This window comes from Podarcis erhardii (assembly GCF_964252035.2).
Source record: "Podarcis erhardii genome assembly, chromosome: 3".
Classification (NCBI taxonomy): Eukaryota; Metazoa; Chordata; class Lepidosauria; order Squamata; family Lacertidae; genus Podarcis; species Podarcis erhardii.
Genome location: NC_138507.1, coordinates 95,643,945 through 95,716,033, shown reverse-complemented (window position 1 = coordinate 95,716,033; position 72,089 = coordinate 95,643,945). Strand labels below are relative to the sequence as shown.

The 72,089-nt window shown below is 42.9% G+C and overlaps 1 long non-coding RNA gene across 1 annotated transcript; it reads right to left on the bottom strand.

Moving 5' to 3' along the window:
- Window positions 1–37,009: 37,009 nt before the first annotated feature.
- LOC309339664 lies at window positions 37,010–68,406 on the bottom strand. Its single transcript, XR_014155515.1, has 2 exons — window positions 67,857–68,406; window positions 37,010–37,235 (listed from the first exon to the last, which is right to left on the bottom strand). It is a non-coding gene; the product is annotated as an uncharacterized lncRNA (long non-coding RNA).
- Between the last annotated feature and the right edge of the window lie 3,683 nt (window positions 68,407–72,089).

Below are 72,089 nucleotides of genomic sequence, written 5' to 3'. Positions count from 1 at the left end.
GACACCCCAAAATGTTTTGGAAGGCGGGACCCTGGGCTGTTGGTTAGGAACCATCAGGTATGGGAAAGTGGCACTTGATAGGATCAGATTTTGAGCCTTCTCAGTGATGGCTCTAGAATACCCTGCAAGTTGAGATTTAGCTGGCTCAAAATGTACATGGAAATTAGAATGTTTTTATTTCAACAGGCTTTTGATCTGAAATTATGCTGCTGTTTTTAAACAAATTCTCATAAAATTGCATTGTTTTTCACTGGCATTGTTTTATCATTTTATAAGTCATTTTACATTTGGTTTTAAACAGATGCAAGGTGCTCTGTGACCAGAATGGTGGGATATACATCTATTCAATCATCATAGTATTTTGCCCGAATATGGTTAAGTATATCTAACAGTGTTCCATGCATGTAAGCTACCTAACCAAAAATACACAGGTCATCATTTTCTCTGCAATTTTCATGGTAGCTTATCTTTACACATTTTATTATTAATTTTTATGATGGCCATTAAAGACCTTCCAGCGCTTTCTAGATTGCCTGAGAAACAGTGAATATACTGCATATATGGTTTTTAATCATATAATTAAATGTAGACCCAACAGCTGTACTATATTATTGCATACATCACTACAATTAATATATTGTACATGCCCCACAGAGGGAGCTATTGAAATCACATATATTGCGGCAGGTGTATTATATTTTAATGCTTTAAAGCATTTTGCATAAGGACATATACTAGCTGTCTCAAATCACCATTTCTATAAATGATTCTAACCTGAAGCGTGATGGATATTTTGTTATTAGAGTTACTAAAAAAAGAAATCATCCCGATAAGTGGATGGTATGTCCTTCCTCCAAGCTCTGTGCCATTAAGCCAGTGAGCCAGTAATGTAGGGGTTCAGGAAGCCCTTGCTTCCCAGGAAACCTTTGGCCCTCCAAATACTGCTGGACTACAACTCCCATCATTTCTGTATTTGCATTGCTGGCTGTGTGGCTGGTGGTTGGTTTGTTTTCTTTATATAACACTTCATGCCAGAATAGGCTTCCAAGTATAAAAATTTGAATTGTGTTACTATTAAAATATAAGATATGTAATTAAAACGCACAATTTGGAGTCCAACAACCTATGCAGAGGCCATGTCTGAAAAGCCAGCTCTGGAATCTGGAGGGAATACTGTATTCTACAGAAGAGAAGGGCACGCCTCCTGACAGACAGCTCCTAAGGCCAATATCTCAAGCCCTACAGATTTCTTTGTTAGACCCTCCTTCATCACCCCACCCCACAACTACTGAACTCTCCTTTCTCCCTTCCACTGCTCCCTTCCCATCACTGGGCTGGTGTTTAGTAGACTTACCACACAGCTTGCCAGGTGGTAGGTGAAGGTGGCAGGCCATAACAGGCATTATAATGGGTCGGAGGGGCATGGGGCAGTGACAAGGCAAAAAAGGGCCCAGTGAATATTATTACAGTGGTACCTCAGGTTACATACACTTCAGGTTACAGACTCTGCTAACCCATAAATATTACCTAGGGTTAAGAACTTTGCTTCAGGATGAGAACAGAAATCATGCAGTGGCAGCGCAGCAGCAGCAGGAGGCCCCATTAGCTAAAGTGGTGCTTCAGGCTAAGAACAGTTTCAGGTTAAGAACGGACCTCCGGAATGAATTAAGTACTTAACCTGAGGTACCACTGTATTAGTCAGCTGCCACCTAAGTTTCCTCACAACTGGCCCCAACACTCCAGCAGATGGCGCTGCATAAGGGCCAGAGCCAATGACCATTGTGGGGGAATTTAAACAGCAGAATTTGTATTTTGTTTCTTTTAAGGAGCCAACCCAGCCCATTGCTGGAAAATTTACATAGTGGTGCATCTGACCAGGGGCTCAGGATTTCCCCAAGCATAACTAGTGCTGATGTTGGGTCTGGACCTGGCTTTACGATTCTGCGCACTTGGGGTTCACAGTGAACCTTCTCGTTCCCCATCTTCCTGACTTAGGTCTGAGTGAGTCCCTCCTTGCTATAGGCAAAAATGAACTGATGCCTTGGAAGGTGGAACTGTGTGTGTTTTACAATACGCAAAGCCCTGTTTACCAAAAGCAGCAGCTATGTGTCTCATTTCCAACTCCTCAGGCAGGTACACTAACCGGCACTTTGCCTGCTTAATTTCAGACTGTACTGCAAGTTGTTGAACTCTGATAGTTAAAAGCAACAGGAGCCTGGCTAGAAATTAGGTGGTTACTCAAGGATTCCAGTCTATTGCCACATTTAAAACAAAACAAAACAAAACAAAACAAAACAAAACAAAACAAAACAAAACAAAACAAAACAAAACAAAACAAAACAAAACAAAACAAAACAAAACAAAACAAAACAAAACAAAACCTCACCCTTCTTATGAGGAGCTAAAGACTGTGTATATAGTTCAACACACACACCCCAAAAATATTATGTTCACAACAATCCTGTGAGGTAGGTTAAACTGAAAAATAGCAACCAAAGTTACCCACCGAACATAAGAAGACACTTTATACAGTCATAACATTAGTCCAGATCCTGAAGCTGAGGCTCCAATACTTTGGCCACCTCATGAGAAGAGAAGACTCCCTGGAAAGGACCCTGATGTTGGGAAAGATGGAGGGCACAAGGAGAAGGGGACGACAGAGGGCGAGATGGTTGGACAGTGTTCTCAAAGCTACCAGCATGAGTTTGACCAAACTGCGGGAGGCAGTGGAAGACAGGAGTGCCTGACGTGCTCTGGTCCATGGGGTCACAAAGAGTTGGACACGACTAAATGACTAAACAACAACAACATTAGTCCATCTAGCCCATTATGGTCTACACTGACTGGCAGCTGCCCTTGACTTCATGGGGATTTGAGGCTGATTCTCCCTAGTCTTTTTTTTTTCCCCCCCCGCTTTGCTCCTTTATTTTTTTTTATAATATTTTTATTAAGTTTATAAAATACAGAAAAAATAATAAAAGACAGATATAGAAAATAAAGTAGAGAAATTACAAATTTCCATGATCCTTTTTTCCAGCACATCTTCCTAACTCTGCGTTCTCTGTGATACAAAACATCAGCAATTTGTTAACTTATTTCAAAACTTATTGTATCTTTCATTTTATCATGTTACCTAATTTCCAAAGTGTTGTAACCCACATCTTATACGTTTTAGCTTAAACATAATAAAGTTATTTCATTATTCCACCTCTGACTTCTTGTACCTTAATTTCCATTTCATTAATTTACAATTGCTGGAGCTAGAATTTCTAAAAAGTGCATTTTTTAACATTCATACAACTTGTAATGTTTTTTCAAATAGTCTTTAAATTTTTCCCAGTCCTCCTCGATTGTTTCTTCTCCCAAGTCTCGGATTCTGCCAGTCATTTCGGCCAATTCCATGTAGTCCATCAACTACGTCTGCCATTCCTCCAGCGTGGGTAAATCTTGTGTCTTCCAATGCTTAGCAATCAGGACCCTTGCTGCTGTGGTAGCACACATAAAAAAAATTCTATCTTTCTTAAGTACTCTCTGGTCCACAATGCCCAGAAGAAAGGCCTCCGGTTTCTTAGGTAAGGTAAATCTAAGTACCTTTTTTAGTTCATTATGAATCATCTCCCAAAAGGCCTTCACTTTCGGGCAAGTCCACCAGAGGTGAAAGAATGTCCCTTCCGCCTCTTTACATTTCCAACATTTATTGTCAGACAGTGATTCTCCCTAGTCTTGGTCTGACACTAACTCCTACCAGTCGCAGCCAGATGGGAATTGAAATCCAGCAATCTCCAGAGGCCCACAAGTTCCCTGTAGCTGCTCTAACTTTTACCACATCACTTCTCTGCTATGGCTGCCTTCTCTGCCTGTAAAACAAACAACTAAGAAATCCCAAGGTAATTTGTACCGCTTTGTACAAAGTTTTTGTTTCTGTTTTTTAAAAAGGAAAATAAGTACTGATGACTTAGCTCTCGTTATTTCAGAGCTAAGGTGGTGTGCTGTGATTAATGGTTTAATTTAATACGGCACAATGTAGCACTTTCTTCCAAAACACAGTTGAGTTATTGTAGGACTTTACATCAGAGAGCGGAAAAACAAAACTATGACTCAAGCCATGCTCTGAAGTGATTTAATAGTTTGCTGGAGTATTGCTCACATTGCAAAAGAATGGTGAATGAGTTCCTATAATCTATGACTTACTGGCTGTTTCTAAGTGTTTCTGGCTGTGTCAATAAATTGTTCACAGCTCTAATTGTGTTAATGAATTGAACATAATTAAACTTACAGCATGTCATGAGCTTCCTCTGGCAAACACAGTTGGTTTCTTAAGTGAGACTTCCAGTGGGGGTGGGGGTGGGGGAAAGCCCAGCCTTTGCCACCCCTGGTATTTAAAATGCCATAAACTTTCACTGGGAAAACCCATAGAAATTAAAGGGGGCGATACTAAATCTCTTTAGCGATTGCAGCAGGAAATAAAGTGGGGTGCATTCTAACATGCTGCATATGCAGACTGTGTTCTCACAAAAGCAATCAAGACATGGGAAATGTGGAGAAGGGCCATAGCTCAGTGGTAGAGGATCCGCTTTGCAAGCAGAGGGTCGCAGGTTCAATCCCCAACATCTCCAGGTAGGGCGGGGAATGTCCCCAGCCTGAAATCCTGGACAGCTGCTGACCTGACTTTGGTGTGAGGCAGCTTCCTATGTTCTTAACTGGTATCCTAGTTTAGAGACAATCTGAGATGCGAGGAGGAATTTGAAGGGAAAAGCCTAAGAGGCAGCTACAGAAGACAGCCAGTGGGATATAGAGCAGCCTTTCCCCAACCTGGTGCCCTCCAGGTATTTTGAACCACAACTCCATCAGCTGCAGCCAGCACAGCTGGAACACTTTTCCAGGATCCCTGCATGGTGCCACCCGCCTCACTCCCTTCAAATTTCCCTTCAAAAACCTTTGCATCAGCCCCTTTACTTCCATGCTCTAAATACAGTGGTACCTCGGGTTAAGAACTTAATTTGTTCCGGAGGTCCATACTTAACCTGAAACTGTTCTTAACCTGAAGCACCACTTTAGCTAATGGGGCCTCCTGCTGCCGCTGCACCAATGCTGCACGATTTCTGTTTTCATCCTGAAGCAAAGTTCTTAACCCAAGGTAATATTTCTGGGTTAGCGGAGTCTGTAACCTGAAGCGTAGGTAACCTGAAGTGTATGTAACCCGAGGTACCACTGTAGCAACATTTGGCTTGACACAGCACACTGTACATCCTGTTCCTGTTTTTGCTGCCTTCCCGTGGGAAAGTGAAATTTGTAAAAGTTTGGGATTTTAGAAGTCAGGTTCAAATCCTAAAGGCTTGCCGGTGTTTGAAATTTGTGTGAAATTTGTGTTCCTTCCAAATGTACTAAACGTAGCCTAGGAATCACACAGCAGTGAAACTCCAAGAGCACCACAATCTTGAAACTTTGTGAGGCACTTTTGATGTGCTGGCCAACACCCAAAACTCTGATGCAGACACCCACTCCACATATGTACTGGTGATCTCAGTGTGATAGATTGCAGTGGCCATGTGGCAAATTGCATTTATCATGCAATTTTGGCTGTCTCCTTTGCCCTCTGCCCACTAATTTATCACCACTGGGAGTACTTCTAAGATTCACAACATCTGAGCACCATCAATGAAACACCATTACCTTTAAATCCAACTGCCAGCGTACATAAAGCAGTTTTTGCTAATTGTAGCAAACCCTGGAGACACCATCACCCATTTCTTAATACATTCCATGCGATTTTTAATTGCACATATTGCCAAAACATTAAAGCAACATAACGACTTGTTTTTAAAACCCCCCAAATCTGATCTGATTGCACGAGAATGATCAGCTGAGATTTCTTCATTCAGTGTATGCTGACAAATGATAAAAATGTATATTGACAAATAAACACTGAGATGTATCAATTCAGACTGTAAGAAAATATGAAGTATTCAAATGGTAATTCAAACAGATGCATGGATTAGCAGTTGAAATAGAGTTACAGCCCAGGCCTATCCTATGTGCGTTTACTCAGAAGAAAGCCTCATATTTATTATTCTGTTGGATTTCCTCCAAAGTTTAAGATTGTAGCCTTTGGACAATAACAAGGCCTAAATGGGGCGTAGTCCAACATTTCCCCATCAAAAAATTATGTGCATTGTTGTTAGTTAAGATTGCTGGGTATCATAACTTTATGAGGCATGAACCACAATACCTAGAATTATTATTAATTTTTTGGAGGGAGTGTGCTTTTAAAGGTAGTGTGCATGGAACCACATAAACTGAATCAGAGCATTGGTCAACCTGAAAACTTCATACAGTATTGAGATCCTGAAGCAAGCCTTCACAGATTAGCTAACAGAGCTACCCATATACTGAAACAAACCACTTTCCGCTACACTTCCCATTGTGTGATATTGTTGCCACTTAGAGCAATTTGGAAGCATCTGAGATACCTCCACTGTGCCCAGTGGCTCCTCTCCAGAGAAAGACATGTTATGAGTGTACTGTGCATACAGAATATATAGCACATGCCTGATGATCGAGTGTGGTGCACTTGTTTTATTCAACATATCCAAATATTTAGTAGTCATTGCCATCTATGGAAAATATTTAGCATCTAGTATAAGTATCGGTTTGAGGGATGCGGGTGGCGCTGTGGGTTAAACCACAGAGCCTAGGACTTGCCGATCAGAAGGTTGGCGGTTCGAATCTCCGCGACGGGGTGAGCTCCCGTTGCTCGGTCCCTGCTCCTGCCAACCTAGCAGTTCGAAAACATGTCAAAGTGCAAGTAGATAAATAGGTACTGCTCCGGCGGGAAGGTAAACAGCGTTTCTGTGCGCTGCTCTGGTTCACCAGAAGCGAATTAGTCATGCTGGCCACATGATCTGGAAGCTGTACGCCGGCTCCCTCGGCCAATAAAGTGAGATGAGCGCCGCAACACCAGAGTCGGTAACGACTGGACCTAATGGTCGGGGGTCCCTTTACCTTTTATAAGCATCAGTTAACAAAAGGTGAGTGTGCTGAACTATGCCTTGATTTCTGGCCATTTGATGATGATGCTATTGATGTGCAAGGCATTTTAGCTAAGCGGGTGAGCCTAGCTTATGCATATACTCCTGTGGTCCCTGTTTAGCTGGAAAACCAGAACTATCCCAGGCAAGGGATGCTAGGATCATAGCTGTGACTCAAGGTGCCAAGGTCCCCGTTAACTGAAGTGTCATGTACACCGATGTCCTCATTTGTCCCCATTTTTTCTTCTGGGAATGTTTTGTTAACATTTTTTGGGTTTCTAGAGTTTTCTTCAGGGTTTATCTCCCCCCACCCCAAGCAGTGGAAGCTGATGTGGAGATTTGCTGGGTTAAGACCAGCAAACTGTGTGGCGGGGGTGGGGGAGATGGTATATTAAAGCACCAGGGAGCAACAGTAGAGGTAGTGAATGCCACAGCCAGCACTATGAAGCACATGATTGCTGATTATTTCCCATGCTGATGTCAAAGCAGACTCCATCAGAAGAGGGACTATGCAGTCAGCAACTGTGATGGCACCCTCAGGGTTCAGCACTACATCCTGGTACTTAAGGGTTTGGATGAGAATTCTCCTCTGCCACCAAATAGCAGCAGCTGCTGGTGGTGTCACCAAATGAAGGTAAAGGTAAAGGGACCCCTGACCATTAGGTCCAGTCATGGCTGACTCTGGGGTTGCAGCGTTCATCTCGATTTACTGGCCTAGGGAGGCGGCGTACAGCTTCTGGGTCATATGGCCAGCATGACTAAATCACTTCTGGCAAACCAGAGCAGCACACGGAAACGCCGTTTACCTTCCCGCCGGAGTGGTACCTATTTATCTACTTGCACTTTGACGTGCTTTCAAACTGCTAGGTTGGCAGGAGCAGGGACCGAGCAATGGGAGCTCACCCCGTCACGGGGATTCGAACCGCCAACCTTCTGATCGGCAAGTCCTAGGCTCTGTGGTTTAACCCACAGTTAACCCCAAAAATGTCCCATTTCTTGGTCCTCATGCCAGAGCACCAGACCAGAAGGTACTCTGGTGTGACCCAAGCACTGGACCAGAAGGCACACCTTTCCTGATGTCCTGATTTGGGGGTGGAAAATGTTAAGAGAGTCCGCAAACTGCCTCACTTGCCACAGGAAAGATAGTTAGAACATGGACTGAATGCGCACCATTGGTTCTAGATTACACTAGAAGCTGTCTTCTAATGAGTCATCTAGGCCATCTAGTTCAGTATTGTCTGCGCTGGCTGGCAGCAGCTCTCCAGGATTTGAGGCACCTCTCTTGCAGTCCTGCCTGGAGATTCTGGAGGTTGAATGTGAGATCGTGGGCATGCAAGGCAGATGCTCCACCACTGAGCTGCAGATGGGATCCTAACCCTTTTCCACCATTCTTGGAAAGAGAGCTGCGCTCATGGAAAGGGTTCTTCAATAAGATGAAGGCAGGACCCCTTCCAAAAGTACAACCCCCATGAGCCGGCAAGCTTTCCATTCACTAAACAAAAAGTTACTGTCTGAAGCACAGTCAGTGAATGAGCAGGAACACTAAGGGCCCGTGCAGTTCCCAGCCTACTGTTTCACACACTGCAGTTGCTGAGCTGTATTTTGGATTATCATTAACCAACTACAGGACAACTGTGCTGTCTAGCTTTGTTGTTGTTTAGTCGTTTAGTCATGTCCGACTCTTCATGACCCCATGGACCAGAGCACACCAGGCACTCCTGTCTTCCACTGCCTCCCGCAGTTTGGTCAGACTCATGCTGGTAGCTTTGAGAACACTGTCCAACCATCTCATCCTCTGTTGTCCCCTTCTCCTTGTGCCCTCCATCTTTCCCAACACCAGGGTCTTTTCCAGGGAGTCTTTTCTTCTCATGAGGTGGCCAAAGTATTGGAGCCTCAGCTTTCACAATATCTTTAAGCATGCACACACGCACATACCCTCCTGGCTTTTAAATTGGTGGAAGGCGAACAACTGCAGAGTAAATGAATGCAACATTAGAAAGTATTGCAGAGCCCTTAGTGGTGGATCCTAGTGTATGTTGTGAGGGTAGGATTGGGGCCGTGATCTTTGGAATGAGAATCAGAGCGTTCCAAACATGCCCCTGTTTTCAGCTGTGTAATGTTGGAAGGCAAGTACATGGCCCCCAGGGTCCGTGATAAATTTTAATCATCCTTTGGCAAAGGCAGAATAGCACTGCGCAGCAGGAAATATTGTTTTCTGTTCATTCGGTTGGCAATCCTGTTCCTCCCCACCCCCCATCGTTTTCTTCTTCTTCTCACAGTGCCGACATCTAAAGAAAGTTACAACGCTGTAAACTGGGCCAAAAGACCTCTGAGCATTCAGCGAGGCTGGGAGGATTAGAACACAAATGTCTCACTGAGAGGAGATTGGATAGCAAAACAGTCCGGTTTGTCTGAGAGGCCAAGGGAAATAATACAAATTAGACAAGTAATCAATAGCATTCAGACTTCTAAGTGAATGCCACAGAACAGAAACCTCAAGTTCGTTTAAATTGTGTCTCTGGAAAGTTTCCCTCTGCTGCAAACTATAATAACACTTGTTACAGTTTTGTTAAGTGATATTCCCATTTTGATGGAGATTGTTTATCCAAACAAGGGAGAGAAAGCAGCTGTGTTAATTCTTCTTCCAAGCAGGCTTTTTATGCATGAAGTAGCTTATTATGAAAGAATTGAGAAATTTCAAGATTCAATATTTCATTGTGAGACTGATTAATTACACTTCATTAAACTAAAGATTAAAAGGAGTAAAAGGCATATAGCTGTAGCTAAACAGCAAATGAAGGATGGATAGGATAATCATTAATTGTTTAGTGGAATTGTTTAGGGTCATCTGGCGGAATATAACAAGAGCTAATGTAATGAAAAGCAACAAAGGGTAATTTAGGCCAAATGTGTTAGACAAAATTTCCTAAAGGACAAGGTCTCCTGCTGTTCCAGAGAAGTCTCAGTGGAAGGGTGTCTTTTGATTTTTTTTTTTTTTAATGTTAGATTAGGCCAGGGAAGGGAAATTTGCTCAGCACCGAGGTTCCCCCTGATATAATTTCGTAGTCAAGAGCACCTTGGGTAATGGGTCTTTAGACAAGCCGCACACACAGATCCTGTGTCTTTGTATGGAAGAGAACACAACAACACATATTGAAACACTCTCAGCGCTACCTTGAAAGTTAAAGTAATGAATTTGAATTCCTACAGCCAAACTAGCCATTAGAAACCATGCTTATGTTTGGTTCTTTAAAAATGCATAGCAGGCAAGGTTGAGTGGTCCATAGTGTGTGGAGGGGGAAAGTTTAAACCTTTTTTCCCTAGCATGTTCCAAACTAAAATTGTCTCCTTTTAGCCCAAGAAGCGAACCCTCCAATGGGAGCTTCCCTTCCTGGGTGACCCCTGCTTTTTTATATTTGGTTTGGCCATTTTGGGATCTAACATTTTTGCTGGAGACTCAGGTGACCTCCATGGCTAAGCATGCCTAATTTGGGTAATGGCTGCTTCACCAGTTACTGCTCCTTTTGGACAGAGATGACTTCTTCCATATTGAATTATTGCAAATCTGAAGCCAGGGTTTCCATCTCTTGAAATAAGAAATTATGTATCCAGGCAAGGCCTGGGGATGAAGCCAGAGAACAGACTCCAGCAGTGTGTGTTGGAGGTAAGCAGCCTAGCAATTCTGGGAGCTTCTAGGGCAGGTGCAGCCAATGCAATACCATCTACATGTTGTTGGACTACAACTCCCATCATCCCTTTCCATTGTTCACACTGGCTGGGACTGATGGGACTTGTAATTCAGCAAGTATCTGGTGGGCAACCATGTCAGCTACTCTTTGTTTTAGGGTATAACCCAGTGGATTTGGGGTGATGGTGGAGTCCAGTTTAAAAGCTGCCTGTTCAGTTGCTTTCAGAACTGCTATTCTAGATGCTTTCACCAGTATTTGCTGGGGACTGAACAAGGAAATTTCTGCATGCATGTAATCTTACAGAGGAACATAGGAAGCTGCCTTATAGGCATGGCCAAACTTGGCCCTCCAGCTGTTTTGGGACTACAACTCCCATCATCCCTAGCTAACAGGGCCAGTGGTCAGGGATGATGGGAATTGTAGTCCCAAAACAGCTGTAGGGCCAAGTTTGGCCATGCCTGACATTGGTCCAACTAGCTCAGTGTTACCTTGTACTGATTGACAGCAACACTCCAGGGTTTCAGACAGGACTTTCCCAGCACTATTTGGGGATTGAACCTGGAATCTTCTGCATGCAAATTAGATACTTAGCTATAGTCTAAGGTTACCAGACATCCCCGTTTCCCGGGGACAGTCCCCAGATTTACAAATCAGTCCCCTGACAAAATCCTATCATTCCTACTGAAGTTGAAAAGTGTCCCCGGATTCATTGAAAAAAATCTGGTAACCTTGCTATAGTCCTTCCATTGAGCTGTTGTTCCCCCACCCCATATCTCTGCACATGTATTTGCAACCATGAGATCTAAAGGTTTATCAGCTGCAAGGAATTTCAGGATTTTAACAATATCATTTTCTTTTAGTACGATGTTTTGTGACCCCTGCTTTAAAGGAATGCAGCACGTATTAGAAATGAAACTTGTTAACCTACTCTGATCAGCCATGCTCTTACTATGGCATGCAGGAATAAAGCCTACAACTAGAAATTATAATAATAAATTGATAGGATCTTGCCCCTTCAATGTTTACTTTGATTCCTGTGCAAATTTGCTGGTATGAAAAAATTAGATCTTTATGGGTTTTTTAAAAAAAACAAAAAAAAAACAGCACATTGAGACTTTTTTTTGGAATTAAAATATTTCTTCTGATGAAAGGGATTAGTTGAAGTTTGCTCACTTGGTGTAATTAGTGCATATGGTCCAGCTGTGAAGAAGTAGCTGAGGACTTCTAACTTATTATTAATTAGGCTCATTAAAATGCAAGTAAGAGAACGATGCCTAGGTAAACAATACCTTATGTCATAAAGTCATTACTTGACAAAAGCTAGTCTTGCTAACAGAAGCTATTCCTGATATTTTTGGGATTTTTTGTTAATTATTTTTTTTCAAAAAAATAATAATGGAAAAGGCTCTGTGGGTGCTAGTTATCTACTCCTGACTGACATCAAGGACAGGCAGCACAAAGCTTGAAAGAGCCAGCACTATGGTGCTGATATTTCTTTTCAAATCATTTCATAATATGTCTGGGTGAGGTCAGAGGTTGACAGGCAAATGACAGGCCTTCTTCAATTGCTGTGGTGTCACAGCGGGTGTGTGTCAAGGAAATTTTTCCTGGGCCCCTCTGTGACTTTTTTTTTTTAATGTTCACATTTCTTTCCCTTGTCTTGTGTAAAATGGACCAGGATTGGCAGATTTGTAATTAAAACCTCAACAGGGGAAGTTTAGAGACCAAACCTAGGTTAGGAAATAGCAGGAAGCGCTGTTCATAATTATAAGGGCCTTACATACTGAACAGATAATGGAACGCTTTATGAATAGGCACTGATTTCAGAAGAGGACTCTGCGATAACAAGGACTTTTCATTGTTAATGAGTGATGCCAAGTTTCCTATAAGTCGAACAGATCCTAAATTACAACATCACAAATGAAGCGTTCTAATCAAGTCCTAAAATCCCAACAAATAAGACAGCCCACTGTAAGATCCCTCGCCCCCGTATTTTTTTTTATAAGTGTTGTCCTTTCTTTAAAGTCTATGCACGCTCACTTATAAATCACTCTAGTGATGCAGCCTCCAGTATAAATGGATCAAAAGATGCTATTGACAGATGCTGAAATGAGTGTCTACCTTTAACACAGGGTCAATTGATAAGTGTCTGACCTAGACTTTTGACTGACACGAAGTGCTGCCAAGCAGGTCTCTTTGTTGCGAATGATAGTTAAACAGAGATGCCATTGCTTTTTTAAAAAAACAAAAACAAAAAAACCTACTTGGTTGTATGTTTTGAAACAATAATTTGAGGTGGAAGAGGGGGGCAAAAAGGCAACGTAAGAACTGTTGAGCTAACAAATAGTACGGTTTGGGGATTTGCAAAATGAGCGTTTGATTCAATAAAGCTTTCCCAGTGTCAGTTTATCTCTATCATTCCTTTTAATCATCCATCTGAAAGTGGATATAGGAAATTCTTTATCATTGATGTTTAAAACTCCTATGGGAAATGAGCAATGGACTGAAGAGCTACTACCAGAGCCACAAACAGCTACACTGTTGAAAAAGGCAATTTCATTGGAAGTATCTAGAGTCCAGAACTGGGTTTTAACCAACATGGGCATCTGTGAGGGGCGGGGGGGGGGGCAGTGTTCCAGATGCTCTGCAAACACTATCTTGGTCATCAAGAAAATCCCACAAATTATTATTATAATTGTCTTAGCAATGAACTCATATATGTCTATATTCACATGCTTTCATATAAGCTAATTGGCTTGCTTTGTTGTTATCCTTATTATGTGTTCTTGTGGTGCTGGGCTCTGAGCCCAGAGAAAAGAAACTATCTGTAAGATTTGGGTGTTTGCCACCTATGCCTTCATCTGGTCATGTGAATTGGCGTACACTGCTTTGTGTATAAAGAATGCATAAACATTTGCTTGGAGGCAGACAAGCCAGCTCCCTGCTGCTGTGTCCGTTCCACGTCTGTAAAGCCTGGGAGACGGGGCAGGCTGCTTTGCTGTAAGTCTACACCTTCTTTGGAAAAGCACTGATGTTTTTGACATGCTTCTTTGGTATCCCTGCATCCAACCACTCCCATAAGCCCTTCTTTGGGTCTGCAGTTCAGAACAGGGGGGCAGTTGTCCCTCCTGGGTGAACCATAATCCCAACTTTTTATTTGTTTCTAAGAGTACGTTTCTGTGAGTAAAAATGGCGTCTGGCACGTTTCCACTGCGCCACTGGACGTCCGTGCCGATTGAAAACAACTTCAGCTCTCTTAGCATAGTCCTAGCAGAGTTCAGCAGCAGGAGAAACTGTTGCCGGACACCATGTTTACTCACAGGTTATGGATTTTAGCCCCAGCTGTGGTCCTGTGGTGCACTCTCTCTAGTGCCTGGTAGGCCTCATGTGCAGTCTCAAGCCCCTCCACCAAAGGAAGCTGTGACCCCTCCAAACTGAGCACAATAGCTCCCAGGGCTTTTCGTAAATTTAGCCCAGTGAAAGAGCTGCCATCCTTTCGCCTCTCAGTCAAAACCGAAAGAAGAATCACACAAAGAGAAAGATTCCCGTATGTGAACATAACCACGCCTCAGAATGTGAGACGTCACACAGAACTGTTTAACCCTGTAAGTTCTGATTCTCCTCACAGTTTCTAGCATTTGTAGAACCCAATATATGAGGTAAAATGTACAGGTACTATTTTTCTGATTTGTTCTGTGAGGAAATTAGCCTGCTTCCGTCTTTCTGTGGTTTTGGCCAATGAATGAAATCATAGCAATGACTGACATTCAGGAAAGCCAATTAGACAATGTTAAGGCTAGAGTGAAACACACATTATCCCTACTTATTTTTTTTTTTTTTAAGAGAAAAGCCTTTTCTGCTGGTCTTCCCTGGTGGAAAAGTGACTGCTGTCCCACAGAAAACAACTTAGGTATCCAGGAGGATAATATGCTCCAGAGCTCAGGAAGATCAAGGTTCCACTGGTACAGGAAGCACTTTTATACTCTTCCCTCCCTGGAAGAAGTTAATGGCCAGACCGTGTTGGCAGAGTCAGCCTATCATTGAGAAGCCGGCTCCTGCAGTTTGGTGGTTCACCCTTCCGGGGGAGCAACACATGGATCCAGCAGCTCCTGATGGATCTCTCACACTGTAGGGAGAGGTTCAAGCAGACATCATAAACTTCCACACTCCTGCTTCTTGCATATGCTGACAGTGGAAGCATGCATGAACTTTGCAGCACCCGCTTGTCAAGTTGTGACATACATTATACCTGTGGTGCTGAGGAGATCTTGTTGGCAGCCTGACTCAACAGCCTCGGACATTTTATATGGACAAAGTCCCTATTTTCAAGCCCTATTTTTTTGTATTTATAACACAGCTATTATAATCACTGATAATGAAAACCCGCCAAGGCAACCACAAAAGATGAATAAAATAAAAAAAAGACAGCTGCGGAAAAATAAAACAAAATTAATAAATAGAAATAAGCAAAACAGCTACAGAAAAATAATACAAAAGTCATCTAGCCATCCCAAAAGCTTCATCAGGCGAACTGTAGACAGGGCTATAGTCTTGGCTTGATAGGTACAGTTCAGTCTGAATCCAATGGAAAACCCCACTAGCAAGTTTTGCTGCTCAAGGCCAGCTGTTCATTAACAACAACAACAACAACTAGTTGCTTGTTACCTAGGTCTCCAAGCGAGGAACATTTTAAAACATAAATACTGTACCATTACAATTCATCTACAACATTAACTTCCTCACACAAACACCAGCATTTCATACACACACATGGGGAGGAGGGAGTTAAGACAGAAGCCCAACTACCATAAAAGCCAAAGGAAACTTTGGCAGCACAGCGATGGCAGAACATAATCAGCTCTGTCCATCAAAAGCCCCAAGGAAATGGCAAGGTAAGTCTACCTGGAGCTGAAAAGACATCAGTGAAAGTGTGAGGCAGGCCTCACTTGGGACGGCATTGCACAGATGGAGAGATACAATTGAAAATGCCCTTTCCATATGTAGGAAAGGAGTTAACGGCTCCTGTGCATTAATTGTACAGTGGTACCTCGGGTTACATACGCTTCAGGTTACAGACTCCACTAACCCAGAAATAGTACCTTGGGTTAAGAACTGTGCTCCAGGATGGAACAGAAATCGTGCTCCGGCGGTGCAGCAGCAGCAGGAGTCCCCATTAGCTAAAGTGCTTCAGGTTAAGAACAGTTTCAGGTTAAGAACGGACCTCCGGAACGAATTAAGTACTTAACCCGAGGTACCACTGTACTCCTGGTAAGCTCCCATTTCTTTCAGTGGTCCTTGCGTAGAACATCTCTGGTTGGATGCTGCCCCAAGTCTCTTAGCTGAAGTGGTTTGCAGAGTGCCACCACAAAAGCAAAGGGAGGAAAAACCCCCAGCTGTTATTTCAGGTTAAAATAGTTTGCGGTGGAAAATTTGGATTTATGAGACATAAACCGTACGAATTTATCAGCAGAAAGAGAAAGCGAAGCATGTGTTTATCCCTCCACACCGAGGAAATAAAATATACAGCACAGCAATCGGAGATCTGTGTTGCTGCATAACAAATTCGTTAATGTCTTCTCCCTTGACTAAGAGTAAAAATGGTGAACATTATGTACCACAGGAGGGAGATACCGGAATCTGGCTAGGAAACCTCATTAGAGACTAATGTAGCAGTTGGTCACCTACAAATTATGGTAAATTGCTGTGTAGAATTATGAGACTGGGGTTATCAGCTGGTGCTTGAGTATTACCTACTGGTAGTCAAAGGGCTCATGCATTCTATCTTTTCGATTGCCATGGGCTTCGGGTTTCAAAAAACAACCACCCAAACCTGACTTCCAATAGCATTGTCTTTGTGCGGACCTGTAAAAGTTCCTTGTTTTTCCACTAGTGTGTGTTTACACTGCTGTTAAACTTCTCGGCAGTTAAAAGGTTCTTGCATCTCACTCCTCACAGTACAGAAATCCTATGTATGCTACCTTAGATGCTTAATACCACGGGCAGCTTCCAAACGCCTCAGTGACCTTCCCCTTTCCCTCCCTTCCCATCACATGCTGACATATCCAGCCTAAATTTGCGTCTTGCATCACCTCAGGATACTCATGGCTAATTTCATTATTTTGGAGAGAAAATGCAAATGAGGCCAGACAGCTGGTGCTTTCCTTGTGGCTAGGAGTGATGGAGAGGCCTGAGGCCTACCTCATCAGAGGCTCTAATACCCTTTTGCTTAGACAGGCCCTGGTGAGAAGAGAGGAGGGAGGCTGCTTGAGCAGCAGGAACAGATGGCAAGGAAGGGGAGAAGATGGGGGAAGGAAGGCGAGCGGTAGCTATTCGGAGGAAGTTGTAGTGTCAGTTATCTGGGCAGACTGATACGGCATATTGCAAGAAGGGGGGAAAGAACGGTGTCTTTCGGATTCCTGGGCTTTTCAGGTTCATAACCTGACGAAGAATTTATAGTCAGGAACTTGTTTAAAAATGCATACAGTTCTGAAATGCAGTTTATTTGACGCAGCCAGTGCTAGTCAGAATCAATAAAGGCGCACCCAGCACAACTTAGCTGTCTGTTAGCTCAAGTACATTGAATGGCTATCCCCCTTTTTATAAAGATGCTGCTTTTCAAGAAACATAAAATGACTGTTCATTTTTTATATATACAGTGGTGCCCAGCAAGACGAATGCCTCGCAAGACGGAAAACTCGCTAGACGAAAGAGTTTTCTGTTTTGGAGGTGCTTCACAAAACGAATTTCCTATGGGCTTGCTTCGCAAGACGAAAATGTATTGCGAGTTCCTGCAGGTTTCCCCCCCTCCCCCCCTTTTTCTAAGCTGCCAAGCCGCTTATCCGCTTATCTGCTTATCCGCTTATCCGATAAGCCGCTAAAAGCCACTAATAGCGCTAATAGCGCTAATCCGCTAAGCCGTCAATGGGCTTGCTTTGCAAGACGAAAAAACCGCTAGACGAAGAGACTCGCGGAATGGATTATTTTCGTCTTGCGAGGCACCACTGTAAGATGCTTTTTTAAAGGTTACCTTTGCTAATTATATATATATATAGAGAGAGAGAGAGAGCTCATACACACACACACAGCTTTTTTCTGTGGTTTGCAGAGGCAAAGCTCAGCTACAGATCTCCATATACCCAGAGAAAACTAACATGTGAAGGGATAAACGTCTCGCCATCACCAGTCAGAACCAGCCATGCTGCAATTCATTTTAGTACATGGATCTAATTACAGGTGTGACCTGTGTGCTATTTCTTTGTATGTCAGGTGTCATCTGGAAGGCGTACCATGAACTTCCATAGCTGCAAAGCTGAAAAGAGGATTGTGCATCGCATCAGCCTTGTGAAGCTTCCTGTCAAGGAAACTATAAAAGAGGTTTTACAAGGAATGAAGTCTGAGGATATATTCTGCTGCAGCTATCTAAAAGTGCAGCTCAAGTCCGTTTCAACATAACAAGGGCAGCACTTAGGCCCAGACTAAAGTGACCAGGTCTCCTTACTTTACAGATGTTCAACGACCTGTTAGAGAAGACTTCTCATACCCTACTTTACAGAGGATATTGATGGACCCCGGTTTCCATCATCCCTGACTGTTGGCCTGTGGCTGAAGGGAGTTGGGGCCCAAGAATATCTGACTCCTCCATCAGCAGCCATCTAGCACAGGCTATTCCAGAGAGGGAGATGGCACTGCAGGGCTTCTCCATTGACTCTGCTGAAAGGCAGTATCTTTTGACTCCTCTCCAAATCATTCTAATCCAGCAGATCATTACAAGAATTTTGCAACTAAAATTCTTGCTTGCTTCCCCACTCCTCCATTTTCCTTTTGTTTTAAGTCTTCTAGGACTCAGCTAGATTGGTAAAAAAAAGGTTTATATGCATTGTATATGCAATATAACATTGTGCCACCATATGGCGCTGTGGAGTCTTGTCTTTCCCAACTGGATTTCCCTGTATGAGTTTACAACAAGTTTAACTGAAACACTTCTTTGATGTGTCTAGATCCAGCCCTAGACTGTAAGTCTGAGGGCAGGGGTTGTTTTATCAGTACTATTTTTAAGCCACATGTTTTTTTGATGAATAGTGGGATACAAAAGTGTTGAATGAATGAACATCTGGAGGGCTGCAGGTTCCATACCCCTGCTATAAATACTTGTATCCAAACCACTTGCCCAATGAACAGAGGTCTATTCGTGCAGTAAGACTTTCCTCCTCCACCACCATGCTTTATCTCCTGGTTGCCTTGAAAGCGTCTCCTGAGAATTAGAGGACCCCTATGAAAGGCTGGGATGTGCCATGGGGAGCTACAGTAGGAGGAAGGAGTTGCCTAAAATTGGGTGCTGCCGTCTTGTGCAAGTGGGGAGTTGAACCACCTGAGTGCAAGTCATTTGTGAGCCATTTTTAGGGGTGCAGGGGAGTAATGAGCTCTGCTTCAGACTTTGGAGTGCCCTGGAAGTCAGAGTAAACAGTACTGGTCTTGTTAGACAAAATGAATATGAGACAGCCTCTTACATCCTTGCATTTACAGTGATACCTCAGGTTAAGTACTTAATTCGTTCCGGAGGTCCGTTCTTAACCTGAAACTGTTCTTAACCTGAAGCACCACTTTAGGTAATGGGGCCTCCCGCTGCCGCCGCACCACCGGAACACAATTTCTGTTCTCATCCTGAAGCAAAGTTCTTAACCCGAGGTACTATTTCTGGGTTAGTGGAGTCTGTAACTGGGAGCGTCTGTAACCTGAAGCGTATGTAACCCGAGGTACCACTGTATACAGTAGGCACCTGCTTTTGTATGTGTGTGTCCAATAGCCAGTGAACACTTGGCTTTCTATCAACAGGCAACCAAAGATAGCCGGGCAAAGTTCTGTTGTATTCCTTTGAGGTGCCTTATGCCTTAGTGCCATAGAGTTAAGGTCATGAATGCCACGCACTTGATCTAACTGGGCTCTGAGGCCCATCTATTTTCTAAAATATGAATAGCAAATGTCTGCCAAACTAGAGAACACAACATGCTCTCAGTGATTGCCCTTTGAACAGAGGCATTTGCTACATATTTAGAAGTGGAGAGGAGCTGACAGTGGCTCCTGGGGAGGTCGTTAGTTTACCAAGCCTGACCTTTGCTCTCCACAGCATTTGCTACAGGCCTGATCCTGACCCCAATGAAAGCAGAAAGATCATACACACCCCCTACTTATTTAACCAAACGAGACATTCTGTGTGAAAACTGCAATGCAATGAAGGAGGAGAGGATGAGGCCTGAACAAGGAGAGAACAAGAGATGGGGAATCATCATGAAGCACAAGGCACTCTGTGAGCATTTGAAAGTCAGAATTACGTAAGAAGGTTGCCAGTAAAGATACAGGAGACTTATTTTGGTCTGAACTTGTATGTAGCCTTCCACTTTTTAACCCGATTCTACAAATAGTTTTCTGAGCTAGGGGCTGAGCCTTATTTATTTAATTAAAATGTTTTAGAACTTACATTTCCATGAAGCATACCCAAGAGGGCACCCTGTGTATTTACCATTACAATTCCCTTAAATAAAACATTTAAGTCGATGTATTTTCAGTGCATATGTTGCTCCTAAAGCAAAAACTATGTGTGGTACATGACACCCATGATCAAGGATCTCACGGAATTAAAAATAAAACAAAACCAATAGCAGCCATAGGGCAGGGTGGGCCACATGAATCCAAAAGAAGCCCAAAGAGGACACAGGTATGCATAAATTTTGAAGCCGCTAATTTACATGCAGATTTAGAAATAATTGCCACAATTAACATGTAGTCCACCTCACCATAGTAGCAGAGACTGTGATCAGGTGACTGTTGTGCCTGCTCAGTTTGCTGTCCAGGTGATAAGTGCTGATGGGCAAATTCACGTCTGCTGCTTGATCTTCTTCTTTAAGTGGGATTTGGACCCAACAACCCTTCAGACTAGAGGGCTGCTCCAAATAAAGGACCATTCTCAAGTGCTTCAAATAAAGTACAGTGGTACCTCGGGTTAAGTACTTAATTCGTTACGGAGGTCCGTACTTAACCTAAAACTGTTCTTAACCTGAAGCACCACTTTAGCTAATGGGGCCTCCTGCTGACGCTGCGCTGCCAGAGCACAATTTCTGTTCTCATCCTGAAGCAAAGTTCTTAACCCGAGGTACTATTTCTGGGTTAGCGGAGTCTGCAATCTGAAGCGTATGTAACCTGAAGTGTATGTAACCCAAGGTACCACTGTACATAGGAACACAGGAAGCCAAGCCATCGGTCCATCAAGTTCAGTACTCCCTACCCTGACTGGCAGTGGCTTTCCATGATTTCAGGCAGGGTACTCTACCAGCTCTACCTACAGATGCCACGGATTGAACCCGAGACCTTCTGTATGCAAAGCAGAGGCTGCACCCTGGTGCTGAAGCTCTTCCCCATAGCCACTATAGAAACTGCATTTGCTGGAGGAAGACCTAATGCAGCAACTTGTTTCTATGCTATTTTTTTTCTGTTTTGAAAGACCTGGAAGTTGAAAGGACTATCCACACATTAGTACTCCTAACGCCCTTCACATTTCTCTTTGCTCCAAACCTTGCCCCAGTTCCTAAATCGTAAGGAAGGGTAAGCAACGCTTTGCTATTTGCTGTTTTCCCCCTCTTTGTTCTTTGCTCTTCAGCAAGTGTGACCTTGCCCCGCTCCCTGTTATACACTAATCTGTTGATACAAGAATACCTGAGGATGCCAGGATAGAAAGGCACAGTGCAGGTAAACAATATATTAAAGCAAATGTCAACCAGACGCCTCCTGCTCTGTAAGGAAGATTTCTCTCCTCTTCAAATGTGGAAGATGGTAGTTGGAGACAAGAGTGTGGTCCTTCTAGATTCTGCCGCTTCAAACAAGTTCATGGTGAGAACTAAGGTAATTGATCTACCAAACCTAATCTTTGAGTTATATTGAACTAATGTTTCCTCCCAGTAAACCTATTGAAATTTATGGCCATGACTAACTTAGGTTCATTAATTTCAGTGGGTCTACTTTGAATAAGAGTTAATGGAGTACAGCCCTTTGCTTTCCGCAGCATCTGCTACAGCAGCCTTCCTCAACCTGGTGCCCTCCAGGTGTTTTGGACTGCTACAGCCATCAGCCGAGACTGGCATGTCCAATGGCCAGGAAGGATGTAGTTTTAGGGTACCAGGTTGGCCAATGCTGTGCTACAGAACCAATCCTAATCCAAATATACTTTATCAGGTAAGGCATGCTCTTGGCCTGAAGAGTTTGTTGCCTAATGTTGGCAATAGAATTAAACAAAAAAGTTCATCTAAGAGAGCTCCATTGATCTAGCCAAGATGGTCAAGATATATAGATGCAGTACAGCTCTCATGATAAGGGCTGCTAGTAATCTCACTTCTCCAAGTGCCAGTCCTGACATAACCACAATTGGACATTTACAGACCAGAAAGAGGTATCAGTAGGCTTGGGGAAACCCCTAGGTTTGCAGAACAAGCAAGCAAGCAAACAAACAAACAAACAAGCAAGCAAGCAAGCAAGCAAGCAAGCAAGCAAGCAAGCAAGCAAGCAAAGAAACAAGAAAGAATGAAAGAAATCCTAAGGGAGGACACCTCCCCCTGCAATGAAAACTAAGCCAGGCTTTGCCAGCTATGTTGCTGCATTAATCAACAGTTTTGTGATTTTTTTATATCTTCCTATGCAGAGGAACACCTAGACGTTGGATCCAGGTTTTCTCAAGCTAAGTGGTTTCCTTATATAATCACGCAAAATGATCTTGAACATATGGGGGCATTTAAAGGACAATATAAAGTACCCTCAAGAAAAGCAGTTTGTGTAGAGGGGAGGGAGAATGCCAATCTTAGATTTTGCAGAAAGGTAATTTATTTGGAAATTCAACATTTATGAAGAAAAGCAATCTTTCTTTTCTTTTCTTTCTTTCTTTCTTTCTTTCTTTCTTTCTTTCTTTCTTTCTTTCTTTCTTTCTTTCTTTCTTTCTTTCTTTCTGCACAAGAATTACAAATGATAGAGTGAGCACAAGGGGAGATGTCTTATTAAGCAGGTGTTCTGGCTGCAGACATGTGATAAATTGCACTGTTACAGTTTAGGTGGTACGTTTATTTATCATGTAGCTCGCAAACTATCATGTGGGTATTCCTTTCACATATCTGCTGTACAAATGTAGTGTTAATGTATCTACACTGTAAACAAAGAAGGATCTTTTCTGTGTGTGGGCTCAGAAAGGCAGTGGAAGGCGTTTCCGAAGAATCATAATTTTGGAAAGGCACAGTCCATGGAAAAGTACTCTACTGTGCATTCCAACAGGGTGTGTGGAGGAAAACCTTCCAGACAGCTGTATTTTAAAGGGCCTTGCATTCAAATTCCATGTGGAACGCAGGACTACTCAGACACCCAACCTCAGAGTTTAATCTAGGGATGATAGCCAATGTTTAGTCAAGCTTGGAGTAGACCCACTGAAATTAATGGACAATTAGCCCAAAGTCCATTGATTTTACTTGGTCTACTTGGATATCACACTATGTATTTAAATAAGGCCAACTTACTAGTACTTCTATGAAGTTCTGCCCTCAGACATCAGACTACAAATTCCTCTACATTTTTCTGACATGTCTGTAGAATACGTGGGTGTGATCCAACACTATGGCTGGACTTTTTGCTTTGTTTTGTTCCATTTCCATAAAAATAATCACAGCTCTTCTATAGGGCTTCAGAGAGTGTTCTTTTACAGCTGCCTTTGAGAGCGGATTTCAAAAGGAGATCGTTTCCATTGTACAGGGAGGGGGCTTTTCATAATCCTTATGTCATTGATACAATTGACTGTGTGTCACACATTCTCATCATTTCTACGTTACAGCTAAGAAACGTCAGCTCAGAAATAGCAATCTGTCCATGTTAACACAGTTGCCCCAGCTGAGCTGTGGCTTAATTAATAATATGACAATATTTATTAAGCATTAAGTTCCTGTAATATATGGCCCAGCCCCAAAACATGCAAACTAATCCATGTGCAAATGTGAATGCCTGGACTTTGGTGAACATTGGGGATCCCAGATCTATTTTGACAATGTCCAAAAAATAAATAAAAATCAAGCAGTCCTCTGTTGGCTGCTGACCCTTATCTTAATGTCAGCATATGATATTGTACCTAACATACTTAGAATATTGCTTATGGACAGGCACAAATATTTTTACTTGATTGAAAAACCCATTGGAATGCAACATTTGAAGCCAAACCATTTCTTTTATGGATAAAGCTTGGCAAATTATAACATTTCTTAATACATATTTTCAGGCGTAGCATATCTGGACAGTATAACCTGATAAAATTGTCTTGGCGATTAAATTCCAGTGCTGCTTCCCACTAAATTGGAGGCTGCATATATTCTTCATTATTTCTACCCTCTTTGGTGACCACTGCTACACCAAAGCATTGCTTGATATCTCATTCAGATCGCACAAGCAGACAGGTCCTGTTTAGCACACAGCTTTTTTGCTCTCTCTCTTTTTCTTTTTTCTTTTTTGCTTTTAAAGAGGCCTCTCATTTGACCATGAACTTTAGACAGTCTAGTTAGCGTTACTGTCAAGCATCCCGCGGTCTTTTTGAAAAGCAGGACTTGTCCGTGCTGCCCTCTGGCCAACTTCAGTGGGACTAAAGCACTGTCGAGAGCCATCAAACTGCCTGACAGCTTGTCACCAGTGTGGCTCCATTAATTTACACACATTTTCCACTGTTTGGCATTTACTATGATAACTCTTTTCTTTCCAACCGGCTCCCCGTTTGCATTTAACACTTGGGTTAATTTTCATCAGAGTTTAAATTTAGCCATCAGTTATTTCCGGGGAGCTGTCAGCTAACATATGGAGGAAGGGGGAAAAAATCCTTCTGAATTCATAATAAAGTTGAATCTGTTGAATGTGAAACAAAACAAAACAAAACAAAAAGCCACTGCAATATACCGCAAGGCCCCGTTGGGGCAACCAGGGTCAAGAAAGAATAGCAGAGTGGATTAGTTGTTCTATTCGCCAGAGTGGCATCTGAGCACCTCAGGAGCGTCTTGATATATCAAAAAATGATGGAAAGACACAGTTCAATTTGTCCCCCTTTTATAAAGGATAATTAACCTGTCAGTCTTGCTACTTTAACAACTTCATTAAATTGGAGCTGATATGGGTGCGGGGAACCCATGCTGGTTTTTTGAAGAGAATGCAGAGCACTTGAAATAATTCAGAAGGGTGTCTGGGTGGCAAATCCAAGATCAGGATTATTTGGGGCTTGCTAAAAATAAAATATTTTTTTAAAAAGCAATTGGAACATGCTCTTTTAAATTATGTAACCCAGCTGACTTTTATATGACCCTTAAGCGGTAATTTACTTAACTATGAAAGGTGTGCAGGGGGGGTGAGGGGGGGTGGAGAGTAGCAGACCATCGAGGAAATAAAGCAGCAGAGTTGAAAGATTGAGGTGATAAGGTTGCAAATGCTGTTGAACTGTTAAACAAGCAGCATGGTGCCTTCTAGAGGTGAACTACCTTTTCCAAGGAGCATGCTGTGAAAGGGGGGGGGGGGACTAATCAGAACCGAATGCAACATTAAGATTTACGCACTGCCCTCTCTCCACAATGATGCAGATACTCAAGCAGCAGCTTTTGGCCGGATGGAGATGTTGGGAAAAGAAGCACAAATACTTTCTGCTTCCTGTTCTATGGAAAGGACCGTCGTTTAGGGATAGAGGACATGCTTTGTGGGTCCCATGTTCAGTCCATGGCATCTCCTTTAAAAAAGTACCAGGCAGTAGGTGATGCGAAAGGCCTCTGCCACAGAGCCTGGAGTCTTGCTGCTGGTCAATGCTGGGCTGGATCGGCAAATAGCTTGACTTTCTGTAAGGCTGCTTTTAGGCCCGTATTGAAAAGTTCAAGTGAAACTTACTGCTTTCTGTGCTCAGATGTGCAGTCCGCCTTCCCACCTTATTGCATATGACAAGGGGGGGGGGGAGATGTGGAGGTTTCACTTCCACAACTACAAAGAACTGTGCAAAATCTACCCTGGATAGCTCAGTTGGGTTAGCTTGTGGTGCTGATAACATCAAGGTTACAGGTTCGGTCCCCCTATGGTGCAGCGGCATTGCAAGAAGTTGGACCAGTCCCTTCCAACTCTACAATTTGATGATTCTATGAAATGGGAAGTAGGAGACAATGTGCTTCCTGCTCCCCCATAATGCCCAAAGTTCTTCTGTAAAAGCAAAAAACAAAAGCTACCCAAATTCCTGGGACTTGGGTCTTTCAAATTTCAGCAGCACCCTGTGGGGTGCCCCACACCTAGCCTTCTGTTCTTCTCAGTTCACTACATAATAGTTGTGATGTCTCCCAGGCTCAGCACCCAGTGTGGCAGAAGTGGTTGTGCTGTCCTAAAATCCGCCTCTGAGTTCCCTGTGGTAAAGAGATCTGTGCATAAAAAGAATGTGTGCATGAATAGGAAATCCCTTGCAAATGAAGATCTCTCTATGACAGCACAGAGAAGAACATGGGTAGGCAAACTAAGGCCCAGGGGCCGGATCCAGCCCAATCGCCTTCTAAATCGGGCCCACGGATGGTCCAGTATTCAGCATGTTTTTACATGTGTAGAATGTGTCCTTTTATTTAAAATGCACCTCTGGGTTATTTGTGGGGTCTGCCTGGTATTTTTACATGTGTAGAATGTGTGCTTTTATTTAAAATGCATCTCTGGGCTATTTGTGGGGCATAGGAATTTGTTCATTCTCCCCTCCCCAAAATATAGTCTGGCCCCCCACAAGGTCTGAGGGACAGTGGACCGGCCCCTGCTGAAAAAGTTTGCTGACCCCTGGACAAGAACACCTACAAAGGATCTCCCGGTGCACAAGAGAAAAGAGGCAAATCTTGAGATCTGCCTTAAGCATGCCAAGACTGGCACAGATCTCCCTGTTTGTATTGAATCCAACCAACAAGCTGGGACGCACTCGAGATCCATTGGGTTAAACTTTCTTTCTAGGAGCTAGGGGCACTGTACATAGAGTTTTCCTCTTTTATCTTCACAGCAGCCCTGTGAAGTAGGTCAGGCAGACACATTATGAATGATTTGTGACTTTGCAGTTGGCTTTGTTTATTTATTACAATAATTACATGCTGCTTTCATTCAGTGAAAACCAAAGTGGTTAAGAGCGATCGAGACAGCAACAATGTAATAATAACATCTTCCAGGAAAATTTTCAATAAATATTAGCAGACACCACCAACTGAAGGTACTGAAGAACTAGTTAAAGGCTGGGGAACGCCTGAGCAAAGATTTACAGCAAAGATGTTAATAATAACATCTTCCAGGAAAATTTTCAATAAATATTAGCAGACACCACCAACTGAAGGTACTGAAGAACTAGTTAAAGGCTGGGGAACGCCTGAGCAAAGATTTACAGCTGACCAAAGATTTATACTTGTCTCCCCAATTGCTAATCTGTAGACTGTGTTCTAAATGCAGAAAAAGAGCAAACTTCTGTACCTTGATTTTTTTAATTAAAAAGAAGTCCACATGTGGCAGCTTCATTTATCAGACAAGAATTCATTTACCAGGTGATGCAATAAACAATATGACAGAGTTTGCCTGATTCCCATTTTTGAGATCTGTCTGCTTGCATTTGTAAACACAGATTAAAATCTTGATTATCTTTCATGCAGGGCTATTGTGTGAGAAGAAATACAATTCAAAATGGCAACTGCTCTTGCCAGTGGTAGTTTCCCAGCTTGAGCACTGCCTCAAAAATTTGGGCAGTAGATGTGGAATGTCAGTGTTTCACCATCTCACTGATGTCTAACTTCTTTATAGAATTTGTCATGCTTGTTAGCTGTTTTCTTCTTCTTTTCAGGCTCGAGGGCCATTGCCAGTTGTGGATTTGTGCTTTGCATTAAACTCTCAAGCAAGCCAAACCACAGTTTGAAGCACGATGAGCCTAAACAGAAATGACTTCTGAGCAACTTGGGTAAAAGGTTTGATTGTTATAATGGCTCCCACCACCATCATATGTATATCTGCTTAGACGGAAGTCCTATTCAGTTCAAGAGGCTTACTCCCAGGTAAGTTGGTTCAGGAGTGCAGCCTCAATAAAGTAAGGGTCTTCAACTGGCAGCCCCTTGGCCAAATTCAGCACATTAAGGGGGCACCAACTGGCCCTGGCTCTAGAAGCAAAGAATGGGGGGAGGATGTAAAGGAACAACAATAGGAAGCTGCATTGTATTGAGTCAGACCGTTGGTCCATATATCTCAGTATTGTCTTCACTGACTGACAGCAGCTCTCTGGCATTTCAGGCTGGGGCTGTTCCAAGTTTCCAGCATCTTCAAGTAATGGGAAATCCCAAGCAATATGTCAGTCGGTAGTTTAGTCAGTAGAGCACAATACTTTTAATCTCAGGGTCATATGTTCAAGACCTAGGTTGGGCAAAAAAAATGCATGCATTGCATGGAATTGACTAGATGGCCCTAGCGGTCCTTTCCAACTCTACAAATCTAGGAAACAAATCTTGTGCAGGTTTGGTTTCCTTTTTTGTATGAAAGAAGCTGAAGACTTATGGTTCTTTTAACAGACTATTGCCAATATACAGATGGAGGGGCTATGCAGCAAGTAGGAACAAAAACAAGGCAGTGCTCACTCCAAAACAACATCAGTGCTCTAAAGCCTAGAGATTTTTTTCTTTCAAAACATGGCTCATACTAAATCACAAAAAAATGTTTACCCTCCCTAGCAATGAAAAAAATAATAAAATCAATAATAATAAATTAGATCTCTATATTTGCACGAGTCAGTCGTTGCACAGCCCCTATTGGAGGATTTGTAGCGCAGCATTGTTGCTGGCATTGTCCATCTCGAGAGACAATGGAGTGCACTTCCGTGGGTGAAGTTGAACTGCTGTGTTAGCAGCACCAAAGTGTCCTCCCCAGGGTGCAACCTGGGCAGAGGTCCTGGGCTGCCCAGATGACAAGACCCCCTCTTGGCTTCGCTGGCGTGGTTCAAAGGAAAGCAGAGCAATACATTTGGCACCAGCTTGGCTACAGGGACGCTGGTGGCGCTGTGGGTTAAACCACAGAGCCTTGGACTTGCTGATCAGAAGGTCGGCGGTTCGAATCCCCATGACAGGGTGAGCTCCCCTTGCTCGGTCCCTGCTCCTGCCAACCTAGCAGTTCGAAAGCACCTCAAAGTGCAAGTAGATAAATAGGTACTGCTCCGACGGGAAGGTAAACGGCGTTTCCGTGTGCTGCTCTGGTTCACCAGAAGCAGCTTAGTCATACTGGCCACATGACCCGGAAGCTGTACGCCGGCTCCCTCGGCCAATAAAGTGAGATGAGCACCGCAACCCCAGAGTCGGCCACGACTGGACCTAATGGTCAGGGGTCCCTTTACCTTTACCTTTACTGGCTGCAGGAGTTGTTGAAAGCAGGTGTATAAGGCGCCCATCTTAGGGACTTCACTTCAGATTTATATAGAGTTTACTCCTTAGCCTTTTCTTCTGAGGACACCCTTCAAGGCAGAGGAGGTTTAGGATAGGAGTTTACTTCTCCTAGATGGGCTACTTTCCCAGCATCACTATCAGCATCACTATCACTATCAGAGTGCAGCCTCCATTGGAGGTTTTAGAGTGCCTCATCACATCCCTGGATTTGCATGAAGTCAGGGGAGCAAAAGAGAAGACAGGTTGCACAACTGCTCTCGTTCATTGCAACTGGTCCTGCGCAAGAGAACTTCCTAGTGCAGTGTTTCCCAACCTTGTGCCTCCAGCTGTTTTTGAACTACAACTCCCATCATCCCTGACTAGCAAGACCAGTGGCAAGGGATGATGGGAATTGTAGTCCAAAAACAGCTGGAGGCACAAGGTTGGGAAACACTGTCCTAGTGGATTGTGACTACCTGTCTGGATGCAAATTGGCAGGGACTAGATAGACAGCTTGTAAAACCAGATCCATCTATTTGGAGTGGTTCAGGTGAAATCATAGCCTTTTATTGACACATTAACTCTTGAGTACAATGCAAATAAAACCTTCCGCCGGAATGATTTTACATGACAATATTTTACTGTAGGTGCTGTTTGCAGCCATGATTTATAGTATGTGTTAAAATGAAAGGGGGAAAATGCAACTATATACTTATATGGGGAGGGGGGGGGTGCTTATTCCCTAAGCAGCTGTAGAACCTCATTCAGCATCGCATTTAGTAGCTGCCACACACAATGAAGAATGAGCTCATAAAAATAGATGAGGACGGGCAGATAAAACATTTTTAAAAATCAGGGAGGGCTCCTTTTCTTTTGTCTTTTTAAATGTATTGACATGTGCTTATGCTGACAGTATCAAAAATTGAGTCAGTAGACAGCAATAACATGCACGTGCCCATAGGGCAGCTTTTGTTAACCTGATGGGAATTGTAATCCAAAACACATGAAGGGCACCAGGTCAGTGAAGGCTGCCATAATGTGACCAGAGGCAGAAGTGATTGCCTTCGCTCATAATGCATAGGCCCACTCAACTGCTTCAATCACCAGAACTGGCATTGTTACAGGTACCCCATAATACTTGTTTGGCATTTGTAAGAAGTCAATATTTTAGTATGGCCACAATTACACTGTGGAACTCCTTGCCAATTGATACCAGGCAGCTGCCTTCACTTGTATTCTTTTCAGCACCCGCTAAAAACATGCTGGTTTAGACAAGCCTACCCAGATATTGAGAATGTTGACGTTTCTTTTAAGGTTTTTGTTTATCATGGATTTTAATTTTTTCCAGTAGCACCTTAAAGACCAACTAAGTTAGTTCTTGGTATGAGCTTTCGTGTGCATGCACACTTCTTCAGATACACTGAAACAGAAGTCAACAGACCCTTCTATATAGTGAGAAGGTGGGGAGGGGTATTACTCAGAAGGGTGGTGGGATTGGGTGATTGGCAGATAGCTGTGATGAGCCTGTTGACGACTCTTAACGACTGCAATAGGTCTTGCAGGAAAAAGCAAGGGGTGAGAAGGTGAAAAATGGCTTTGTCATGTATAATGAGATAAGAATCCAATGTCTTTGTTCAGACCAGGTCTCTCCATGGTTTTAAGTTTGGTAATAAGTTGCAATTCAGCAGCTTCTCTTTCCAGTCTATTTCTGAAATTCCTTTGTAATAGAACAGCTACTTTGAGATCTTGTATAGAATGTCCTGGGAGATTGAAGTGTTCTCCTACTGGTTTCTCTGTCTTGTGATTCCCACCACCCTTCTGAGTAATACCCCTCCCCACCTTCTCACTATATAGAAGGGTCTGGTGACTTCTGTTTCAGTGTATCTGAAGAAATGTGCATGCACACGAAAGCTCATACCAAGAACTAACTTAGTTGGTCTTTAAGGTGCTACTGGAAGGAATTTTTTAAATTTTTTTATTTTGTTTTGACTATGGCAGACCAACACGGCTACCTATCTGTAACTTTAATTTTTTTGAATGTTTTACATTGTTGTTTTTTTAACCAATAATTTTATAGTTTTATTATTTTGTAAGTTACCTAGAGGTGGGTTTTGTTTTTGTTTTTTGCAATCAAATAGTATATAAATTTTTAAAGGTAAAGGTAAAGGGACCCCTGACCGTTAGGTCCAGTCGCGGACGACTCTGGGGTTGCGGTGCTCATCTCGCTTTATTGGCCAAGGGAGCCGGCGTACAGCTTCTGGGTCATGTGGCCAGCATGACTAAGCCACTTCTGGTGAACCAGAGCAGCGCACAGAACTGCCGTTTACCTTCCCGCCGGAGCGGTACCTATTTATCTACTTGCACTTTGTGCTTTCGAACTGCTAGGTTGGCAGGAGCAGGGAGCTCATGGGAGCTCACCCCGTCGCAGGGATTTGAACCGCCGACCTTCACATCGGCAATCCCTAGGCTCTGTGGTTTAACCACCTGCGTCCCAGTATATAAATTTTTATAAAATAAATAAATAAAAGAAGATGGTGGCTTTCATTTCTTCAGTTTTCACATGGCACCTGCCAAAATTCCTCTAGTAAATAGGCTGATGCCCCATTCTCTGTTGCATCTGGCCACTCTGCATGTGCACTTGATAAGTGCTGAAAAGCGCTTGGAAATAAATAGGATTACCGGGTTTCCTGTATGCCTGCCCAGTCTGCTGTCAAAGTGCTGATGAGCAACTTTAGCACATAGTCCTGTCTACATCCAAATGAGGAAACAATAAAACCTCCAGAGAGGTATAGGTGATAAGGTATGGAATCAATGTGCGAATCTCCACATGGGATTACTGTATAGCTTACCCCTTAAGCATGAAAACTGGAGCCACAAGCGACTCATTTACCTGCTCTTGTTTCAGAATGATGTCTGGAACCACTCTGTGTATAGCTCCTGCAGAGGAAAACAAAGACCTATAATAAAAGATGTGACTGCTCTGTCCTTTCTTGAGTGCATAATCAGCAGTTCTGCCAGAGTGGGAGAACAGTCACCTTCTGCGGAGTTCCCCCTGCTTTGCTGTGAGGTAGAGCAACGCCAATGCCTTGATATTAGCAGGCTGACAAATGGCTGGTATAGTGACATATCTTCCATCAGTCAATAGTGAAAATGTGTTTATAGAGTTCTATGTTTCACTCACTTCAGAGTAAATAATTGGTGTGGCCACTCTATGTCTTAATCGCTTCCATTCAGCCGCTCCAATCGTTGGCTGTGCTCCTATTTCTGTAGTTCTTTCTGGTAGCTTCATTTATTAATTGGTAAAAGCAGCAGCTACTAAGAGTCTTGTGCCACCTTGAAGGCTAACAAACATTGTGGCATGAGCTTTCATGGGCCACAGTTCACGTCATCCACTGTTGTTTTTGGAGCAACATGGTTCTCCCTCTGGAAACATGTTAATTGGCAGTTTCATATGGCAAAGTGCTTGTGTGGCAGTAGCTGCTTATAATTTCAGCATGTGTGACCTTTGGCCCTGTGGTAAGCTGCCCCTTGCACTAAGCAACTGTGTGTCTGCAACAGCAAGGGAAAGGGTAACAGATTCTTGGGAAACGCCAACTTCTCTGTGTAGTTGGTTCATACAGAATTATCAACTCCAAATGTGGATGCTTCACTTCAACAGTGGCAGCTGCTGGGGTTAGATAAAGTTTCATGCTGATGACAGGAAGTGGTCCTATAGCAGGTGTGGGGAACCTGTGACCCTTCAGGTTGTTGGACTTGAACTCTCATCATCCCCAGGAAGATGGGGAAGGGCCTTAGCTCAGTGGCAGAACATTTGTTTTGTGGCCAAAAGGTCCCAGGTTCAACCTTGGCATCTCTAGGTAAGGCTGAGAGAGTAACCTCTCTCTCAAACTGTGCAGAGCCCTTGCTAGTCAAGGCAGACGTGGGGGTGGGGTGGGGGACTGGATCTGGCAAGAGGGCCAGATCCTTATCTCCCCCACCTGCTGAGGACCAAATTTGAATGGTGATGTCAAGGTGGGAGTCGGGTCTGCAGTACAAAACAGCTCAGGCCTACTGATCACAGCAACTCTTTCCAATTTGTCTTGCCCCAATGAGGCAGTTGCAAGGACTGACGGTCTGAACCTCCACCACCAATCCCCTGGCTCTGGGACTTCTTCCCTTGGGGGTCCCCCAACTGGTGCCTTCCACCACTTCTCTGCATCTAGCCAGTCCATGACAGGTGAGCAGCTCAAATCACCTAATATCACAACGACATCATGAAACTCTCTCTTTTTTTGCCCACATGGATTGAAAACAGACCAAGAGGACAAAGGAGCAACCTAGAAAATGCTGCACAAGACCAGGCCATCAGCTGATGGCCAGATCTTGTGCTTTGCAAGGAGCTTCTAATAGTTTGGTCCTGCAGAGAGCTTAGCAGGAAATGCCGACCTGCTGATCTGAAGTGTGTGTAAGGCCTCTTCAGCTAAACCAGGTCTTTACTTGCCCTTCATCTGATGTCTTATATGATGTTAGGCGCAGGGCAGGTGAGTGCTGCTTGGCCAAAATGAACTGGGGGTCAGCCTGGTGAGCTGAATTGATGGAAACAGTACTGAGCTAGTCTGACACAGCTTCCTGTACTCCCAGCCAGAATGACCAATGGTTAAGGATAGTGGGAATTGTAATCCAGTAACATGGGGGGGGGGTCACAGTTCGTTACCCTTGTCCTATAGATTACAGGGAGATGTAGAGGCAAGGAAGCAGCACTCCTGTTTCTCTGTAACATTTACTTCCATCTTCAGCCTTAACACCCTAATCCTAAGTCCACTTCACATTGCTTCCCCCTTCTCTCAAACAGATAATAAAACGCTTTGCAAACCGTGTGTGTGTCTGCATGTTTCGAGTCAACACATACTAAATGCATTGGATCTAGCCACCTTTTCCTGAATAAAAGTCCGCTAGCAACTCTTTGCACATGGCAGTCTCCAAAAAAAAAGGCACCTGTGGTGAAGAATGAATATTCCGACGTTTTCGAACCTTTTGGTGAAGGTGAAGGGGGCTTGTTGAGAACATTGCTGTGAGCAGATGGACCCCTGAAACCATCTGCTATCCAAGCAACTAAATGTTCAATGATGCATTACGAAATTATTTAGCTCTCAAAGAGCCTGAAAGTAGTTAGCAATGATGGCATCTGTACTGAGAGCAAACAACCTATTTATATATGATCTATCACTTCATAAACTGCTTGGAGACCATCTTTTTATTTTTTTTAAAATTCTCTCTCCCCCTTCCCCACCCCCAAGATGCAGTAGTCATATTGACTCCTGATGTATAAAACTGCAGAACAATACAGGCATCAGCCATTGGGTCCTTAGCAGATTCAGATCATTCCTCCTTTACAAATAAAATAAAATAAAATAAGAATCAAGAATATATTTTAATGCATTGAGCATTTTCTTTCTTCAGTGTACTTTGTCGGTTTGATTACCATATTTTCTCTTGGCTGTTCCTTCGCTATAATTAGAAAAGTCGGGTGTTTTTTGGGGAGGGGGGGTGAGGTGGCCCAGGTCTTTGTGCTGTGCTTGAGCTTTCTGTTCTTTTCCTTTACTTTTTAAAAACTGTTGTTATTTTTTACTTACAAAGCGACTAGGTACATTGCACCTTAATTTGCCCAGAGGCATCTATACATGTTGATTGGCATATGCAAATTTGTGTCATGGGCCTAGCAATCCTCCGGGCTATTAGGGTACCTTCTTCCATCCCGTTCCTTTCCCCCCCAGAACCATGATCTGGGAGAGCTGTTTGTCAGTGATACGTCAATATATACTGGCTCTTAAATTCAAGGCATAACTCTTCTTTTTAATTTCCTTTTCCCTCACTGCATTTCTCTCAATCCCATCCCATCTCTCATCTTACCTCCAGCATACTTCAAACAGAGGCCTTGATGCACTAGGAGCAAAAAATAAAAAGGGAGAGACTGGGGGAAAACCCCCACGGAAAATGCTCCCTATATATAAGACTGAAACAATACATGCAGCATGATTGAAACAAAAGACTCCCGTGTGCAGCTGACTCATAGCACCCATCGCTTCCCTTTCTTGAATACCTGTCAATCAATCACCAGTCAATCACAGGAAGGCCCAATCAGCCACTTAATGACAGCCAGATGGCATCTACTCCCTATGAACTGTACTCCTGAAGTCACACACTTGCTGCCGATAACTAGCAGCGTTGCCTGTCCTGCGAAGTAATGAGATGTTTTTTGTATTCAGGCTAAGTTGTAGTGCCTCGCACCTCTGACAGGACAGCCCCGCGAACAGAATACAAGGCCGTTATTGGGCTGGCATTGTTTGGCCTTTTGTGACAGAATCAATGGTGGCTTTATAAACATTGATGCCCTTCCCATCATCCACCTTGCATAGACATCAGTCAGCTTCACTGGAGAGTAAATATGACTTGTAAATAACGTGGAGATAGATAGATATATATATAGGCATTTGTAATTAAACTACGCAGACCAGACAGAACCAGGGTACCTACACAGAGTCTGACATGATCTCTTTCATGCTGGTTTACCAACGATTTCAACCTTGACCTGAAGGGAACACTTTTTCTTCAACTGATCGGTAATTTAGCCTCTTTGCTTAGTTCTGGGGCTCTCTTGTAGTGAATTATGTATGGTGCTTCTGTGGTGCAGGCCTCTGTCCACAGAGAACACAGCTGAGGCTGTTAAATAGCTCCTGGAGACCTTAGTTAAATAGAATTCCAAACGATTCCCTTCAGCCCTTGTTTGTATCTTTTCAGCTCTGCGGGGGCTTTGGCTGTGTACACATCAGTGGCTTAAAAAGCAGTTCTTTATCTCAATTTGGATAGAAGCTGGTTTGGAGGGAAGTGCTTAAAAATGCAGTATTTCATAAGAAACAACAGGAGAGGTACCGGATATGGACTGTGGCTAATGTCATTTGCATCCTACTTCCCAAACCAGTGATGGGAGAGCACTGGTGGCCAAGGAAATGGAGTGTGTACACAGCCTTTTTCAAACTAACAAACAAAAAAACACTGTACTTTAAAGTCATTACTTGCCCCTTTGAACCCCGATGGTGAATTTCTGGGAAGGTCCTAAGGGGGCAGATTTCCTTTTACAAGAAGAAAATGCATAAAAGAGCCTTCCTGAGCCACAGCGCAACATCCTCCTTTTGGTAGCAATCAACTCATAGGTGAGTAGAATTGAACAATGTGTGATACATCAAGCCAGCTGCAAGTCTTCAGCAGTTGAGCCTCATATGATATCTCTCCACAAGCTCAATAAACCTATTGCTTTCACCGTCTCCCTAGGACCAGCAGATCACAAGGCTGTAGTTAACTTGGTGGGTTACAATTTGTGCACGACTCCTGCAGAGGAAGTCCATAGGAACCCAGAGAGCATTTTCTGTTGTTCACCCTTGGTGCCTTCAGCCACCAATGGGAAAGGGAGGAGCCCAATGGCAGGCAAGCAGAGGAGGCCTTGACTCTTCCTCTGCTGCTCAGGGAAGAAGTCTTGGTGATGTTGCTCCCTCTGATGAATCCAGGGACAATGGCATTTCCCTTCTGCGGTATCTCAGCTTTGCCATGTCCAGTTTTGTTTGCAGTTCACACAAGCACAGGATGTTTTCTCCCACCCGAGGCTGTCTTTTGGGGAGGGAGAGAGGGATAGTCCCTTGTCACTCAAGGGCAGGCAGGTTTGCATCCATTAAGGGGGGAATGTAAATGGAGGCAGGTCCCCTGTGTGAGAAGCGGAAGCCCTCCCTACGCTCTCAGCACTGGCGGCTGGAATGCAGGCCAGGGAATCTCATTAGGAACCTAATACAAAAAGGGCACATAGACCCTGCGTTTGCAGGGGGAGAAATCAGATTAGCTTCATTACTTTATTCTGCACCTCACAGCGCTTCTGCCAGTGGACAATTACATTAGATCAGAAAGGAGATCAAAAGGCAAAATCTTCCTGGAACGCCGCTTTTCATTGTCTTATTGGTAGTGAGGTGTGGAGGTGGGGATAATTCATGCAGATGGAGGCCACATCCACCATTGCTAACAAACAGGTTTGGGATAAGCCATTACTTTAGGAAGAGGGTCTGTAAGAAAGAAAGGAAAAAACGTTACTGCTTCATCTGCTCAAACTGAGAATCTCATGGAAGCGTTAGCCTTCACAGCAATACATTCCCTCAAAATTTGGCCACACAACTTTATTAACTCATTGTGCATTTTTGTAGGTGTGTAAGTTAGCATTTGTGTAAGTTAGCATTTAGCATTGTGTAAGTTAGCATTTGTGTAAGTTAGCATTTAGGTGTGTAAGTTAGCATTTAGATCCTGATGTTGGGAAAGATGGAGGGCACAAGGAGAAGGGGACGACAGAGGACAAGATGGTTGGATAGTGTTCTCGAAGCTACCAGCATGAGTCTGACCAAACTGCGGGAGGCAGTGGAAGACAGAAGTGCCTGGCGTGCTTTGGTCCATGGGGGTCATGAAGAGTCGGACACGACTAAACGACTAAACAGCAACAACAAGTTAGCATTACCTCTCCTGGTTTTCAATTAAATAAAAAAATTATATCCTGTCCCAAAAAGAAACAGGCCTATCTTGTTAGCTGTGGTACTGGTCTTACCAAGAAGAGAAAGGTCACATGGCCCACAATACACAATAGTTTGTACCGCAGAGTACGGCTGGAAACCTGTGACCAAATAATTGTGGGACTTAATTCTGACTAGATTACAAAAATAATCTAAATTTATAACCCATTGGCTTAGTAGATACAGTGCTCTGATGCTTCCAGCTGGGAGCCATACCATAATCAGAGCAAATCCAGTTCAATAAACAAATGACATTAGTATCCCATGTCTAGTATGAGAAGTGACTACTCATGGGAAAAACACGACAAGCTTTGTGTGGAAAAATGCCACCTTGTGAGGTTGTTATTTAGTCTTTGGCTATTTGGTAAATGTATAGCCTTTCCACCACATACTATTCAAAGTGGCTAGCTACAATAAAATACAAACACACACACACACACAAAAATCCTCACAACCCCCCCCCCCAAAAAAAGAACAGGTGAGGTAAAATACATTAATAAGACTATTTTTTTTTAAAAAAGCTTTCCTTTAAAAAGGAATGGCCACAATCAATCAGATTGTGATGATGATTTCATTTATCAATCTCTTCCTATGAGGCATTTCAAAACATATCATATGAGGCTGGAGTTCTATTTCAATGCCTATGGAAGATAGCTAGGGAGAGAGAGGGTCAGGCAGCAGTTCCAAAGCCTAGCAGCAGAAACAAAAAATGCCATCAAGTTCTTTGCGAAAGGTGCTTCAGATATTGGTGGGACAGACAGAAGAGCCTCTCTGATGGGTCTTAAAACACACTGGCCGGTTCATATGAGAGAATAGCATATTTCAAATCTTAATTGTAATGGCCAACACTTAGAATCATGGCTGAAAACTGACAGGCAGGCAGCAAAGATGTGATAATCTGGGAGTCACATGCTGGCTTCAGTTAATTGTCTGGTTGCAGCTTTCTGAAGCAACTGGAGTTTCTAAACACTCTTCAAAGGCAGCCCCATGCAAAGCGTGTTGCAGTAGTCCAAACAAGTTATAAACTAAAGCATGTCATTGTGGCCAGATCTGGTAGGGACAGGTGTAGTTTGTGTACTGTCCTTAGCTATGCAAAAACACTCCTGGCCACTGCCAAACCCTGGGGTTCAAATTGCAGGCCTAAATTGAGGCGTATATCCTAAACCATTTGCACCCCATCCAAAGATCCGCCTTTCTACTGAACGAGAACATGTCTATCTTGTTCATATTAATCATCAGTTTGTTTGACTTCATTGATTGCTGTGTGGGAGGGTGGAGGGAATTTAACCAGCAAGTTCTCTTAGATAGAATAAAAACCAAAACCAGCCTCAGAAACCCTTAAAAAGGAGGGAGATGAAATCGCTGAGGAGGAAGCAGAACAACAAAACAAAGACAAGACAGCTCAAGGCAGTCAATAGCACAAATAATTCAAGAAGAATAAGGAACCATTTTTTCCCTCTTCTCCACCGACACACACAAAAATCTATATTGTAAAATATTACTGACAAGAACGTCTGTTTTACAGTCTATCAAATCATTTCAAAAAGCCTTTAAAGGGCGAGATCTCTCTAGTAATTTCAAGGGACATCAATATCTGCAGATTTTATGCTGTGTCTGATAAACCCACTTGAGCTGAGAGGGATGCCTGAGTGCTGGATTCCTTCCTCTACATTCATGGGTTTTGAACCTGCCGCCTGACAGCTGCATTCTTGTGGCCGAATTTAAGGCGAGTATCAGGGAAAGATCAAAGGGAGAGAAGAGTGAAAGGGGGGGGGGACAGAGATAAAAGTCGAAAGAGTGGTCCTCACCCCTCTTCCCCCAGAAGCCTATTGGGCAGGTAGGAAGTGGAATAGGGAGGTAGGGGGCTGTCAGAAATGGGGAGAGAGAGAAGGTGGCATAAGAAAGAAAGAAAGAAAGAAAGAAAGAAAGAAAGAAAGAAAGAAAGAGAAAGAAAGAAAGAAAGAAAGAAAGAAAGAAAGAAAGAGAAAGAAAGAAAGAAGGAGGCTCCATCTGTACATTTTAAGCAAAAGGATACTACTTTAAAAGTAATGGCTTCCACCAAAAAAATCCTGAGAATTTGTAATTTGTTAAAGATGTTGAGAATTGTTAGGAGACCCCTATTTCCCCTAACAGAGTTACAATTTCCAGAATGTCCTGGGAAGAAGTACTGATTGTTAAACCACCCTGGGAATTGTAACTCTGTATGGGGTCTATGCCTGTTGTCTTTGTCCATGGAGTTTTCTTGGCAGGGATACTGGAGGAGACTCTTGAGAGTCCCATGGACTGCAAGAAGATAAAACCTATCCGTTCTTAAGGAAATCAGCCCTGAGTGCTCACTGGAAGGACAGATCCTGAAGCTGAGACTCCAATACTTTGGCCACCTCATGAGAAGAGAAGACTCCCTGGAAAAGACCCTGATGTTGGGAAAGATGGAGGGCACAAGGAGAAGGGGACGACAGAGGACGAGATGGTTGGATAGTGTTCTTGAAGCTACCAGCATGAGTTTGACCAAACTGCGGGAGGCAGTGGAAGACAGGAGTGCCTGGCGTGCTCTGGTCCATGGGGTCACGAAGAGTCGGACACAACTAAACGACTAAACAACAACAACAATGGGGTCTATTAAAAGCTCTGAGCACTCCTAACAAGTTCCAGTTCTCAGGATACTTTGTGGAACGCCATAACTGTTTAAAGTGGTATAATAGAGCTTTAAATGTACAGTGCAGATGAGGCCAAAGGCAGTCTTGTGGTCACAAGGTTGTGTCCCTGGCAGATTACTCCCAAGAGAACACAGCTCCTGACATAGAAGAGGTTCCCCACCACCCCTGATCTAGAAATTCCCCTCACGTGTCCATCCTTTCCTGTTTCAGAAAAGGAGCCCATTGCAAATCCCTTCCGTTTCCTTGCCCGTTAACTTCTGAGCTGACAGAATATGAAACAGGGTTTAAAGGCGAGATGTTCTGACAAGGAGAATTCCTTGTTTAAGAGCTCTAGTCATGAGGCACCCTTAATTAAAAATTGTATTGATTTCTCTCTTCCCTCCCTACTTCCTACTCCTAATGACAGGCACTGCTCTGGAAGTCCCATTGTTAGTCCGGTTGACAGTTTAAGTAGTGAAACAAAGGGCATTTACACAGCACTTAGTGCAAAATTATTACTGATTAAAAAGTGATTTATCATGGTAATGGTATCTGCTTAGACTTTGGTGTATATAACACACACACGCACACACAAATATGGAAGTGAAGAACAACAAAAGAGTGCCCATTCACTTGATTCCGGATCCTTAGTGAGATGCAGTTATTGATGGTAGAGATTGCTCACTAGATTTCAGAACAGTCTCTGAGAGCCAAGGTGATACTGTAAGGTACATACTAGGTACTCCCCTGCAAGCATATGCAGCAGTAGCCAAGCACAGCCCTACCACTGGGCAGAGTGAGGCAATTACCTCCAGTGGCAGAGGCTAGGGAGTGATAGCAAGGTGATGGAGGGTAGAGCTGTGTGTGCCGTGCCCCCTGCCCCCTTAAGCTAGCCTCCTCAGAACAGGTTCAACTGCTAGTCTGTACATCAACAATACTGAGATGGACCAGTGGTCTGCGTAGGCATAAGACAGCTTCCTATACTCATATTTTGCATTGCAATGCTAAGTCCTGGCTCAGCCCAGCCTTTCTACCTGTTTTCTACTACTTCTTACATTGGGAGGCCAACACAACAGCCTCTTTGATACCAAAGAGGAAAAAGGGAATGGGATCAAAACTGATACATCAATTAAACCATCATGGCTTTCTCTTTTTGCCACATTCTTTTTATTCTACTGTATGCCAAGGATGGGAACCCTGTAGCACTCTGGACGATGTTAGGCTCCAACTCCAGTTGGCTTCAGCCAGCAATGTCCAGCAATCAGGAATGATGGACGTTGTAGTCAAACAACATCTGGAGAGCCACAGCTTTCCCATCCCAGACATGTGAAAACAATTGCCTCACTTTGCTTAAAGAAGCAACAATCCACACAGCTTGATGCAGATAATTTATCACGCATATGGGATTTGGGTTCATTCAGTTGACTGGGCTTAGTACTCCTCTTGCTAAGGTGGCCGACATGTGACATATATCCTACTTCACAGGCTCTGGCCCAAGACAGGAGGACTATCCATGCCAAGTCTGCTTTAAAGATAAATAACAATAAAAGGAAGAGCCAGGGCTCTGAAGTTGCCCACTGACCATTAGCACCTGCCTTGCAGACTTAGCAGGTATGCAGGTCACCTGATCACAGTATTTCCCACTATGCTGAGATGTACCGTATTTTTCACCCCATAAGGCGCACCGGCCCATAGGACGCACCTAGTTTTTTGGGGGGGAAATAAAGAAAAAAAATTCTCCCCCCCCCAGGCGCGGGGCTGGGGCGGGAAGCTGTCCCCCGAGCTTGTGGGGCTGGCGGCGGGGAGAAGCAGGCTTCTCCCACCGCCAGCCTTCAAACCAAGTTGGGGGACAGCGGGAAAGGCGCGCTGCGCCTCTCCCGCTATCCCCCGAGTTTGCGGGGCTGGCGACGGGGAGGAGCAGGCTTCTCTCTGCCGCCAGCCTCCAAACCAGGTCGGGGGACAGCGGGATGGCGCCGTTCCGCCTCCCCGCTGTCCCCCGAGCTTGTGGGGCTGGCGGTGGGGCTCTCCAGGCTTCAGCGAAAGCCTGCATTCGCCCCATAGGACGCACACACATTTCCCCTTCATTTTTGGAGGGGAAAAAGTGCGTCCTATAGGGCGAAAAATACGGTATTTCATCCCCTTCTTTGGTGATGCATTCCCCCACCCCACTCTTCCTAGGACGGATCCACTAGTAGCACACTGTAATTATGCACATTTTGTATGTGCTGAAGAAAGTAGCTGTATAAATGACAGCTAATTATGAAGAACTCTCCTGGGCATTAGTATCATTCTACCTGACTACTTTTAATGCTGTATACCTAGGCAGCTATCGCAGCAGTTCATTTCACAAGAGAATTATACTGCTGACCCTTCAGAATTAATTTACAGAAAACATAGCAATCCTCAGTGTAATGGAACAACCACCCATTATTTCAAAAATAAACTGGGGCACAATCCAGCCACCTGTAAGTTGCTTTGAGTCCCCTGGAGATCAATGGGAAGAGATGAGTGCTTGACTTATAGTTATTTTTCCTTTGTATTATCTCCATTTATCCAGGAAACTTTCAAGTGATGTTACAGATATCCACTGTGAACCAGCAAACACAGGTTTGGGATTTATTGATTAATTGATTTACAATATCTATGCTGGGGTCACCAACATGGGTGTCAAGTGAGCCTGCTAGTATCTGTTTTCATATTATTGTGTGTTGGTGGTGAGGGTCAGTCTGTATGATGTCCCTTCTATTTCCTGGGATCCTGGATCCAGCAAAGGTTAAAATCTAGAGGAGGATTCCGTTGTTGAACTAGTCAGGCAAGTTTCGTTGTGAGCTGACATATGTCCGGAATATCCCGAACATACTCAGATTACTGTAGCCCCCCCCCTCCAAAAATAGCTTAACAACTTTCCCAAAATAAAGCAAAAGCTCAACAACTTTTCTGTCCGGATTTTCACTTTTTGAAACATGGCCACCCTAGAGTTAATAGACATAGGTATCATCATTAGAACAACAAAAGAAGTTGCTCTGTGCCAGAGGGCAAATGGATGGGCTCCACCCTCACCTGGTTGGTGGTGAGAAAGACGAAAGCCAGAATGTGTGTTAGTTGAGAGCTAGAAGCTGATAGTTAGAGAGACTGAACCATTCTTGATTTCTGCTGGAATCCAAAGCTATGGGGGAAGCAAGACTTCAAATAAGAGCAGATTTATTTTTATTTTATTTTTTAAAAAACATTAACATTAAGATTAAAATACAGAGACAAAGCAAATCAGATCAGCACAGTAGGCCAAATAACTGTTTCAATAAAGTAGAAGTTTCAACAGCATAATATTACGACAAAAGTTACGGTAAGTAAAATGCAATAAAGCAATCTAGTTATTTTTGCACTGTTTTGTATACTATTTTAGACACCCTTATATGTTTGCAAATCATATTGGCATGCATGTAAAATGCATAGATTTGTTGCTGTTGTTAGCAGTAGTAGTATTTCTGAAGCAGGAGGAAAAGTCATGCCTTTTTAAATACAAAAACCTACTCTTTTCCCTGTGACTTAGCAATGTACAACACTGAATCAAATAGTGCAAAAATCTATGGCCCAGGCATGCCCTCCAAGTGAATCTATGCGATCTGTTTTGACATAGCTGAAATCCAATTTATATTACCAAAGGATCTGGCAAAGTCCTTTAAATTTGGCATCAAGATACTAAACAGGATCTAAACCAAATGAAACAGCCAAATTGTTCATGGTGGCAATAAAACCTGCACATTAATCTTGAGTTTCAGGACAAAACAAATGTGCCATAAAAGGACCAAAGACAACAATAAAAAGGAACAAAAAGAAGCATCAATTAAATATAATAGGTTTTTTTTAATAAAGAAAAACTAAAATAGCAAGCACCGCAATGCCTCGCAACAGTAGGAACGAGAATGCAGGTGAGATCTTTGCCAGAGTCAAAGCCCTGCTGCCTGTGCTGTGATCTTTCAGACTAATTTTCTTAGCAGTCTGCAGCTTTTTCCTCCCTTCCTTGTTGACAGACTGCGGCTGTGCTAGTGAAGTGGCATTTATTGCATAAGCAGGTGTCCTAGTGGAGATGCAGGTGTTCTCTCCTCATTCTGGCATAATCTAGTCCTATGGGGATAAATAAAGTTGCTTCTCTGTAGAAAATATTTTCTACGTGCCCTTGAAGACAATGCTTGAAATTCTAAGCGCCTGATTATGCAATGGCATCTGAATGGAGCTTGGCCACCTGAGTGCTGATTTCAAGCAAGGGAGCTGTGAATTCACAAAGTGTTAGCCAAAGGCTAAAGTTGCAGTCCAGCACTGTGATGCGCAATTAACCAGTGCAATCCTATGTGCACGGAATGACGTATTACAGTATACAGTGGTACCTTGCGTTAAGTCATTAATTCATTCCGGAGGTCCGTTCTTAACCTGAAACTGTTCTTAACCTGAAGCACCACTTTAGCTAATGGGGCCTCCTGCTGCTGCCATGCCTCCAGAGCACGATTTCTGTTCTCATCCTGAAGCAAAGTTCTTAATCCGAGGTAATATTTCTGGGTTAACCGAGTCTGTAACCTGAAGTGTATGTAACCTGAAGCGTATGTAACCCGAGGTACCACTGTACACTGGTGTTTATTCTCAAGCGTCCATATGGTTGCATCCTGAAGCAACAAGCCTACGTAGACTGCATGATTAATGTAATATTTAATTTGGCTCTAGACTTGGACTATAACTTCCCTAGTTGTTGATGGCTGAGTAAGAGTACCCATTTCCCTCTGCAATCATGGGGAGTGGTAATTGCAGCCTCCTTGGCCATGGAAAGCATGCACTCCGTCCTCCTGGTCATGGCATGAAAGGAGGGGTCACTTCATGCTCCTCTGGTTGCACTATCAGCTGGGAATCACTTGCAAGGCTCAGTAGCCAATCGTAGGTGCTGAGGAGGTGCAGCTTTGGAGCAGACCTGAGAAAGAACTTCCTGTCTCTGGTCTGATCCCTGTTCTGGGGTGCAAGTGCCCCCGGTGGCATGGAGGGCCTTCCACAAGCTTCAGCTGGTAGCCCAGCTCTGACATCATCTGGGTACAGTCTGGCTTTAGTCGTCTACGCTCTGGTAACTTCCAGGTTAGAATATTGCCATGCATTGCACATGGTGCTGCCTTTGAAGATGGTCCCAATATGGAGAACTGTCCATGTTTACACAGCACAGAAGTTAAGGCAACATCCTTTGGTGTATGTGGATTGGTTCCAATTGTTCTACGAAGCTGAAAGGCTTTTGTTTTTTGGTCTTGAAATATTTTACAGCATGACCTGACGTGACACTTTATTATCTTATAGGAGCGAGCAGATAACAAGCAATGAGTCTTAGTATCTGACAACATTTAATAGACAAAATGCAGCGGTAATTAGTATTTGAAAGTTGAGAGCTTATGAAGTTTTGTGACTGGAACCTGGCAAAAGAAAAACACATCAGAATCTGGAAAGCAGAGCGAAAGGGGTCACATTCAGACCACAAATGTGAGTTCAGGATTCAAAATTCAGAATTCAGAATTTGAACAGTGGGAATAGAAAATTTGTAAACATACATCTCAGCCTTCAGCACTGAAATGTAACTTACATAAAAGGCTTTGCACATGCTGCTAGATCTCCATAAAAGCCAATTCTTAACAACATGAACCCAATTCCCGATTCTGTCCACCTTAAGTGTGCTTTCCCATCCTTGCTGAAAACAAGGATGGTATTCTTTTCCATCCAACAAAAGTCCCCCCCCCCCCCCGCAGTTCATCATCATATCCTACACTTTGGCTCTTTGGTTTATTATAGGGAATGTTAGGATTTGTCCATAGGAAGAGAAGGCGGCAGATATACTTTTGCCTAATGTCCTCTTCCCTGTATCTCATGAGTTCCCATGTGAGCAGCTGGAGGTAATGAAAGGTAGGAGAGAAGCGGCTTGATAGGATTACCTAGGAATTAAACCCATTCTTCTCTACCTTGCTTCCCCGGCCCCCCCTTCTATGAGGGTTTTTCTTAATAGGCTTTTGAGCGAGAAGACAGAAGGAAGGAGTAGAGGGCAACTTGCATTGTGGCAGATTGGAGCAAAAGTAAAAAAACTGCCCAGGCTGGGGGCAGGAAGGAGAAAGCCTTCTTTCCGATGGTTGCTAATGGCCTGCGGAGGAGCTGCACAGCAGTCATTTCACAGATAGTATGGCAGGTCACCGCGACAGATGTTCCCAGCATATGTGGAGAATTAATTACCCACTAGTAAACAAAATCTGTGATGCGGAGAGTCATTTTATCCAAATTTCTTTCGATTTTGCTGTTATTAGGAGCTTAATTTTTCTTGATCAGCCAGGCTCTCTTGAATTAAAGCGTTCCTTAATGGGCTGCGCCGAACATTTTCTGAAGTAAAGTGTGGAGCGAAAGTGGTAAAGAGGAGGGGGCTGGGGCGAGAGAGATGAGTTTAACTGGAGATGAGTTGATTGGGATGCCACAGTGAGCGATTAGGAAATTATTTGATTAAAAGGCTGGGTACTGTTCATATAGGATTTTTTTTTTAAAGTATTCTTACAGCCAACCTGTATCCAATAGCATTTTCACTCCATTTGCTGCGTATTATGAAACAGCTGGAGCCCAGGGGGTACATTATAATGTTTCAAGAGGAAGGGCTTTGGAAGGGAAAATGGCTGCGTTTTCATTCGCTGTCAATATTCGGATGTGTTAATGTCGGGGGACCATATTGTGCCATTGAATTTTAAGCAAAACTCTATTTAAATCCACGATGAAATTGGGTTAAAAAAAAAATCAATGGTGGTAATAAAGGCCTTGCAACATTAGAATACTATTCATATGTTCATGACCCAGATAGTGGAGCAACAAGGCCAGGAAGCACATGCTATTTCTCACACACTTCCAACCCACTCCTTATGGTGAAGTAAAGCATGGATAGAAGCAGATTGTCAAGGGACAATGAGAGCTGAATGTTCTGAGGCAAAGGTCATTTTACAAGTGTGAGTCTCCTTCATTCTGTGGAAAGGATGCAGTTGTGTTCTCAGTCCTCTAAGCAAATTTGCACGCGATCTCTCCATTCATGTGCTGAACTTCTGTTTCCCCAAGAACACGATTCTTCTTCTGAATTGCTGTGTTGTCCATGTTTACTCTTCTTTGGTGCCACCATGTAATGCTTGCTGAGTGCTTGATGCAAAACAACGTCCCGAATCTCCACAAAATGGATGTGGGTAGTTGGCCATATTTGACTTTGAAGGTGATTATGGAGTTGAAATCTGTGGCTCTTATCAGTGCTATATCTGCATATTCTAAGGTATTCATTTTCATTACCAACACTTGTTTGATACATTCTTTGGCGTTAAATACAATCTATACATCATCTTATAATAAGTTTCTTTCAAGCCGTAACGTGCTGTAAATCTTATATCTGTTTCCCAAAGCTTTTCCCAGGCAGCAATATCTATCTTGTGTCCAACATCTTTTGCCCATCATTGTTGTTTTAACCATTTCATCCTTCGTTTCCCATGCTAGCAACAGTTTTGGAAATTAATTTCTCATTGTTTTCATGCAAACTAACTTCAAAGTATGATCGTTGCTCAGCAAATCCATTCTTTAAATCCTCTTTATAAATTTCATTTAATTGGCGATATTGAAACCAGTTGCTCACTAGGTTTCGTATTTCATTAAATTTTCAAAGCTTACATTCATTTTCATGGTTACGACGGCAGCTCTGATCCAGCTGCTGCAAGCAGAGCCTGCAATTTTGTGCCTACTATTCTACTTGCTTCCTGCCCATTACCACTTGTGTCAAGTTAGCCAGAGGGCCTGGTTACCTTCCCTCCATCAGAAGGAAAAGGAAAAAACCAAAATCCACTACTGACTGATGGGGGGGGCAAGTTAACTTGGGAAGGGAAGTGTGGTACTCCTGCAGTGCTCTTAGGTAACTGTAAAGCTTTTTAGGGTTTTTCACTGGTTAATCAACTGAAACGGTAGCTGACTAATCTACCTAATAAACCTTATTTAACAAGCTAGCAATTCTATACCAACAGAAGTGAAGGACAGTGAAATTTCATTCAGTATTTTAACACTCCTTTGGCTGAAAGATCACCCAGAAGAGATAGAGAGACCCAGCAGCATGAAGGCTGGTACAAATCATAAGACACTTAGTTACAGCAGTGATGAAGAGAGGAAACAGCATGCCTGAAACCAAGGATACTTTTTATTTTATTTCTTGCTCTACTTATTGATTTCCTGTCTCTGTTTTTACAGGCTTGACCCATCGCAGGAAACACAAAATTCCTTGAATAAAAAGGGATTTGATATATAACACCAGCTTGGGTTATATTTCTACTGCTAGAGTCCACATATTTATACGGGCAAAAGCTTATTGCACCTGCTTCCTCCGGCATGCTCATTTTAGGGGGTTACAAAGAATCCATCACCCTATCTCTCAGTATAGAATCGTCAAAGGCAATTTAGATGTTCATGATGAAATTCTAGCTTACTGGTTTCAAGAAGCCAATGAGAACGTTGCTGTTGGTGGCATTGGGTGAGGATTACTCTTTAGTTCAGTGTAGCCTAGGAAGCTGCTTTATAAGGAGTCAAACTATTGGTCCATCTAGCTCAGTATTGCCTGCACCGATTGGCAGCAGTTCTCCAGGATTTTTGACAGGGGTCTTTCCCAGCCCTACCTGAGGATTCAATCTGGGATCTTCTGCAAGCCAAGCAGAAGATTTGTTCTAAGAACAAAAGTGTCTCCCTGGAAAAGACTCCCTGGAAAAGACCCTGATGTTGGGAAAGATGGAGGGCACAAGGAGAAGGGGACGACAGAGGACGAGATGGTTGGACAGTGTTCTCGAAGCTACCAATTAGAACAAAAAGTGAAAGCTGGGGAGCACCGAATTTTGGCATTGCAGGAGACACAGATGAAATGTAAAAACACAAGGCTTCTGGTTCCGCTCTGCCTTAATGGAGGCAGCCCAGGTGGGAGATCATAGGTGAAGGAAAAACTAGGATGACTGAGGGTAAATCATCCTTGTAAATCCCCCCCCCCCAGGACAGGGAGAAAGCAGTGTGTCTTGGTACCTGGCTCTCACTCCAGCATGCAATGTGTGGGGCAGGGAGGTGCTGGGTGCAAAAGCACTTCACCTGGTGAAAACCCTCCAACGCCATCATTAAGAAGCAGAGGTTCTCCTGTTAATTAGAGCTTAATTGGACTAAAGGACACGCATGTGTGAGAAGAGATGAGATCACAAACTGCGGAACAAACCAGCTGCATGACTTTAAGGTTTGAATTTGAGATAAGACTTCATTCAGTGCAAAAGACGTGGGGGGGGAGGGGAGTCTATGGTATCTTTATTTAAACTTTTCTTCTTTACATTTATGATTCAGCAACCCTCCTCTGAATGTTAGTTCAAATTATATTTGTACAAGTGAGGGTGGACGAAAAAGGATTATAAATATGGAGTATAACATCAAATGGAACTGTGTATGTAAAAAAAATAGGGAAAAGGGAGCAAAGCTCTATTTTGCAAAAGGTTTACTTAGATCTGACTCTTCCTCACCCTTTATTATGTTACAAAGTGAACTGAATAACGCTAAGAGAACTTGGAATTTAATTTAATTGGAAGGATAATCAGCTGGAAGGAAGGATGAAAGGAGTCTGTGAGCTGCCAAGGAACTAATAAGATTATTTACTGAGTCATCTGCAGTTCAACAGACTGCTCTTCTTCCCAGGCTGAGAAAAAAAATGGTGACAACAGTTTATTTACTGGGACAGAGTGACTTTTGCAGCTGTCATTAAAGTTCTCAGTGCAAAACAACGAAGCACTGGATGGAGCTATGGAGAAATTTCTAGAACAACAATGGGATATCAGCTTCGCCCAAGGCATGATGGATAACAGCAAATCGGGGGAAAGAAAGACATAACATCTTAGAAGGACAGGAAGAAACACCACGGGCATAATAATTGCCACACACAGGAAGAACAAAGATATAGTTTGAGTTCCTCACTTGAAATTTTATAACTCATTTAATGTGTCAACACGAATAGAAGTTATTAATATTGCATTTGTTGTATAAGGGATAATTATTATGACCGGAATGTAATTGAAACTAATCAGATTTTGGAACACAGAAATAAAATAAACCATCAAATCATCAAATCCAGCATGCAGGTGGCCACTTTAACTAAATTGTATAATTCGATACTTGAATGAATGGTATTAATAATTGTATTATAAATTTGTATTGTTATAATGAGACTATTATTGGACTGTAATTGAAAACTATTCAAAGAAAAGAAAAGAAAAGAAATTTGAAAACGCAAAGTCTGCTTCTGGAAGGTTGCCTGGAAGAGAATGTGCCCCTAGGGCTAAAAAAAAATTTCCCACCCCTTTTCTAGTGGAGACATGGAAATATTTAGAAGAGCAATGATCTTCACAATAGTCCTGTGGGCTTTACCTGCCTGCTCTCCTCCTCTGTAGCATGGAAGCATCTCAGTGCACGGGAAAGAGACTTTGAAGTTGGCTAAGATGTAAATTTGAAGTGATTTGGAGGAGGACAAGCACCTCCAGGTCTGCCAAAATGATGAAATGATGGTTGCCCTGCCACTATTTACTCCTCTCAAAAGTAATATAAATGATTAGGTGCAAGTCAGATGGTAGAAAAATGCCATGCCAGCAAGTTAAGGAGAGAGCAATGTAAACCAAGCAGTCTACCAACACTCAGAGGTCATTAACTGCCCCCCCCCCAGGTAAAGTAGGCCGTCCCCTGGATTCTCTTAAGTGCTGCTTATGCCCAGAAAATGCTTAGTTCAAGAAGCATCTTGTATGGACTTCATCTGCTCTCATTTATTATTCCCAGCAATAGATGATTAGACCAATTCTCTGATTAATCAAAGGCTCACTTTGTCACCAGCTGTGTGAGACCAGAATTTTAAATCAAACGCCAAAGGCTGGAGCAGAACAATCCCGAAAAAAAATTAATTTTTTGCAAGAAATATTTAGCAAATAAAGTCTAATTTTATTTTCCACTCAAAGTTCGTTTCACAGCCAGGCATCATTTATCCCATAATTGTCCACTTCAGTTCCTGACACACAACCCCCTCCCTGCTTGCTTCTTCAGAAACACTTCATATTGCTAACTGCTGGAAAGAGCATGCCTGCGTATCCTATGTGTACAGTTTTCATGTGGGGACTCAGTTCTTTTCGTCTAAACACATTTTGCAAAATCTCCTTTCTCTCTCTCTCTCTCTCTCTCTCTCTCTCTCTCTCTCTCTCTCTTTCCTTCCTTCCTTCCTTCCTTCCTTCCTTCCTTCCTTCCTTCCTTCCTTCCTTCCCGCCCTTCCCTATCTCCACCCTGTGTGCCCATCTTTTCCTCTCCCAATCTTTCCTTCTTTCTTCCAATGTGGACTTTGTCTGCAGCAGGTTTTTGGTTGTTGCTGATGTCATTTACATTTGGATTGGGGATGGTGACATAGAATTTATATACAGTGGTACCTCAGGTTAAGTACTTAATTCGTTCCGGAGGTCCGTACTTAACTTGAAACTGTTCTTAACCTGAAGCACCACTTTAGCCAACGGGGCCTCCTCCTGCCGCCGTGCCGCTGGAGCCCAATTTCTGTTCTTATCCTGAAGCTTTATTTCTGGGTTAGCGGAGTCTGTAACCTGAAGCGTATGTAACCTGAAGCGTATGTAACCCAAGGTAAAGGTAAAGGGGACCCCTGACCATTAGGTCCAGTCATGACCGACTCCGGGGTTGCGGCGCTCATCTCGCTTTATTGGCTGAGGGAGCCAGTGTTTGTCCACAGACAGCTTCCGGGTCATGTTGCCAGCATGACTAAGCCACTTCTGGCAAACCAGAGCAGCACACGGAAACGCCGTTTACCTTCCTGCTGGAGCAGTACCTATTTATCTACTTGCACTTTGTGCTTTTGAACTGCTAGGTTGGCAGGAGGTAACCCGAGGTACCACTGTATTAATTTAATATACTTGTTAGTCACTTGTTACCTGAAGGGCTCTAAGTGACTTACAACATATTTAATACATTTATATTAACACATCATGCCACAAAAATGAATATGAAAATGGAACTACCCGCGTAACGGCCAGTTTGGCAGTTCACTAATAACAAAGCAAGGGCCTGAGGAAAAGAAGATAAGTCTTTTCCTGGAGCCAAAAAGATGTTAGTGAAGGCACCAGGGAGGCCCTGTTGGGGAGAGCATTCCACAGATGGGGAGCAACAACTGAACAGGCCCTCTCCCTTGTCACCATCCTCTTAGCTTCCCTATGACAGGGTGCCTGGACTTATTAAATAATTGTAACAATCATACTGGGGTGACGGTCACAAATATAGTGATTTGGTTCATACTAGGGCATGCAGGGCATCTGAACACTTATTTACAATAATTTTTATACCTCCTGCCAAAGCAAAAGTCTGCTCAAAGGTGATGAACTGAACTGATCTTTTGATTATTATTATTATCAATATTTTGTCTGCCTGCAATGCATCCGTGAAGTCTAGCAATGCCTCTTGCTTGTCTGGATGAGGGACACAAAAGTGTGGGTAGATAGAAACTAGCCTACAGCAGAAAGGTAACAATTTCATTCATTGCTCTACCTGCTGTTGCCTTTGGCCCTGTTCACCATTCACCCCTGGCATGTGGCCCTCAGAAGATTGCGCAGGGGAGAATGCGGCCCTCGGTCTGAAAAAGGTTCCCTGTTCCTGTACTATTCTGATGGGTAGCAGCTCTCCAGGCTTTCAGGTCGAGGCCTTCCCCATAATCAGGTAATTACGTCTTTTAACTGGAGAAGCTGGAGATTGAACACAGAATATTCTGTATGCAAAGAAGGTGCATTAGCCTTGGGCTTCAGTAACTCCAATAAGCAATTCCTGAGCTAGCTGAACATTTTTTTTCAGTCAGGTAATACTTCTAGCTGTTCCTCTGCTTTTTCCTTTGAACTCTCCAGAATCCTATAGCTCTCTTTCTCTTTGGCGATCACTCATAGCCGAGTAAGATTGTCTTCCATAAACACAGTTTTAACAATAAATCTGTAAGTGACTGTGGAGGCAATTCTGGATCCACACGTCCTTCCACAGTGGGGACATTGGTTTCCGGGTAGGAGTTGATCACGATGTGGATTTGCCAAGCGTGCCTTCCTTTTAGCATGTTTCTCCCTTGTGTCCTGAGTTCAAGTGTCTACAAAGCCCATGACACCTTTGGTAAAGGCTGTTCTCCAGTTGGAGCACTGGCAGGCGAGTGTTTCCAATTGTTGCTGTTTATACAAAAAAATTGCCTTGAGACAGTCTTTAAACCTCTTTTGTTGACCACCAGCATTACGCTTTCCATTTTTAAGTTCGGAATAGAGTAGTTGCTTTGGAAGATGATCATCAGGCATCCGCACAACATGTCCAGTCCAACGAAGTTGATGTTGAAGAATCATTGCTTCAACACTGGTGATCTTTGCTTCTTCCAGTACACTGGTATTAGTTCACCTATCTTCCTAAGATCACCAACTAATACGCTCCTATAGCGTGACTCACTGAAGGAAAGCTTTATTGGAGAAACTATACTCATTTGCCCTCGTAGTTTTCTCCTTAAACAAGCAATGCAAGCTTACTTCATGCCCATGGGTTTTCCCCTCGGCTTTTTGATGTTGTGATCATTTATACACACATATTTACCAGAGAGGTAGTGTTTGTCGTGAACTTATATTCAGAACTTCATCCATAGGAATAGCAAGTGGTAGGCGGGTTACTTAAAGGATGAAATTATTTCCATTAACAAGTTACCTAATGGCACTACACATTTCTAATTAGTCACAGGTTCAAATGATACTGTTATTGGTTTATGCTTCAGGGCATGAACAACCTTGAATTAACAGAATAAACTTATTATAAACTGGTAATTAAAGGTAATTATAAAGTAGGTTTAAGAAATCAAGTGATACAACTGGCTTATAAGAGAATACAGAGGGTTGAGATTAATATTGTGCGACATAATTTTGGGCCTTGAAACTAAATTAATGTATATAATATTTAAATGCATTCTGTAAGAAAATTTTGTAATTGCGGGAAGACATTAAGGGATCATTCATGGCTTGTTGCATTGATGGTAATATTAATTCATGCTTGATATACCTCTTGATTATCATCAATATACAGCTAGACATGAATTAATTCACCTTGGTTCACACACTGTCATATTTGGGCTTCATTACTCTCAACTTTGCTTCGTATCCACTGACTTGGTTTGAAGGATCCTAAAATATCATGTTCCATATGTAAACAGGTACGTTAGAGCATGAATTCCCGTAAAAATCACTGGAAGAGATGAACATAATTTGAGAATAGGCCTTTAAAGCTTTTTCTAAAAAACATGAGAGATGGGACCTGCATAATATCCATAGAAATTGCATACTATAATAGGGGTACCACTGCCAGAAGGCCCTGTTTTGCATGTTGACCAGGCTAATCACCTTTACAGGCATGAGTTACAGCTGGTTCTCTGAGCTAGATGTCAAGATATGGGTACAATTATATGGGTGCAAGTGGTCCTTTAGGTAACCTGGTCCTAAGCCCTTCAGGGCTTTAAAGGCAATAACCTGCATTTTGATCTGGGCCCAGAAACACACTTTCAACCAGTACAACTGATACATAATGGGTGTTACATGTTATGGCTACCTTGTCCCTACCAGTAATACAGTGGACCCTCTGGATACAAATTTAATTTGTTCTGGGGGTCTGTGTGCACCCCAAAGAATCCGTATCCAGAGGTGCCGCTTCTGCACACACGTGTGGTGTGATAGAGAGCTTCTGTGCATGCGCGAGCGGCGAAACCCGTAAAAATACTTCCGAGTTTGCCACTTTCGCAACCCGAAGTTTACGTTACTCAAGAATAACGTAACAGGGTGGCTGCATTTTGTACCAGAGCCATTCCCAAAGGCATGCACTGGGTGTGACAGTGCACAGTCAACTGAGTTGTGATCTGACTTCTCTAGATAGGGTTGCAGTTGGTGCACTAGCCTAAGCTCCTACAAGGCATCATGATCTGAGCTTCCCCAGTGAGCGATGAGTCCAGCAGTACCTACAACCTGCAAACTTGTTCCTTCGGAGTAAATGCAACCTCATGAAGGACAAGCTACCAGTCCTTTCTCTGGGATTTACCAGTGTCCCCACTTGCAACATGTCCAACATCCCCACCTCTGTGTTAAGCTTTGTATTGCACCTTCCCATACATCTGAAAATGGCCTCCAAACACTGGTTTAGGAGCCTCTCTGAGATGAGTTGGTAGGAAACAGAGGTAGAATTGAGTAATGTCTGCATACCAATGGCACTTCAGCCCAAGCTTTCAGATTATGCCTCCCAGTAGCTCCATGTAGATATTAAATAGCATGAGTTTCAGAATTTGAATTTGAACACCCCACAGGCCAATGGTAATTGGGGGGAGAAAGGCTGCTCTCTCATGATGACGTCTCAGGAAGGACCAGAAACACCATGACTCCTAAGCCCAGTCCAGATAACTGGCCCAAGAAAATGCCATGATTGGTGGCCAAAAATGCTGCTAAGAGGTCTAGGAGAACTCACTGGGTTGTAGTCCTTCTACTTACTGTATTCCCTGATGCAACCAACAGAGCAATCAAGGCTGTTTCTGTTCCATAACTAGGTCTAAAACTTTATTGAAATGCAACCAAATAATCCATATCATCCAGCACTGCCTGCAGTCAGGCCACTAAATATCGACATTAAACTAGAAGATTAATACTTAAGATCCGAAACATGTGTCCTCCGAAGTCCTACTCATTTTGATAGAGTTAGCCATTCCACAGGCACCTTTAATATTGCATCTTTATTTTAATTTTCAGTTTATGAGTCCTAATTTGCACGTGAATAGTGCCTTTCTCTCAAGTTATTAAGTTCTGAGTATCCAGAAATTGGTGGTGGTGTGGGACAGGAGCAGAATCAGTGGCCTGAGTCAGTCAGTATTCTGGCAGCTTCTTACGTCATATGTTCACCACGGATGAATGCAGGTAAAATTTCAAACTTTGATTCAGTTCACTTCTAAGACTGATATGACAGCTTTGTACAGCCCATAACCTTGGAGAGCTTATAACAAACTCTGGTGAAAAAGGAAGGAAAGATGCTGAGTAATAGCCTATATAAAGAAGGCCGAGAGCCATTAATACTTTGCACAATAGCAAATCTGGATTTGCCACCAAGTATCAGTGTGCATGATATACATGCTAGTGCCATCACACTATGCCTCTTAAAGTGTACACTCAAAATATCTTAGCAGTAAAATTGTAATGTGTGAATTGGCTGCAGAGATGCCTCTTTACTAAGTACGCAACCACCCTGCCAGCAATGATTGAACTTGATGCAATATTCTCAAGGACCATTTGAAAATATGAATGCGTTTTGTGCCAAACTTGGGTTGGATCCAGACTAAGCTATTGAGTCTAGGTTGCATTGATATCAATGGGACAATTTATTAATGACTTCTGTAGTATTGGGGGACTTATATTCCATTGTTTTTATTATTACAGTGGTACCTCGGGTTACATACGCTTCAGGTTACATACGGTTCAGGTTACAGACTCCGCTAACCCAGAAATAGTACCTCGGGTTAAGAACTTTGCTTCAGGATGAGAACAGAAATTGTGCTCCGGCGGTGCGGCGGCAGCAGGAGGCCCCATTAGCTAAAGTGGTGCTTCAGGTTAAGAACAGTTTCAGGTTAAGAACGGACCTCCAGAACAAATTAAGTACTTAACCCGAGGTACCACTGTATTATTACTACTACTACTACTACTACTACTACTACTACTACTACTATTTACTAAATTTGTATACCACCACTGAAAGATCACAAGGCAGTTTAGAAAATAAAAATACAAAATGAGAACACAAAAGACACAACAGAAAACAACAACAAACCAATAACCCACCTCCCACAAGCACAATTAAAAGGTCATAGATTGTTTAATTTGCCAAAGGCCTGGGAGAAAAGGAATATTTTTGGCCTGGTGCCTAAAGATATGTAATGAAGGTACCAGGTGACACTCCTTGGGGAGAGCATTCCACAAACAGGGAGCCACCACAGAAAGGGCCCGTTCTTGTATTGCCAGAGAGAACTTTCAGCCAGCTTTATCTTGATCTGACCCCATTTCCAAACCCTAATAAGAGAAAGAGATGGAAATAAGAAAGCATTCATTAAGTTGTGGAGAAGCTAACACTGGAAAGAACAAATGGCACAGCTAAAGCAGCAGATTTTATTCTTAAAACAGAGATTAGCCTTTGTTGTGTTGTGTTGCCTTTGTTGTGTTGTGGACTACAACTCACATCAGCCCCAGCCACCATAGTCAATGGTCAGGAATGATGGGAGCAGTATTACCGGATATCTGGGGACCCCCACATTGTCTACCCTTGCTCTAAAGAAATCTATCATATGGAGGCATAGCTATGGAAGCTTTAGTTCTGCATTGTGTGTGTGTTTGTGTTTGGAAAAAAAGAGAGAGAAACAGTGCTTGAGAATGTAGGTCAGAGCATTAATATAAATTTGATCACTTTCTTTTTATTCTTCAACATTCCCTATAATAAATCAGCTCACCTCCTCACCCCTACCCCCCTCATACATTTCACCCTTTCCGTCCTGATTTCGGATCACCGAATGTAAATCTGTGACAAGGGTATCTATATATAATATTAATGGGGCTGGGGAGGGTTGGTGTGAAATGTGAGTGCTTGCCAAATAAGGAGCGATCAGAGCCGAGCTGTTCATTCTCTGTAGCATGCTCTACATCATCTGCAGGACAAATGTAACATCATTAGGCAAAAAACCTAGCCATTCTGCACGGAAATGGCTAAGCTGGAGGTACCAATCAATCTAGCCGAGCCAGGTCCCCTCTGATACTGTCAGAGGCAACAGACAAAACAGATTGCCGTCTTGATCACAGAGCTTCCCGAAGCAGAGCAAAAACAACCCTGCTCTTATCTATGAGATGCCCGTGTAACCAGTTGTTGCATTCTCAGAATAGATTTAGCCGGATGGACCGAACTTGTATGCTTCATTTGGAAATAAAGGAACATTCACATGATATCCAGCCCAGCAGTTCAAATACTGGGGTTGTGCACTTATACAGTTGTCCAGAATCTAAACCTGACCAGGCAATGATCTGTCCAGGACAAGGGGAAACATATCAACTTCCAACACTCTCAGAACATCTTTTCCCTATCCAGAAAAACAAACAAGGCCCAGTATATAGGAAGAGGTCCTATTTCATTCATTCATTTATTTGAAAGCATTTGTAAAGGGTTAAAAAAATTAAAAATCATTTGGGACAGGCCCATGGCTATGAAAACCTGAACTGTTCCAGCCAGGTATGAACATGATATGATCATTGAAGTCATCCAAGACAATAAGCCTTGGGAATTCTAATGCCAATGTGGAGACCACCCTGGTCAGCTTGGGTAGAGAGACTTTAGGCTATGGGATGGGTGCTAAACCAACACTAAATGCAAATGTTCAATTCCAGAAGATTTTGGCATAGGTTATGTTTACTTTGGCAGGGCATGTTTACATGAGAGACTTGCACGTTCATTTCGAAGTAAGTGCCACTGAGTCAAATACACTGACTGCAGATCTTAAAAGTAGTGAGCATCATCAGGCAATAGACAAGGCCATGCCCCACTAGGGCCCTCCACTTCTATTAGCTGGCGCCTTCTAGCCCTGTTGCTGCTGCTCCTTGCTGATGCTGAGCAAGTGAGCAGTGGAAGGAGCAAGAAGGAGTTGCATCTTCTACTCACCTAGTTCTCTTCATCTGTCTGGGTGTGTAGATTGGGCCTCTAGGAAGAGGGCATACCCTTCAAGTGTCCCAGTTTTACTGGAATTACAGCCTGGCTTCTGATATGATCCCAGAATGTCCTGTTTCCTCCCTCCAGCGCCGCCACCGCCAAGCTCAGGGAGGAGGATGAGTTGGTGTTTGCAGCCAGCAGTTGTGTTTGCAACGAAACCCTCAGGAAGTGCAACCCTGCCAGAGCGGAAGCAGTCAATAACTTCCCCCACCCTGGCCAATGCTTTGCAATTCTCTCTTTATATATATATATTGATATCACTGATTCGGGGTTCCCTACTGAATTTCTAGGCACTGATGACACCCTGGAATTTTATTTTAAGAAATGTGACCTGGGGCCTCCATGAAAATTAAATTCCCAAGGGAAAGGATAGTGTCTCATGTTGCAAATACAGTGGTACCTTGGTTGTCGAGCTTAATCCATTCTGGGAGTCCATTTGACTCCTGGAACCGTTAGAAAACCAAGGCATGGCTTCCAATTTGCTGCAGGAGCTTCCTGTACTCAATTGGAAGCTGCAGAAGCCACGTCAGAATGTTCGGCTTCCAAAAAATGTTGGTTTCACAAACAGGAACACTTACTTCTGGGTGTGTGGTGTTTGGGAGCCGATTTGACAACCAAGGTACCACTAGATTCAGAAGTGATCATGACAAAATATTACAACAGGGACATAGAATATTCTTGTGGTGGGGCATTAACTGTTTTTTTAATGAGCTAATTCATATATTAAAAACTCTTGGTGTAAGGTGGGAGAGAAATCTTAATTTAGTACAATCACAAAAAAGTGGCCATGTTTCTTCCAGAAAAATTACTAGGTCTACCTGAATAGTTTAGAGTTTACAAAAATGTATCACGCACACAAGTTTTTTTCTCTCTCTTGTATATCATGCAGAAAAAAGGAATCCGCAAGGTTCCAAAATAGTGCTGAAGAATCAGCTGATCATAGCACTCTCTTTCCCCACCAAAATCTTACTTTTTGATCTAGCAGTAACATTTAACTCATTGATAATTCTATTATTTAAAAACTTGCTTGTGTTTTCCACCCAGAATCTATTTTTAGCACCCAGAAAGGGTTAAATATACCATAGGTTATTTCTGTATCTCTCTGTCAAGGTCACAAGGTGCAGGGAGCCCAGTTCATCGTTTGCAGGACTAATAAATCTCTCCAAAGGTCAGCATCTGCACTCATTATCAGCCAATCAGTTTTAATTCCAGTTTTAATACATAAACCGCTTGGAAATACACAGAAAACATTTTGTGGGTACCTGCATCCTATTTTATTCCCTTCTCTTTTTTTAAAAAAAGAGACTGTTTGAGTCAGTTTATTAATAGTTTAAATAAAGGAAATCAATAGATGCATTAGAGGTATTTATCTTTAAAAGCATTTCTGTTTCTAAAAAATATTAACTATAACAACAATTAACAGACAAATATGTCTCCAACCAAGCTTTTCATTATATCTGATGCTTCATTTACAGAACTGGGACTTGTGAAGGCTGTTTCCCTGCTACATATGTTGTGCATCTATTTCTTCCAAAAGAATCTAATTCACAGATGAGTAACCAGCGATGAGTTTCATATTTTACTCACTATTTCAAATTTGGGTTCTAAAACCATAGCCAGAGCAGCCTAGTGATAAGAGAGTTGGGTCTGAAATATATCTGTCAAACATGGCTGTGACGATGTCATGAGCAAACCACAGTTCCATGTTACACCCAAACACAGGGAACTGAGGCTTGTTCTAACCGAAGTCACTCATTAAACCAAATTCAGAAATTATTCCAAATAAGAATGACTAGTAGTAGTATAAAAGGAAGAAGAAACCATAAGTAGGGCATTCTCTCAGAAGGGAAAGTGATGGAACACTGTAACTGGGAATGTTAGAAGCTTGGGAAACCTTTGAGGAGGTTCTCCTTGCTATGAGAATACAGCAGAAGCTGATATTGAGGAGCACCTCTAGCCTAGTTCACTTTATATTGTAAATGGCCCTGTGATCTTCACAATGAGGGGGAGTACAGAAATTGAATAAATAAGTAATTACCGGTAATAAGGGGAAAGCACAAAATTGTATCCAGTGCTGCAAAAGCATCAACTGCCATTTACGAAGCAACCCAAAACCAGTAGTGGCGTCTCAAGTAGCAGAAACCAGCAAGTTAGAGATGGACTGCAAATCCATTTACAGCTTTTCATTCTTATAAGTGTGCTTCCACTTGGCAAAAAGGAGCCCTGTATTCTGTTGGGCACAGCTCATGGGTGGTAAAACTCCATATAACATTTCAGTGCAGAAGTATCCAGACTTTGGAAAGTCTTTTATCATGTCAGAAGCAACGCAGAGGCACAAGTATGTGAGATGTTTCTGCTTGAAACAAACAGTTCCTTTCCTATTATCTTGTTTCTCTTCTACCACAAGGAGGAACACTGCTAAGAGGGACTGTAGCTCAGTGGTAGAACACCTGCTTTGATTGTAGAAGGTTCGAGTTTCAATCCTTGACATCTCTAGGCAGAGCTTGAAACTCTGGAGAGATTGCTACTGATGTAGACAAAACTGAACTAGATGGACTTACAGTCTGATGGTACTAGACAGCTTCCTGAGTTACAATGAAATTTTATTGTAATACTTATGTATTAATTTACAAATTGCCTTCTGTATGTGGGTCAAGGCGATTTCCAAAACAAAACAAAAATCCTGAAAATCGATTTTAAAACAATACAAAGATGACCATCTATGGCAAAGGCCTTTTCATCCATCTGGAAGAGTCTCACCTCTTGGTGTCCTTTCCCTGTATAAATTGCCCATACAAACTCACCATGGAAACCCTTTATAATGCAGTCCTGTTTTGTTGTGTTTTAAACAAAAACTTCCAGGCATCTGTATGTGACACTCCAAGTTGCACCTGGATAACTGCAGCTATGTAATCATAGAAGCCCTTGAAAATAAATCCTACATTATGTATAGAGTTTGCCTTATCGCCTACCGTACCCTTTGAGGGGAGATAATAAATCTAATTGATTCTCTCGTGCGTTATCTTAATGCCAAAGAGTCCAACACAAAATTGTACAGCAATATTGAAATGACCACCACACAAAGTCAACATGATGCCAAGGAAAAGAATAGAACAATATTCTTAATTCTGAAAAACTGTATTGATAATCAATTGAAATGCAGCCACCATTGAAGAGCTGTCCAATTTTCAACTGCAGTATAAGTTGGGAAACAATTTGAAAATAATGGCTCATACAAAGAGGGTGGGTTGCTGGGTAGGTTTTTTTTTAGACAGTCAATATGGACTTCATCTGAAGGACAAATAAGATTTTGGCAGCCTTTGTGCTTTAGACATTATCTGCAGTACACGCCAAAGTGGCCCAACTCCTCTCAGTGTGTGAAATCCTTGTGCTTGACTTTAGTGAACCTGCATTTAATGGGATACTCATCCTCCACAGCTATTTCCAAACAGTGATCATTAACACAACCACCAGTGCCACTATTATTAGTATACAATCACTGTAAGTGTGGGTGTGTCGACTCACTCCATATGTGGCTTGCTGAACTGATTCTCATTTGAAATGTTTAATTACTTTGCAATACTTCCTCTTATCATGTTGGGCTGCATGGTTTCTGGGAGTAAAACAGTTGCAAGTTGTAGCTCACCTCTGCAAAAGAAAGTTAGTAATTTTCTTCCCCATTGGACAACACAGTTTTCAGTGAAATTCATTATTTCTGCTCCTTTGATTGAAGGAAATGAGCCTCTTTATCCAGGTTTGATTGCCCATCTGCTTTAGGAGGCAAGGCCTGGCCTTTGAAAAGTCTTTAAAAAACTGGTATCATACGCACATTTCAGTAGAATTATTATGGATTTGTGAGTAGGTATGAATGGCAGCATGCAATAAATGACTGTTGGGAATAAGATGGGAGAGTCGGAAGCCATTATGAGCAATAGGGAAACGTCCAGGAATAAACAAAATGGAACGTGAGGAGGGTACGAAACAGAGCGAAGAAAGTGCCTCAGGCAACATATGCTAGCGTAGAGGGAGGGTCATTCCTCTGGAGCACCCCCCGTGATGTTCTAATCTCTTGGAGGACAAAATTGCAAGTGCCATAGCTGGTTGCCATCAGGTCTGGTGAAGGAAATTGACCCCTCACTGGTGCTGTAGTAAGAAGCAACTGAGAGTCTGGTCAGCAAGGAAGCAGTACCATGGACAGCTCCAAAAGAAGCAAAGAGAAATCTACAGGCAAAGTTCAGGTTGGGTCATACCTACAACCAGCAGAGGTTCGGAGTAAACTGAGAATTTACATGTTGTTGTTGTTTAGTCGCCCTGTCTTCCACTGCCTCCTGCAGCTTGGTCAAACTCATGCTGGTAGCTTCGAGAACACTATCTTGTCCTCTGTCGTCCCCTTCTCCTTGTGCCCTCCATCTTTCCCAGCATCAGGGTCTTTTCCAGGGAGTCTTCTCTTCTCATGAGGTGGCCAAAGTATTGGAGCCTCAGCTTCACGATCTGTCCTTCCAGTGAACACTCAGGGCTGATTTCCTTCAGAATGGATAGGTCTGATCTTCTTGCAGTCCATGGGACTCTCAAGAGTCTCCTCCAGCACCATAATTCAAAAGCATCAATTCTTCGGCGATCAGCCTTCTTTATGGTCCAGCTCTCACTTCCATGCATAGCCCCTGTTATTTTTTTGGTGTCCTTGCCTCTGACGAAACTGCTAGTGCTTACAGGGAAGAGATGGCGAACATGTGGCTCCCCAGAAGTTGTTGGGACTACAACTCCCATCATTTCTGGCTATTGACCATGCTGGCTGGGGTTGGTGGGAATTTTATACATACACACACACACACACACACACACACACACACACATACATACATAGCTTTATTGTATGCACCTTTCCATTGTTGAAACCAGGCTCAAAGGATGCTCTGCCATTGGAACTCTAGCTGAGATTCCTGATGAGTGCTTCTGTCTGAGATCTTGGGAAAAGAACACGTTGCATCGAGGGATCTGAGGAGCCAACTGTTATTCACCTGCCCTTGCTTTCTTCGTTGTTCTCTTTAGCTGTCTGTCGATGGTTCAAAATGCTCCTCTGAGAAAAGTATTCAGCCATTTAAGGTGCTCTATCTTTTCCAGGCAGAGCTAACTACACATGGTTAGGAGATTGCTTATGACATAATTAGTCGGCAATCTGGCACCAGGTGGTGATCGGTGAATCTTGCAACACATGGAAAGGTTAACAAAATGAGGTTCGTACCTCCGAAACAACCATGGAAAACCTTTTAAAAATTATTATTAAAAAGGAAGGCCCTCCTGTAATGCTAATCGATTCAATGTAATCGGTTTAATTTGTAACACCATCTAGGGGGAAAGCATTAACAATTTAATTGCTGCTTGGTTTTGAAAGAACACAATCCCTATCTTTCCCCTTTCCTTTCAAAAGCGCTGCCGTTCAACACAAGCAGCGCCTCTTCTGTTGTATAAGCGTAAGGAAAACCTATAGGCTCGCGACCCAGGAATGTTTTCTTGCCGGGGAGAGCTGGTACTTAAAATTCTTTGCACAGATAATTGCATCATGTCTAAAAGAGTAAAGTGTTGCAACCTTCCTCTGATATTTTTAGCTCGACTTATTTCATCTTTGCGCAAGCCAAAAAAATTTGATACCAGTAGCAAATCAATATTATAACAGAGAAAGAGAGGGCGGAAGCTCTCGGAAAGCAGCCAGATTCCCAAGCTGAGTTGCTAAGCAGATAGGAACAACTTCATCACCATCCCTTCGAAGTAGCCTGAAATGACCATCTTTTGTGGCTTGTTTATGACACTTGGAGCGGTGGGGTGTGTGTGTGTGCACAGATTTCTCCAATGCACTGCGCGCTTGCTGCCATCTCATGTTCCCTTTTTGCAGTTTGCTCTTCCTTTTCCCCTCCGTTTGGGCAGTGGGGAGGAGACAGTTTGAAGAACATGTTAGTCCGCAGCTGCCTATCTGTCGAGGACAGTGGGCTTGATTAAAGGGGAGCTCCCTCCTGAATTTCACACATCACATCAATCATATTGATCAGCCCCCAGAAAGGCAACATATTGTCTGGGAATAAGCCAAGAAGGGATATCAATTTCACAATAGCACTTATGTCTTTCAGCCAAGAACTGGTTTATTTTTGGCCACTGAAAGCCGAGACTTGCTGTGGAGTTGTCTCCCACCGCACCCCTGCCGCTCCTTTCAGGTTTATATTTTGCCTTTATGTTCACAGTGGCAATTTTGCTGTCACGAAAATCTTAAAATCAAGGCTTGAACAGCTTTTAATATATATATATTTTTAAAAAACTCCTAGATCACTCAAGGATGCTATGTGCAACCTTGCTACATTTGATACTTTCATTCCAGGGAACACAGATTCAACCTTCTCGTAAACATATTGTTCGAAAACAGCAACTCTGTCACACACAAAAGACAACATCTCTCAGCCACACATTTATGTAAAACAGATTCCACACAAGAGGATGCATGTACAGCTCACTCTGGAGCCATGCTCCCTCCTATCACACATACTTTTTTGTTAAATAAGAAATACATTTGCCAAAATGATTTAATAACTTAGACACATCATATACTTAAAGACATAAAATGCACAATTAGAAGTTCCACAAATCACCTAATAAATCAGGTGTGGGAAATCTTTGACCTTCCAGATGTTGATAAACTACAACTCCCATTATCCTTGGCAATTGGCTGTACTTGCTGTGGCTGATGGGCGTTGTAGTTCAGCAACATGGGGGGGGGCAAAGGTTCCCCACACGTGTAATAAGGTTCCCCACACGTGTAATAATCCCCACACTGATCCATCTTGCTCAGTGTTGTTTACGCCGACTGGCTGCCGCTCTCCAGGATTTCTAACGGTGAACATTCTCAGAACTCACTGGAGACGCAAGGTGTGGCATTCGTACAGAGTCCCCGGTCGTCTCACGGACTACTGACCCGTGCACCACTAATCTACTGCCACCAACCAGGTAAAATCACTTCAATCTCAGTCAGATTCTCGAGTTAATAAAGAAGAGGGTATTTTATTTCAGTCACAACCGAACTTTTACGGCATTCCAAATGTTGTTACTCTTTACTTTCTTAGTCTTATTTTCCTCTCTCTGTCTCTTCTACCTCCCCTCACTCAAGAACCCACTGCCCTGTCTCTCTATTTCCAACTGCCTGCCAACTGCTTCTCCAATTGCCTTTCCCAACCCAGCCAACCCACTACAACCAACCAACTACCCACCAACAACTCAAACAAACCTCAGGCTAAGCCCTTTTATACACATCTAGGCTCCGCCTCCAGCTTTCCTATTGGTCTACATTGTTAACCCTTTCTATTCCCCTGTACAGACAGGCTCTAAACGAATGGGCAAACGCCACACAAGGCATTGAACCTTCAGCATGCAAAGTGGATCCAGTCTACCTCTTGAGCTACCGCCCTTCCCCTACAAGACAGTGCACAGGGCTGCAGACAAAAGGGGGACTTTGCAAAAACTGCTTGCCTCTTCTATTTGCAAAAGCTTCCATTGTGAGGGGCACACAGCACAACGCAGTGCAGAGTTTGGTGCCCTCCTATAAACATTCCACAGAGAATTCTTGCAACTGAACTTCAGAGTCCAGTGGCAATACTGTGCAATGCAGGGCACCCAGTTTCCCTACGTCTGCCTGCCTATTGCAGTACTCTGTGCCACATCCTGTACTGTTCAGGGAAGTCCACCAACCCTCAAGAGGGGGTTACAGGAGGGGGTCACAGGAAGTATGAAGATCGACAAAAATAAGATGCTCTGCCTTGCATGATCAGAAGTGCTTTCTTCTAGCTCAGAAGTTTGATGACCCATGTGTGTTTAAAATGCTACCCAATCACTGGCTCCTTTTTTTTTTAACTTTAGTAGCAAACAACAACTTTTCCAACCATTTATGTATTTTTGAACCAAGATAGGAGACCATGCTACTTTCCTGCAAATTAAGTAGTTAATATTCATGTGCAATCCCTTCTAACAGTCTTATCTTAAAAAGTTACTATGCAGCTTGATTAATACAAGCCTTGATTTGCAATCCTATACTGTACACACCTACCTGGGAGTAACACCTATTGAACTCAGTTGGGTTTACTTCTGAGTAGATATGCGCATCATTGCAGTGTTGATGTCCTATATGGTTGATCAATACTGCAATCCTAAACATGACTACTCAGCGATACATTTGACTGAGTTCAGTGAGGCTTACTCCCCAGTAACTAAAGTGATTAAATACGTTATTATACATTAGTTACAAAACAATTTTTAATGCTGCTATAATACTTTATTATTATAATTTCCCCATATATCAACATCCCTTTCTCATATTTCTGCTTACTCAATATCCCTGTGTTTACTGATTTTTGAGAAGTTTACATTTAATTTACTGGGATGATTAAATTTCATGACCATTTATTAAAAATCCCTTTTTTTAAAAGTACCATTATTATTAGCATTAACAAACAGATTTATTGTTACTAAGTGAACATGCAGGAAAGGGTAATTGAATGTTATTTTATTTTCTAAGCAAGCACAAATAGCTATGTTTATCCTTTAAAACAAAACATGAGAGAAATGTTGTGTTTAAAATTCCTTAATTAAAATGTTTCTTCCAACTTACAAATTTCGGTTTGATTGGCAGCACGTTTCAGAAAGCTCCATCTTTAAGAAAGGTTAGCAATAGGTTGTGTTAGATGACTGAGCTTGCAAGGGTATCCTATGCAGAATTCTGCTGATCGATAAAACTCAAAAGATACAGCAACAGAAATACTATTTGCATAAGTAAAGTACGTACACATTGCGATGCAGTCGACAAGAATGCATTTAAGCACAGGGCTTTAAAAAACAGAGAGAAATAAAAATGTGCCAAAATAGATTTTTCAGGCTTCGATAATTTATCATCATTTCCACGGAGTTTCTTTACTGTTTTCATCTAAATCTTTTTAGTTATCTCTCGACCATTTCCATATGTAGCCCATATTATCATATGCTGAACTAAGTCAGCAGTTCTGACATCTTCATTTCGGTGTCCTTTCCTGTACCTTTAGCAATGTTAATGTTACAAATTACAGGAAGGCATATTAATAGCAGTACCAAAGAAGCAGAAAGAAATGAGCATGGGCTGGTTATTTTTTTATTTTAATTTTTTTTTAAAAATAAAAGGAACGGAAAGGAAAGGAAAGGGGGTGGGGGTAACCCTAAGTACTGACTTGGGATTTCCCGGGCCCATTGTCAAGTCAGCCAAACCACCGCCACTTCCATTGTGATGATAATGGATTCCGTGTTGTTGGCTCAAAGGTCACGAGGTCACCGTAAGCTCCTTAATGGACTGTGAAATAACTTTAACTGCATTAACCTCTCTGGATCACGTGGGGTCGCACCAACATCCCCTCCTGAAATCCTCATTCGCTTATAGAGACAATACCATTAGATTATTATTTTTTCTTCTCCTTTTTGGAATAGCAATAGCTGCTCAATGTAATTATGCACCTAAGTATTTCCATTAAGTGAATAAGACTTTAAAAAAGATTAACTGGGTTTCTCCTGCATCCCAGGATAAAGGTAAACTTAAGGCAGTGGTTTTCAAACCCTTTAAAAAAAAGAAAAACACCACCTCTGCTGGAGAGACAACGCTGCTTTTAAAGCAGGAAGTCATTAACAGAAATGTAACACTCCCCCCCCTTTCGTACAATCATCTGAAGAAGAGTTTAGCTGGTCGGGTGCCCACATGGTGGGCATGGATTACTAATAGCTTTATAGAATGGCGGCACACAAACTGGGTGATTATTGGCAACATGGGAAAAAATCACTTATGCAGAAAACATCAGATGAAATGTGACAGCTTGTTACCCTTATAGTACTCTGTTGTCGGAAATCCCTGCCATTTGGACTCTCTGAAAAGACATTGTCTCCAAAATACATTTATGGAGATCGCCTCGGAATTCCAATTCTGACGCCGGTTTGCCAACTACAACTTTTTAATTTATTTTAAACTTCACCAGTTTAATTAGCCACCGTTCGAAATACAAATGTTTTCCTTTGGTGACTTGAAACATTTAAAATGATTAAAGGCCATATAAAGTATAAAGCAACGGCGCCACTATCATAAAAACAGCAGCAAAAACGTTGCAGATCATTCTGTATCATTAATTCCTTTAAATATATCACAGAAAGCTGTACCCGCATAATAGACGGTGCTAACTAAAAGCCTGGTTGGCATCTGTCTGTCTCGGGAGACAATGGAGGAGTGTGCCTTTGGGGGTGAGGTCAAGCTGTTGGGAGGTTGCAGCGCCTGCTGTGGCTGTAGAGACCGATGCGGGAGAGACAAGTTTTGTTGCAGCTGGGGCAGATGAAGGCATCCAGTTGTGCTATTGCAGATGCGCCATGGTGTTTCTTCTCTCTGCGCTCCTCCCAGCAGTCATTCCTCCTCTGGTCACTGCTATGGGTGCACAACCTGAGTGCGGTCGTCTGCAAGGGATTCCCACACGGCAGGATTGATGCTTCCAGCCTTCATGTCACGATTGCAGAAATCTTTGTAATGAAGAGTTGGTCTGCCAACGGGCCTGGCGCCTGAAGCCAGCTCCCCGTAGAGCACGTCCTTGGAGATCCTGCCATCTTTCATTTTGTGGTCATGGCCAAGCCTGAAGAACAATGTGTTTGCAGCCTCCCACAACAAGGCAAAGAAGACTAATATGCATGGGTTTTATCATTGGTTTTACAGTTGTATACCACTTAGAAGCTCTTCTGGCATATGAATGGTATAATTAATAAAGAAAAAGTAAATGTCTGCAGTAGCAACTGGCCAGGGCTGCATTGGTGAGGCTGCCTGACTCTCCCGTGTTTCTAAAGTCACATGTCACTGCCCCTTACCGAGAGGGAGAGGTGCAACATCGGAGCTAATTTGATGCTCCTGAAGCTGTGGCCGCACCATGCCAGCCTTCTCACCGCCTTGGTCCTTCAGCTGTCCCCATTCCTTGATAATGGGAGCCTAGTATGTTTGTGTCTCACTTGCTGGATCAGAATATTTGCTTGTGTAGGTACCTGGTGTGCCTTCAAGTCTTGTTCCTGCTTGTGCCCTGGACTGATTTGAGCATTAAAGGTTTTGGCAGAAAACATACTCCAAGTCCACCATCCAGCGAAAACCAGGACACCACTAGGCCCCCCGATGTTGAAGAGGGGCTTGTGTGCATGACCCAATGGCTTCCTTTTGTGTTCATCCTGCACACCTAAACGAGTCTTCTCTCTCTCTCTCTCTCTCCCTCTCTCTCTCTGTCTCTGTCTCTCCACTCCCATAAAAGTTAGCACAGGCAACATTTCCATAGCATTACATCTTTGCTGAAATTAATAGAATGGACAGCTGATGTCTGTAACATCCTTTATTTCTGAAACTCTGATGTATCCGTTCTAGGGCACCAGCACTTATAACTGTCCATTAGGAGCTACATCGAGATGGTCACAATCACTCAGAAGCCCCTTTCCACTTCCTAAAAGCCCCAATTTAGAAAATGCACATTGGAAGTCAATGGGGATTTAAGACACGCTTAAAGTTAAACATGTGCATTAGTGCTTTGCCGGAGAGTAATGGATTTCAACATATGCTTAATGTTTAAGTGGCCCTCTTAAGTATCTTCCCAGAGCTGGCAAGCGAGAGCACAATTCTGAAGCTCATCTTTCCAAATTGGAAATAAAAATGTTAGCATATAGACGCAATATGGAATGTATAAATACAAGGATATGCAATCGATTAAAAAAAGCAACCCTCCACTGTTTAAAAAAATATTTTGGATACATTACTAAGTATGTATAATTTGTTTCTAGGCCATTCACCTAATATGGTGAATCACTCAATTATTTCGTTATGTCCTTGAGAATACTCTCAATCTGCAAAATATTGGAGCTAAATATCCAGTATAATCCAGTATAATCCAGTATAAACCCTGAGGCTCCCTTAGGCAAGACATCACACAAAAATCCCACCTCCCCTATGCTATGCAATGGATCTTGGGATTCCTTTGCCTGCTGATAGTCCCACAGCTAAAGTAACTCTCTCTCATCCCTGTTGGTTTAGTACATTGGCCCCAAGTCCTGATGGGCTGCTACTATCGCTGAACCACAGCGACTGAAGTCTAGCCCTGAGCTTGCGAAAGTCATCCACACCCCAGAGGAGTGCTATTCAACCTTGCGTCTTCAGATATTGCTAGCCCACAGATCATTCCCAGGCAGCTTACCTGATGGTCAGGCAAGATGGGCATGGTAGTCCAACAACATATGGGGACCCGAGGCTGAAGAAAACCACCCTGCAGCTTTGCTGATGCATACCCTCCAAGTGCCCCATTTTAAGAGGGACACTCTCAGATTCATAGAACTATTCCTAGCTTCTCTTTGGATCCAGGAATGTCCCGCTTTCCCCCTCCAGCACTGCCACTGCCGAGCTTGGAGTGGAGCATGAGCTGGCTGGCTGAACCTCCCCATGGCTGCCACTGCAGGCCTCCCTTCGGCGGCTTGTAACAGCGGCTGGAGAGCTGTGAAGATGCTCTCCCTGAAGGGGTTGTCTTCACCTCCCTTGCATGCCCAGTGAGGAGAGGAGTGGTGGTGGCTCTCCACTGCTTCCACCCCCGTCTCAGGCCTGACCTGGGAGTGGAGCTGTGACGTGGTGGTATTGAAAAGAAAAGGAGAGGTGCAACACTGCCGCCACTGCTCCTTCTCCCTGTTGTTTCTGTCTCTGGTGTTCTGAGGCACATATTCATGATCCAAAGGTAAAAATGTTGGAAGGTATGTTGATAAACCTTAGTTTCGTTGCCACACGGTTGTTTGCTGCCCCTTAGCGGCTGGTGACAAGGCTTCGGTTCCCTCT